Raw genomic sequence first — 72,089 nt, forward strand, 5'->3', positions numbered from 1 at the left:
CAAACACATATAACCCAGTCAACTAACCAATGACTAGTTTGAGCTGAAGATTGAAAGTCATTATAAACTTTATGAGGGGATTTTCTGAAGTTCCATTGATGGAATGCTGAATTCAAGTTTATTTATCACTGAATAATAACAGTCATTTTACTGATATTTATTGAGAGATTATAGGATTCAGTTTCATTAAGAAAGCACTTCTTTTCTAATAGTGAGGAGAACTGAACACGATTTTTCTACTTTTGCAGTTCATAGCCTAGAGAGGAAGATAGGCTTTAATTAATAACAAAAACATAAAACTGTCTCTAACCCCGAAGCACGGAGGAGAAATTCAATGTGCTATAAAATATTATACATAAAGAATTTGACCTAAAAAGGAGGTCAGGGAAGTGGCAGTTATGCTGAGATCTGAAGTAGGAGTGAACCCAATGAAGCAAAACTACCTTTTACAATGATATCATGGCTAGAAGAAGCATAGCCAGTGTGGCCGAGGCAGAGAAGGGAGCCCAGTGAGAGACCAGGGTGGAAAGTCTCTTGGAGAAGACTGTGTGGGTGAGTGATAGTCACTCTGTCGTGTCTGATTCTTTGTGACACCATGGACTGTAGTCTGCCAGGCTCCTCTGTCCATGGAATTGTCCAGGCAAGAGTACTGGAGTGAGTTGCTATTTCTTTCTCCAGGGGATCTTCACCACCCAGGGATCGAACACAGGCCTCCCACATTGCAGGCAGATTCTTTACCATCTGAGCCACCAGGGAAGCCTTTAAAGAGCACTAAAAACACTGTCAAGGAGTTTTACATTTATAGCTAAGCACATTGGAAGCTCATTTAAATAGTTCATGTCTTTGTTGGGGGTAGGGGCCTGGAGGGTGATGATATAATCAGATATGCTCTTTGTAAGGATCTCCTTAAATGCAGTGTGAAGAATGAATGGATTTAATAGAGATCACACTTCTTTCTGAGTACTTCAGGTGGGAGATGATGGTGTGTCCTCCTCTCCCCAGATGCTTGTTAACTTCTTATGGGAAAAGACTTTTTATATATTTTTAAATATTTTATAGTGTTAGACTCAAATTACATAACAAGTTTATTTTTGCAGAGTCAATTAAAGAAGGGTAAGTTTATCAGTTATTTAGATAATAGAATAATTAGGTTGGTTACTTATTATCATTTGATTTAGTCATATGAAAAATCAAAGCTGACTGGATAATTAGTAATCCATATCATACTCTGTTTTGAATCCCGGAACTAATAGAAAGAAATTGAACTTTAGGTAACCTCAGATATACATATGATACCACCCTTATGGTAGAGAGTGAAGAAGAACTAAAGAGCCTCTTGATGAAAGTGAAAGAGGAGAGTGAAAAAACTGGCTTAAAACTCAACATTCAAAACACTAAGATCATGGCATCCAGTCCCATCACTTCATGGCAAATAGATGGGGGAAAAATGGAAACAGTGAGAGACTTTATTTTCTTGGGCTCCAAAATCACTGCAGATAGTGACTGTAGCCATGAAATTAAAAGACACTTGCTCCTTGGAAGAAAAGCTATGATCAACCTGGATAGAATATTAAAAAGCAGAGACATTACTTTACCATCAAAGGTCAAACCTATGGTTTTTCCAGTAGTCATGTACGGATGTGACAGTTGACCATAAAGAAAGCTGCGCGCTGAAGAATTGATGCTTTTGAACTGTGGTGTTGGAGAAGACTCTTGAGGGTCCCTTGGACTGCAAGGAGATGCAACCAGTCCATCCTAAAGATCAGTCCTGGGTGTTCATTGGAAGGACTGATGCTGAAGCTGAAACTCCAATACCTTGGCCACCTCATGCAAAGATTTGACTCATTGGAAAATACCCTGATGCTGGGAGGGATTGGGGGCAGGAGGAGAAGGGGATGACAGAGGATGAGATGGATGGCATCACTGACTCGATGGGCATGAGTTTGATCAAGCTCCAAGACCTTGGTGATGGACACGGGAGCCTGGTGTGCTGCAGTCCATGGGGTCTCAAAGAGTTGGACATGCCTGAATGGCCGAACTGAACTAATCATAATCTGTTTTGAATCCCTGAACTGATAGAAAGGAATTGAACTTTAGGTTGTGCAAATAAAATTACAAAGTGGTTGCTGAGTGGTTAACTTTTAATTTTTTGTACATTGTTCTACATCAGACCTACATGTTATCATGAATTCTCTTTTTACAGAGAAAAGAAAAACATGAGCAATCTAATAAACAGATTGTGCCTCCTACTTGGGATTTTTTTAAATTTTAATAATTCTATCAGCTCATACTGTGTTTTGAATTAAAAATGAAGTTGTTACTTTACTTAGTGGACATATTCTTGTAGGCTGTGCTGAATTTTCCAAACTGTCATTTTACAAACAAATGTTCATAGAAATGGACACACACAGGGAAAAAAAAAATCATATATGGACACTTAAGTGACTATTCTTCGAGGGTTCTCATGACATCCTTCAAAGGCTTAGACAAAATGTCAGATGTTATCTAGCATGCAGATATCTGGATCATTCCAAATAAGTACTTCAAAATGATCTTTGGGTCAAATTTTTAAAAATATATCAGATATTCTGAAAAAAAAAGTTTTTTGAGTTCAACAGATGTTTATATCGTAAACATCTCATTCAGATTGACTTTAAACGTGTATAATTGTCATTTTGTTGTTATTCAGTCACTAAGTCTTATCTGACTCTTTGTGACCCCATGGACTGCTGCCTACTAGGCTCCCCATCCTTCACTATCTCCCAGAGTTTGCTCAAATAATGTCCATTGAGTCTGTGATGCTACACAAGCATCTCATCCTCTAACACCCTCTTCCCCTCCTGCCCTCAATCTTTCCCAGCATTATGGTCTTTTCCAGTGAGTCAGCTCTTTGTATCAGGTGGCCGAAGTATTGGAGCATCATCTTCAGCATCAGTCCTTCCAATGAATATTGAGGTTTGATTTCCTTTAGAACTGGCAGATTTAATCTCCTTGCTGTCCAAGGGACTCTCAAGAGGCTTCTCCAGCACCACAATTTGAAGGCATCAGTTCTTCACCACTCAGCCTTCTTTATAGTCCAACTCTCACATCTGTACACGACTACTGAAAAAGTCACAGCTTTGACTATATGAACCTTTGTCGGCAAAGTGATGTCTGTATTTTTAATATGCTGTCTAGGTTGGTCATAGCTTTCCTTCCAAGGTGCAAACGTTCTAGTTTAATGGCTGCAGTCATCCTTCATAGTGATTTTGGAGTCCAAGAAAAGAAAAACTGTCAGTGCTTCCACTTTTTCTCCATCTGTTTGCCTTGAAGTGATAGGACCAGATGCCATGATCTTAGTTTTCTGACTGTTGAGTTACAAGTCAACTTTTTCACTGCCTTCTCTCACTGTCATCAAGAAGTTCTTTAGTTTCTTTTTGCTTTCTGCCATTAGAGCTGTATCATCTGCCTATCTGAGGTTGTTGATATTTCTCCCAACAATCTTGTTTTCAGCTTGTGAGTCATCATCTTGATTTCAGCATTTCACATGATGTACTCTGCATATAAGTTATATTCACAAGATAACCATATAAAGCCTTGTTGTACTCCTTTTCCAATTTTGAACCAGTCCATTGTTCCATGTCTGGTTCCAACAGTTGCTTCTTGATGTGCATACAGGTTTCTCAGGAGGTGGGTAAAGTGCTCTGGTATTCCCATGTCTTTAAGAATTTTCGCAGTGTAACAATTTCGTGCGATTCACAGTTTCTTGTGATCCACACAGTCAAAATCTTTAGCATAGTCAATGAAGCATGAAATAGATGTTTTTTTCTGGAATTCCCTTGCTTTATCTATGATCCAGGGAATGTTGGAAATAGAATCTCTGGTTCCTCTTCCTTTTTTAAACCCAGCTTGTGCATCTTTTTCTCAGTTCACATACTGCTGAAGCCTAGCTTGAAGGATTTTGAGCATGATCTTTCTAGTATGTGAAATAAGCACAATTGTATGATAGTTTGAACATTCTTTGGCATTTCCCTTCTTTGGGATTGGACTGAAAACTGGCATATTCCAGTCCTGTGGCCACTGCTGAGTTTTCCAAATTTGCTGGTATATTGAGTGAAGCACTTTAAAAGCATCATATTTTAGGATTTGAAATAGCTCAGATGGAATTCCATCATCTCCACTATCCTTATTCATAGTGATGCTTCTGAAGGCCCACTTAACTTCACACTTCAAGATGTCTAGCTCTAGGTAAGTGACCACAACCTTGTAGTTATCTGGGTCATTAAGACACTTTTTGTTTAGTTCTTTGTATTCTTGCTACCTCTTCTTAATCTTTTCTGCTTCTGTTAGGTCCTTATCATTTCTGTCCTTTATCATACCCATCCTTGCATGAAATGTTCCCTTGATATCTCCAGTTTTCTGTGTGAAATCTCTGGTGTTTCTCATTCTAGTGTTTTCCTCTATTTCTTTGCATTGTTCCTTTAAGAAGGTCTGCTTATCTCTCCTTGCTATTCTCTGGAACTCTCTGAACTGCATTCAGTTAGGCATATTTTCCATTTCGCCCTTGCTTTTCTTCTTTCCTCACCAATTTGTAAAGCCTCCTCACACAGCCACTTTGCCTTCTTGCATCTCTTTTTCTTGGGGATGGTTTTGGTCACTGCCTCCTGTACAATGTCATGAACCTCCATCCATAGTTCTTCAGACACTCCACCTGTTCTAATTCTTTGAATCTATTTGTTACCTCCATGGTATAATCATAGGGGTTTGATTTAAGTCATACTTGAAATGTCTAGTGGTTTTTCCTACTTTCTTCAAATTAAGCCTGCATTTTGCAATGAGTTCATGATCTGAGCCACAATCAGATCCAAGTTTTGTTTTTGCTGACTTATAGACCTTCTCTATCTTTGGCTGCAAAGAATGTAATCAATCTGATTTCAGAATTTACCATTTGGTGATGTCCACATGTAAAGTCATCTCTTGTGTTGCTGGAAGAGGTTGTTTGCTATGATCCGTATATTCTCTTAACAAAACTCTGTTAGCCATTTTAAACTCCAAGACCAGACTTGCCTGTTTCTCTAGAAATCTCTTGACTTCCTACTTTTGCATTCCAATATGCTATGATGAAAAGGGCATCTTTTTTTGGTGTTGGTTCTAGAAGTTCTTGTAGGTCTTCATAGAACTGGTCAACTTCATCTTCTTTGGCATTAGTGGTTCAGGCACAGACTTGGATTACTGTAATATTGAATGGTTTGTCTTGGAAACAAGCCCAGATCATCCTATTGTTTCTGAGACTGCGCCCAAGTACTGGATTTCAGACTCTTTAGTTGACTATGAGCTCTACTCCATTTCTTCCTGCCCACAGTAGTAGATAAGATGGTTGTCTGATTTAAATCAGCCCATTCCTGTCCATTTTAGTTCACTGATTCCTAAGATGTCGATGTTCACTCTTGCCATCGCCTTCTTGACCTTGTCCAATTTATTAGTATCTTGATTCATGGACCTAACATTTTAGGTTCCTATGCAATATTGTTCTTTACAACACTGAACTTTACTTTCACCACTGGACACATACGCAACTGAGTGTCATTTCTGCTTTGGACAGATGCTTCTTTCTTTCTGGAGCTATTTGTAATTGCTCTCTGCTCTTCCCCAGGAGTATATTGGATACCTTCCAACCTGGGGGGCTCATCTTCTGGCATCTTATCTTTTTGTCTTATTATACTGTTCGTGGGCTTCTCATGGCAAGAAAACTGGAGTGGTTTGCCATTTCCTCCTTCAGTGGACCACGTTTTGTCAGAACTCTCCACTATGACCCACCTGTCTTGACTGGCCCTGCACATAGCTCATAGATTCATTGAGTTACACAAGCTCCTTTGCCATGACAAGGCTGTGATCAGTGAAGGGATAATTGTCATTTAAGTACTGTAAAATAGTATGCACTGAGTTTTTTTGTTTTTCTTTCCTTCTCTCTCAATCAACTGGCTTTATAATCCTAATAGGAATGAGCTGCAGATTGATTAATCTAACACACACACAAAATCATTTAAGGAAGTTCAGGGAAAAAAATCATAATTGAAATATTAGTGACTTTGGACATATTCATGTAAATAAACCTCTGGCAAAAATCAGGGGTAGTATATAGTCCATTAAAAGATATTTGTAAAATAGTCCTTTGGACACTTTGTAACTTATAAAAGTAAGCAGAGACAACTGACCTACTTCTCACCCTACTGGTGGCTGGTTTTTTTTTTCTGCTCAGCTACTCAGACAATGGCTCTAAGAACTTCAAATATTAACTGTTTCCTGAGTTTAGTGAAGATCTTCTAGGATTATGCTAAAAATACAAAACAAGACAAGAATAATCAAATTTCCACCATGATTCTTGACAGTCTTTTCCCATGTTCCTTTTTCTAGTTCTTTTGTGTCTGTTTTTAAGTTTCTCCTTTGCTGTGTTAGCCTATATCTCTCCACTGCAGTCGCCTGCACCCTAAATTTCTGTGCTTTATTTTCTATATCTTTCTTAACCTCTTCTCTCTCTCTTCCTGCAGCAAGCTATAATAAAATATCATAGTTCAGTGAATGCTTCCCTGTACCATATGTAACTCTCATTATTCACACATTCCTAAACAAATCTGATGTATATATCACTTTAATTATCACCAAGAAAAGGAAATGTTTTTGTGCCATAAAATATAGCTTTTCTTTGAGAAACTGTTCAAATTATTTCCTAAGACCCCCAATTTCCTTTTCCATCAAAGATTGAATAAAAATTAGAGTCAAAGGGTCATGGATTTCTTGTTCCTTATTTATGATAAAAAGTACAGTGAATTATAGTTTTGTTTCTCCCTGTGGGATGTAGTAAAGAAATTTAAAGTGAATATAAAAGGGTTAAAGATTATAATGAAATAATATAGAGTTTTAGGAGTTCTGTGTCATTTAACTTCTTGTTTTGCTGATGTCTTTGATAAAGTGCAGGTTAAGCTGGTACAAATCAAAGACCCCAAAATATGGACTAAAAAAAGGCCTTTGTCTCTTTCTCATATTACCAACCAAGAATAAGCAGTCATAGCTGGTTGGATAACTGCTTAACTTAATATGTAACTGCCATCTCTGTTCCAATTTTCACTGACTACTGGGCAGCCATGAAAGGGAAAGAGCCAAGATAGAAATATGTATTCTTCCTTAGGACCTAGAGTTGGCAGTTGTAGATTTTTTTTTTTTTAAGATTTTTTTTTTAACATGGACCGTTTTTCAAGTCTTTATTAAATCTGTTACAACGTTGCTTCTGTTTTATGTTTTGGTTTTTTTTGGCCTCAAGGTATGTGGGATCTTAGCTCCCCGACCAGGGAACGAACCTGCACCACTTGCAATGGAAGGTGAAGTGTTTACTACTCCACTACCAGGGAAGTCCCAGCACTTGTAGTTTTTGCTCACATCCTATCAGCTAGTAAAGACATTAGAGACCCATTAGCAGTTTCTGCCACAGTTCAAAAAATTGAATTGAAAGCAAATTATTTAAACAAAATTCCCTCCATCCCTGGCATGCATTTTATTTTTATTTTTTTTTCCTGGCATGCATTTTAGAATTTGATTTATTTCACCTTTATTATTGATCTTGGTGACAATCAAGAATTTTTTAAAAAGCTGGAGTTCAACCATGAGTCTTTTAGTATAGTACCAAGTGGACATTATCATAGAGTGTGTAGGAAATAGTAGATGATTAAAATATTTCTCCAGACATAATGAAGAGTTTTTTTTTTTTTTATAATGAAGAGTTGAATCACACCTAATTTCACTGAACTTTAATGAAAAAGTCCTTACAGTAGACCTTCCTAGATCTGATGTCGAACCTGTCTGTCCCTCACTCTCTTTTCTTTGTTCCTCTCTAATGACATGCCAGTCACATTTTCATTTTTGATTTTCCTCCTAAGTGCCAGCCACTTTCTCAGCTCTAAGCATTTATTCTTAATATCCTTTCTCTTTGAACCCTCTTTCCTCTAAAATGTCTGCAATATTTTGCTTCATTCTCTTGGAGGAGGTAAATCAAGAGAGGATGTGTCATGGGCTAATGCGTGACCTTGACCCAGGCAGTCAGAATTCCCTCCTTGTAATGTGTGCTCTTTTGGCCTCCTTGCTAGAACTTGCCCAAAGACAACCTTGAGCAATGAGTTTTTGAGACTATCTGGATGGCATATGTGACTGAGACCAGTACAGAACTTTATGTAAAAATTTAAGATTCTGGCACTAGTATCTGGGTGTGGAAGTCTACTCATCTTGTGGATGCCCAAGACCACCCTTAAGGGGATGTTCCCTTCATTAATAAAACCACCACCCAACAATCTGCAGAGACCTGCCTCCTTCTTCTCTCTCTCTGCCCTTTGAGTATGGGGCAAATTTCAGATTATACACAGGAGGCTCCAAGAAGGGTGTGAACCAGCATCTCTCCTTCAAGTCTTTGTTTAAATGTGATATTCTAAATAAAGCTTACTCTGATTTTCCTCTTTAAAATTTCAAATCCATACCTAGTATTTTTTATTCCACTTTCTTGCTTTATTTATTCCATTGGAGTTATCACCATCTAAGTTTCTATAAATTTCACTTATGTATTTTGTTTATTGGCCATCCTCCACAACCAACTAGAATGGATGGTCTTTGAGGGCGTCCAATTTTTCTTTATTTTATGTTTCTTTCCTAAGGCTGTACTAGTGCCAGACACATAATAAAATCATCAATAAATATTCTGTGACAAACAAATGAATGAGTGATTGAATAAATGAATCACAAAACTAGGATAGTATTAACTTCAGTAGTCATTTTCTGAAAAGTTGATTCATGCATTGACATTTTTCAATGTCTCTGACTTTACTTAGGAAATCATGCTTTGTTTCACATTGTAAACATAATTGTTTTTTATTTTATGCACTGAAAAAAATCTAAGGAAAATAAATTCTTCAGTAAGAGAGAACATTTCATAAAATTATGAACGTTTTTCTTTCATAAAATCTATAAGTTCAGTCGCTCAGTCATATCTGACTCTTTGTGACCCCCTGGACTGCAGCACACCAGGCTTCCCTGTCCATCACCAATAACCACAGACTACTCAAACTCATGTCCGTCACGTCGGTAATGCCATCCAACCATCTCATCCTCTGTTTTCCCCATCTCCTCCTGCCTTCAATCTTTCACAGCACCAGGGTCTTTTCCAGTGTGTTGGTTCTTCCCATCAGGTGGCCAAAGTATTGGAGTCTCAGCTTCAACAACAGTCCTTCCAATGAATATTCAGGACTGATTTCTTTTAGGATGGACAGGTTTGATCTTGCAGTCCAAGGGACTCTCAAGAGTCTTCTCCAACACCACAGTTCAAAAGCATCAATTCTTCGGTGCTCAGCTTTCTTTATAGTCCTCTCTCACATTCATACATGACTACTGGAAAAACCATAGGTTTGACTGAATGGACCTTTGTTGGTAAAGTAATGTCTCTGCTTTTTAATATGGTGTCTAGGTTGGTCAGAGCTTTTCTTCCAAGGAACAAGCATCTCTTAATTTCATGGCTGCAATCACCATCTGCGATGATCTTGGAGCCTAAGAGAATAGAGTCTCTCGCTGTTTCCACTGTTTCCCCATCTATTTGCCAAGAAGTGATGGGACCGGATGCCATGACCTTAGTTTTCTCAATGTTGAGTTTTAAGCCAACTTTTTCACTCTCTTCTTTCACTTTCATCAGGAAGCTCTTTAGTTATACTTTGCTTTCTGCCATAAGGGTGGTGTCATCTGCATATCTGAGGTTATTGTTATCTCTCCCGGCAATCTTTGTTTCAGCTTGTGCTTCATCCAGCCCGGCATTTCACATGATGTACTCTGCATATAAGTTAAATAAGCAGGGTGACAATATACAGCCTTGATGTCCTCCTTTCCCTATTTGGAACCAGTTTGTTGTTCCATGTCCAGCTCTAACTGTTGCTTCTTGACCTGCAGACAGATTTCTCAAGAGGCAAGTCAGGTGGTCTGGTATTCCCATCTCTTTCAGAATTTTCTACAGTTTGTTCTACACAGTCAAAAGCTTTGGCATAGCCAATAAAGCAGAACTAAATGTTTTTCTGGAACTCTCTTGCTTTTTTGATGATCCAGCGGATGTTGGCAATTTGATCTCTGGTTCCTCTGCCTTTTCTAAATCCAGCTTGAATATCTGGAAGTTCTCGGCTCTTGTACTGCTGAAGCCTGGTTTGGAGAATTTTGAGGATTACTTTGCTAAAGTGTGAGATGAGTGCAATTGTGCAGTAACCTGAACATTCTTTGGCATTGTCTTTCCTTGTAATTGGAATGAAAACTGACCTTTTACAGTCCTTTGACCACTGCTGAGTTTTCCAAATTTGCTGGCATATTGAGTGAAGCACTTTCATAGCATCATCTTTTAAGATTTCCAATAGCTCAACTGGAATTCCATCACCTTCACTAGCTTTGTTTGTAGTGATGCTTCCTAAGGCCCACTTGACTGCATTCCAGGATGTCTGGCTCTAGGTGAGTGATCACACCATCGTGGATATCTGGGTCATGAAATTTTTGTATAGTTCTTCTGTGTATTCTTGCCACTTCTTAATACCTTCTGCTTCTGTTGGGTCCACACTTTTTCTGTCCTTTATTGTGCTCATCATTCGTGACATTGTATAGCAGGCAGTGATCAAGACCATCCCCAAGAAAAAGAAGTGCCAAAAGGCAAAATGGTTGTCTGACGAGGCCTTACAAATAGCTGATCAAAGAGAAGCTAAAGGGAAAGGAGAAAAGGAAAGATATACCCATAAAATCTATATCTAGGGTTAGAAATGTCCAAGCCTTGATTTTAGTTACTCCATCCACATTAAAATCTCTTTAAAAGATATAAAATTACATGTCTTTGCAGTATCCTTCCAATAATAAAACTGTTATTTATAGTTTTCTTATAAAAAGAATTCTTGAGGCTAAGAGCAGAGCTCTAAATTTCATGTTGCCTTATAGCTTTATTTTTAATTAAGTGAATATAGTTCAAATGATAGTTTCAATCATTAGTGTCATTCTGTATTGAAACACAAGCCATAAGAGCTGGTTGTTTAACAGAACTTATTTTTATATTAAATCGTGCCATGCAGTTCTTTAATATATATTATCTGGGTGCCAATTAATTCCCAAGCTGTAGTTAAGCACCCAGATTATTGTTTCCACTCACCACATGAAGTGATTCTGAAAATCCCTGTGGAGGTAATTGCAAACTTGTTTTAGGTACAAATGCACTGATTTAGTTTTACAGCCAGCAGAGTCAAATCTGAATGTAGCCTAAACAAGGTGTGGTTGAACAAATTGTTCTGAGCATAATTGTCAAGAATGCTTCAAAGTGATAATTAGGATGATAACAAATGATATCCCCAAGGGAGCAAATTGTCAGACAGCATAAAACTGCAACCTTTTGGCAGATTCTAAGAGCTAATCTATATTTAAAACAATTTCACAAAAATAAAAGTAAAATTTTGGGGTTTTTTGATGACCACATACTTATAAATGCTACTAAATGTAGGTAAATGAGAAAGATCTATTACATACTATCAAATGACACTATTTTGTCAGAGCAAGGATTTTTTTCAGTCATGATAAATAACTAGAGGGGCAAAGGTGCTATTATATAGGATTTCTCAAATACAGGGGAGAGGGCTCCTGCAGTATAGTTGTAAGGAATCCCCTCACCTCCCATCAAGCATCCAAGATCTAGCCTGTGAACTTTCATAGACGGGAGCTGAGATTTCTGGTCTTAGAGTGGCAGGCAACCCAAGCTAATGATAATAATAATATTGATAATACTTACCAGGATAAAGTCAATATTTATTGAACACTTATTGTGTAACACATTGTGTTCACCAATCTGAATACATAGTTTACTTTTCACACCCATGTTGGGAGATGAGATGGTTATATTTCATTTGATGAGAGAATCAATCAAAAGTAGCTAGTAATAGAGCATGGACTAAAACTCACGTCTGTCTTATTCTACAGCTCTTAACCTTAATGAACAGTGCACTGGTGTGATCATACCAGGTACACGGCGTGGGTAACTCCTTTATTGGTGTTAGACGCTGTGCTGTGCTCCCAGAGTTCTCTTGATCACATGCTTCACATTCTGTTAGGTGCTAGCTGGGTGTCTGCACCGCATACTTTCTTTTCATCATTCTACATTTCCTGAACTTGATACAGAGATGATGTAATCCTGCTAAAGAATCAGGCAATGTCCTTTAAAATAATCTTTATACAACTTGTATCATAACCTATGATGAGACCTTGTTGGCTTGTTACCATGCTTGAAATACTTACATAGCTTTATATTTTAGCATTATCGTTTCTAAACATTTTGGGAAATGCGTGCATTGTTTCCTTTTCTGTATATAAAATGGATATGATATGACATTGTTGTGTTGGTGATTAAGTGAGGAAGTAGGAAGTATGTTTCAAGGTCATGGCACAGTGCTGGGGTGGCCTAGGCAGTTCAGGTTACTGGTGGAAAGAGGGGCAACCACTTACCAGGATTTTTCTTTTATGTAAAGGCACTCAATAAAAAGAACTGTACTAAAATCAAGTGTCATTTATAAAGAGCACCTTTTACACTGGGCCAGGCACAGTACTAGGTATTGATGCAATGGTGAATAAAATAGACTTCTTTGCTGAGTGTTTATGAACAAGGAAATTGAAAATGTCAAATTATGATAAAGAAGGACCAGACCAGGGTGTGATGAGGGACACTGATGTGCTGGGGATCTAATCTGGAGTCCACAGCTTGGGAAGGGCTATGTTTATGATGAGACCCAAATGACGAAAAGGAAACAGGTAGACAGAATCTTTGAGTCAAAAGGCACAGTGTATGCAAAAACCCTGAGGTGAACAGTTTGGCAAGTTGACAGAACTGAGAAGGCAGTGACCAAATGAGAGAAGCATGTGGAGACAGGATACGACCCAGGAGGGATAGTCGGAGCGAGGAGGGGGTGGCAGTGAATAGCAGCATGAAGGTATAGCGCTGAGGACCGACCTGGGAAAAGTCCAGTTCTTTGCCTGTGCAGGGCCTGTGGGGCCACGCCGCCCCATGGCCTGCAGAGCACCTGCTGGGAGGAGCCTGCACCAGCCTGGACCTCTCAGTCATTCACCCTCCCTCCTGCCTCCCAGGCCCTCTTATTTCCAGTGAGCCCTCAGCATTTTTATAACCCAGTCACTAAAACAGACACCAAGAAAACAGCTTTGTGAAGTGCCCTGTCGGAGCATATTTCCCCTGCAGGCTGCTGCTGCTTGACGAGATTATCTGTTCTTGGGCTCACAGGCCTACAAGGTTGCTTTTCTCAGTCAGTTTTGCTTTAAATCTTTTAAAGTTGGAGCAGATCAGTGGAAGGTTATATTTGCAGTCTTTGTTGTTTGAAGGTGAAAGTATAGAGCAGACTTTTGGACTCTGTGGGAGAAGGCGAGGATGGGATGATCTGAGAGAATAGCATTGAAACATGTATAGTATCAAGTCTGAAACAGATCGCCAGCCCAGGTTGGATGCATGAGACAAGTGCTCATGGCTGGTGCACTGGGAAGACCCAGAGGGATGGGATGGAGAGGGAGGTGGGAGGGGGGATAGGGATGGGGAACACATGTAAATCCATGGCTGATTCATGTCAATGTATGGCAAAAACCACTACAATATTGTAATCAGCCTCCAACTAATAAAAATAAAGGTGAAAGTAAACATGCTGTCCCATGTGAAAGTAAACTGACTCATTGGAAAAGACCCTGATGCTGGGAAAGATAGAAGGCGGGAGGAAAAGGGGACCACAGAGGATGAGATGGTTGGATGGTATCCCTGAGTCAATGGACATGAGTTTGAGTAAACTCCAGGAGTTGGTGATGGACAGGGAAGCCTGGCATGCTGCAATCCACAGGGTCTCGAAGAGTCGGACACGACTGAGTGGCTGAACTGAGCTGAACTGAAACATGCAGATAGCAGGAGGAAGAGCATTTTTAGCTGTGATTTGAACTGAGCGCTGACCTAGAAGAACTTGGAAAATTAAGGTAATTAGGCAGAGTTAAATGAAGGGCCCTACTGAAGAGCCTGCAGATTTGACTCTGTCATCCTTCTGACCTCTGCTAGTGACAGAATTTAAACTATTTGTTATTCTTTTTGTCTAAGTATCAAAATGCTGTGACCCAGGTAAGTACTGTGGCTCCTCGTTTATTTTCTGGCAGAGGTGGGGCATTGGTTTGGAGATTGAGAAATGTGAGTGGGGGCGTGAGGACTGAGGGGTCAGAGAGAGAGAAAGAGAAAGAATATGAGACTTGAGTGTACTAAAACAGATCAAGCTGGTTCAACAGATTACTGATGCAGTTTTCTATTTCCCAAGAAGATATTGTTCCTTGTTACCTGTAACCAGACTGCATGCCAGAAATTTACTCAAAATAAATGATATTAATTAGAAAGCTACCTAGCTCCCAGCCTCTTTAAAAAGCAGATGCACCAGTGAAATTATGCTGACCTCTCTGTTTTCAACAGACACAGCAAGATGCATCAGGCTGGAAGGGCTACACCAACCCGAGGAGGTGGAAATGTCTCTGAACTGAGGCATTATTTCTGAGTCCTCTCCCCAGAGCCTCTAGAAAGGTCGTGTTTGTACTCGGCCAAGTGGCAGCCTGCTTTGTGAAATCACAGACACATCGATTGCCTCAGACACACTGCACAAGCCTGTGTTGTTTCGTGTGCTCTTGTCTCTGGCCCAGGAATATCCACCGGGATGTTCTGCATCACATTCATTGTGTGGGAGGAGCTGCAAAGCTTCTGAGCTTGAACACCCCAGCCAAATGAGTCAGGAAAACGAACGTTCCCACAGAAGACTTTAACCAGACTTCTCTTTTCCTGCTGCGGTATTCAGATCTGACAGATGGAAAAATAGCAACGGTTTATCAGAATGGCTGAGTAGGGTAAGGTATGAATGTTTTATGAAAGAGAAGGGAAGGCCTACACAGATATTCAAATGGCTGCAGACATTGAAATAGCAGCGACTGAGGGAGCTGACTAAAGATAGCTCCAAACTTCCTTGGAAAATGGTGGCCTTAAGCGCTAAGTGTCAGCCCCTTAACTGACCAAGGAGTCACCACCGCAGCCCCTCAATGGAATTTTCAGGGTACTGGTTCACAGTGATGATATACAGGGTTGGCTTTCTCTTTATAATTCAAGGCAACCTGTCACTTTCTCTTAAGCTGAGCGAATCTCTGTGCGCATGCTCAATTCCTTCAGTCGTATCCGACTCTTTGCGACCCTACGGACCATAGACTGCCAGGCTCCTCTGTCCGTGGGTTTCTCCAGGCAAGAATACTGGAGTGGGTTGCCGTACCCTCCTAAGGGGTCCTTCCTGACCCAGGGATCAAATCCACCTCTTACACGTCTCCTGTATAGCAGGCGGTTTCTTTACTGCTGAGCCATTGGGAAAGCCCCACTTGCATCTACAGAACATCTAATGGTTATAATGTGCCTCACGTTTTTTAAAACAAAACCAAATACTTCTTTCTAAACCCTGAATTTGTCTTTATTCTTCTCATTTCATCTCTGTCAACTTCAAGTCATTATTCCTCCGGCGTTTCCTGCACCTGCATCTGAGCAGCTGAATGAGGTGGGAGAGAAGCAAGCCATGTTGGCTACTTCGGCTTTAAATTCACAGTTATTATCTTTGTGGGCCTTCCGTGCCACAGCATAACATCTGATGTCTGTCTGATCTCTTTATGCTCTACTCTCCTAGATGCTTGCTGAATATATTTCCTTTTCTCCTTCAACCTGCAACAACTTTTCCTTTCAGTTGATGACCTTGCTTGCTGATTTATTTAGAAAGGAGAAGCCTTTGGGAAAGGGGTTCCACAAGCTCCCCCCGCCCGGCCCCGCACACGCATTTGCTTGCATTTTTGCCCACTGGCTCTGACTTCATAAGCTTTACTTCGAATGAATGTCTCTGGTTTCTACTTGAGCCCTGTATCTTCTAGGTGCTTACCCAAGAACACTGCTCCTGGGCTCTAGAGCACAGGCTCAGTGGTTGTGGTTCGTGGACTTGTGGATCACAAGCAGTTGCCCTGGGCATGTGGGATCATCCTGGAACAAGGGTCAGACCCATGTTACTGCATTGGCAGGTGGATGCTTAGTCACTGGACCAGCAGGGAAGTTCACTCCCTTTCTTTTACTAGATGATTTCTTCAACACACAGACATTCCTGAAATGTCTTAAAACTGGTAAATTGTTAAACGGTGGTACATCCATACCATGTATAATGAAGCGGAACAATTATTGATACAGCCAGCAACTTGGATGGATCTCAAGGGTATGCAGAGTGAGAAAAAGCCAATATCAAAAGGTCACATACTGTATGATTCCATTTACCTAACATTTTAGTAAAGGAAAATTATAGAGATGGCAAACAAATTAGTGACTGCCTGGTGGTAAGGAATAGAATCAGGGAGGAGTGAGGTCATGGCTATAAATATGCAGCACAAAAGAGATCTTTGCAGAGCTGGAATAATAGTTCTGTATTTTGATTGTGGTGGTGGTTACATTAATTTGCACAAGTGATAAGTTGACTTAGAACTCTACTTCTACATTCTACCAAGGTCAGCTTCCTGGTTTTGATATTGTTAGGGTAGTTATATATGCTGTAAACATAGTATAAAACTGGATAAATATTTTTAAGACTTGTATGTACTATCTTTACATATTTCTGTGAATCTATAATCATTTCAAAATAAAAAAGTAAGAAAATATACCCACAGATATATATCATATTTTAACATATAAAATGCCACCAAATACATTAACTTGTACTTCCAAATTTACTAACAAAAGTACACCAAAGCAAAGCAAAAAATATTTTAAAAAATCAGAACAAACAAAAACAACTCTTTTGATCCTTCATGCTTTTCTAACTACCACTTAATTTTTCTGTATTCCTTCACAGAAAATCTAAAAAAGATTTGCTTACAGTCCTCATTTCCAACTCCTTTCTCTCCACTATACCCTAATCAGTCATTAAAGCCCATTATTCCAATGATGTTGTTCTCATCAGAGCCACCATTGGTCATGATGCTAAATTGAATGTCTAATCTTCTCCTCTCATGTGAGTAAACCTGTCAGTGGCATTTGAGAGGGTATATTACCCCATCTTCCTTTAAATACCTTTAAAAAAGTGATCTCTAGGGTATTACACTCTCCTGACTTTCCTCCTTATGCCCAGTTATTTCTTCTCAATCTACGTGGTTTGTTTTTCCTTGTCTCTTAGACATGTTATCCATGCATAGATCTAGGCATCAGAGTTTGGATTACATCTTTTCTATTTCTATATTTACTTCCATATTTAGATACCTTTACTTCAGTATTTTATACTTCAGTATTAAAGTGAAGTGAAGTCGCTCAGTCGTGTCCGACTCTTTGTGACCCTGTGGACTGTAGCCTACCAGGCTCCTCCGTCTATCGGATTCTCCAGGCGAGAATACTGGAGTGGGTTACCATTTCCTTCTCCAGGGGGTCTTCCCAACCCAGGGATCGAACCTGGGTCTCCCGCATTGGAGGCAGACGCTTTAACCTCTGAGCCACCAGGGAAGCCCACGTCAGTATTAGCATATCCCAAACAAACCTTTGATCTTACCCTCCCCTAGCCTATTCCCTCTGATGCTTTACCTATTCAGTTAACAGCAATTCCATTTTTCTAATCACTTAGGCCAAATGTCTAGGAGACATCCTTGACCCCTCTCCATTTTCTATACCATACATCCTGTATATCAGAAAATGCAGTAATGTCTGTCTAAAAATTTATGTAGGATCTTCCTACTTCTCACCACTTTACCATCATACCAAACTGGTTAAGCCACTGTTATCCCAATCCATATTATTGTAATGGCTTCCTAATTGTTCTCCCTCCTTCTGTTCTTCATTTTTCTGGAGCCTAGTCCAAACTCAAGGTGCAGAAGGATCTGTGTGAAACATAAGCCATGTCATATATCATATAAATGTTCTATGAACATTCATGCACAAGTCTTTGTAGAGACATATGCTTCCACTGGATAAATACCTAGGGATGAAATGTGTAGGTCATGTTATAGCCGTATGTTTAATTTTTAAAGAAACTGCCAAAACCTGTTTTCCAAAATATGTATAGAGTTTTATATTTCCATCAACACTGCATGAAAATTCAAGTTCCTCCACATCATAATGTATTGTGACAGGAAGCAGGTCAGTGGTTGTCTGATGAAAGGAAAAAGGATAGAATTGAGATGAGAAGAGACGAGTGGATTACAGTGAGTGCTAGGAAACTTTTGAGGATGATGGTTATATCCATTATCTTGATTCTGGTGATGGCTTCACTGGTATATACATGTTTCAAACTTATTAAATTGTATGTTTTAAATATATAGCTTATTGAATATAAACTATACCTCATAATGTAGTTGTGTTTATGGGGAAGATAATAATAATGTTTCATCTAGAGATTATAAGTATTAGATAATACATGTACTAAGCACAAACCTGGCTTATGTTAAGGGTTCAATGAATATGACTATTATAATTTAATTATTGGTAATAAAAGAACTAATCTTGTACTTACTACTCTATAGATGGGTGGCTACTTCAAAGTTGGAGAGGAAAATAATCTTTTCCTAGTATAGTTAGCATATTTGTACTTTTGAGAAAAATGTTTGACATTTCTTAATGTATCTGGACTTCTAAAACATTTCCTCCAATATGAGTGAACATTTTATTAATAACTCATCAAAAAAACCCATGAAAGTAGGATAAATTTTACAAAGCCTGATGAATGTGGATATAATTCCTTTGTTCAGTCCTTTGATCTGGTTAGAATCAGGGACATTACCCAGGGTATGAAGCAATGCCAATAGAACAGAGTAGATCTAAGTGGTCAGCTCTGAACTTCTTTAATACGAAGCTTTGTACTGAACCACTGCTCTTTCATTCAATAATACTACCAAAATATCCACTTTTTTATTAATTGCTGCCTTTCTCCTATTGCCTTATTGCTAGAATTCAGGACCATTCCATGATTCAGAAAACTTAAATTATTGTTTGGTGCTTTGGGTTTCCATTTCAGGAAAATATATTTTTGGCTTCTGTGTCTTCCATGTAGCTCTATTTATAAGAACATGTTTCATTTTAAGGGAAAAAAAATTAAATAGAAACAAAGCAATAGCAACAGAAACCTGGATGTGACTTTTTGACACTTTCCTCAGCAGCTGGATCATATAACACCACTTTTAGTTAAAATAAATATGTTAAAAATAATAAAGATTGTTCCAGTGTAATGGAGAAAAATACAGTTAGGCTTCACTTACAAATAGGCATCATTAATGATGCTGATTTTCTAGAAAAAAAAATTGCTGTTTTTTTCCTTTAAATGTGTCATTCCAATTTTTTATGTCCAGTTATCAGAGGAACCAGAGATCAAATTGCCAACATCCACTGGATCATAGAAAAAGCAAGAGAGTTCCAGAAAAACACCTACTTCTGCTATATGGACTATGCCAAAACTTTTGACTGTGTGGATCACAACAAACTGTGGTAAATTCTTAAAGAGATGGGAATACCAGACCACCTCAGCTGCTTCCTGAGAAATCTGTATACAGGTCAAGAAGCAACAGTTAGAACTGGTCATGGAACAGCAGACTGGTTCCAAATTGGGAAATGAGTATGTCAAGACTGTATATTGTCACCCTGCTTATTTAATTTATATGCAGAGTACATCATGTGATATGCCAGGCTGGATGAAGCACCAGCTGGGATCAAGATTTCTGGGAGAAGTATCAATAACCTCATATATGCAGATGACACCACACTTATGGCAGAAATTGAAGAAAAGCTAAAGAGCTTCTTGATGAAAGTGAAAGAGGAGAGTGAAAAAGTTGGCTTAAAACTCAACATTCAAAAAACTAAGATCATTGTATTTGGTCACATCACTTCATGGTAAATAGATGGGGAAACAATGGAAACAGTGAGAGACTTTATTTTCTTGGGCTCCAAAATCACTGCAGATGGTGACTGCAGCCATGAAATTAAAAGACGCTTGCTCCTTGGAAGAAAATCTATGGCCAACCTAGACAGCAAATTAAAAAGCAGAGACATTACTTTGCCAACAAAGGTCTGTCTAGTCAAAGCTATAGTTTTTCCAGTAGTCATGTATGGATGTGAGAGTTGGAACATAAAGAAAGCTGAGCACTGAAGAATTGATACTTTTGAACTGTGGTGTTGGAGAAGACTCTTGAGAGTCCCTTGGACTGCAAGGAGATCAAACCAGTGCATCCTAAAGGAACTCAGTCCTGAATATTCATTGGAAGGGCTGATGTTGAAGTTGAAACTCCAATATGTTGACCATCTGATGCGAAGAGCTGACTTATTTGAAAAGACCCTGATGCTGGGAAAGATTGAAGGTGGGAGGAGAAGGGGGTGACCGAGGATGAGATGGTTTGATTGCATAACTGTCTCGATGGACATGAGTTTGAGCAAGCTCTGGTAGTTGGTGATATACAGGGAGGCTTGGCATGCTGTAGTCCATGGGATCACAAAGAGTTGGACAGAACTGAGTGACTGAACTGACTGATTGATCTAGTTAAACTTCTTTTACTTTATTCTTGTGTTTATAAATAAAACAAGGAAAACATACACAGCATGCCATTTTTAACTGACTATAATAAATGACCACTGAATGTATTAAGAACTTTTGCTATAGTGGTTTCTTAAAGAGGTTTTCTTTTCACAAGAGAACTATATTTTATTGTGAAGAAAATTTGACTTATAATATTAATGGCATTTTGGATGCTAAATATGAGGGAAATTTTGGTCGGGGTGTTCTGCCTATTGTTGAACTCTTCTCTATGTCTGGCCTTTCTAATTTAAACATTCCATGGTTATATAATTTACTTAGCAGAGTATTTATTGTTATTATTGTTTTTAATTCTCCAGATATTTACAGTATATCTGTAGGTATTAACTGCAAGAGCTTTTGGCTGCTAGAGTCAGAATTAGCTAACACCATGCAATGCCATATAGAGAAGATAGTAAGAGCATGGTTATCACACACAAAAACAAACCCAAGCTTTGTCATCTGGAACACGTGAGATGTTTTCTCAAGTATAAATATAAACTCACTTCAAGAGCTGCTAGGGCCAGTGAGCTTGTATATTCCTGTGGTGAAATCAGGAGTGCTGACTGGCAGGACACATATGGAATGGCAGTGATGGGCTGTATGATAAATAGAGGGGACATGGTGTATGAATTGTATGAATTCTTAAGTATGTAGTTTGCCTTTGATGCTTCAGTACTTCACCCAAGTGGACATAGGATGCCAGATGTGGCTATTTAAAAAGTGCTTCAGGGGGTGGTCCCAAGATGGTGGAGGAATAGGATGGGGAGACCACTTTCTCCCCCACAAATTCATCAAAAGATCATTTGAATGCTGAGAAACTTCCACAAAACAACTTCTGAACACTGGGGGAGGACACCAGGCACCCAGAAAGGCAGCACATTCTCTTTGAAAGGCAGTGGGACAAAATATAAAAGACAAAAAGAGAGACAAAAGAGTTAAGGACAGAGACCTGTCCTGGGGAGGGAGTTGTGAAGGAGAAGTTTCCAAACAGTAGGAAATACTCTCACAGGTGGATCTGAGGGAAGTTTTGGAATCTCAGAGGGCAACATAACTGGGAGGAAAGAAAAAAAAGCCCACAGAATATGCTCCTAACCACAACTGCAAGTGGAGAAGTAGCCCAGACACTCACGCCTGCCACCAGCGAGCGGGGGCTGGACAGGGAGGTGGGGGATATGTAATCGGTGCTTAAGGTAAGGACTGGGCTTGAATGCCCTGAGGACAATCTGAGGGAGCTAATATGAGATAGCAACCCAAACTGTGCGATCGGGAGAGAGAAAAAAAAGATAACATTTCTGTGAAAGTCTCTTCAGTCTGGCCTGCTTGCAGAACAAAGGATTGAATGAATACTAAAGGAGAGCTAGCCAGCTGTGTACAGGCCCCTCCCCCTGCTGGAGGCAGAGAGGCATATAAGTGATAGCCAGAGCCTAATGGCATCACTGACTCAATGGACACGAGTTTGAGTAAACTCCAGGAGTTGGTGATGGACAGGGAGGCCTGGCGTACTGCAGTCTATGGGGTCACAGTGTCGGACACAACTGAGCGACTGAACTGAACTGAAGTGAACTGAATGAAGATCAAACACAAAGAGCAAATATTGCAAGCAGCAAGTGAAAAGCAATAAATAACACACAAAGGGATCCCTATAAGGATAACAGCTGATCTTTCAATAGAAACTTTTTAGGCCAGAAGGGAATGGCAGGACTTGCTTAAAGTGATGAAAGAGAAAAACCTATAACCCAGATTGCTATATCCAGCAAGGATCTCATTCAAATATGATGGAGAATTCAAAATCTTTACAGCTTTTGCTGTAAATCTCTCAGCTTTTGCTTGAGTGAATTCACCACCATCAAACTAGCTCTTCAACAAATGCTAAAGGATATTCTCTAGACAGGAAACACAGAAAAGGTTTATAAACTCGAACCTAAAACAACAAAGTAAATGGCAATGGGATCATACTTTTCAACAATTACCTTAAATGTAAATGGGTTGAATGCCCAAACTGAAAGACAGAAACTGGCTTAATGGATACAAAAGCAAGACCCCTATATATGCTGTCTACAAGAGACCCGCCTCAAAATAAGGGACACATACAGAATGAAAGTGAAGAGCTGGAAAAAATATTTCATGCAAATGGAGGCCAAAAGAAAGCAGGAGTAGCAATACTCATATAAGATGAAATAGACATTGAAATAAAGGCCATGAAAAGAGATAAAGAAGGACACTACATAATGATCAAAGGATCAATCCAAGAAGAAGATACAACAATTATAAATATATATGAACCCAACATAGGAGCACTCCAATTTGTAAGGCAAATGCTAACAAGTGTGAAAGGGGAAATTAACCATAACACAATAATACTGGGAGACTTTAATACCCCACCTTTAATGCCCCTATGGATAGATCAACCAAACAGAAAGTTAGCAAGGAAACACAGACTTTAAATGATACAATGGGCGAGGTGGACCTAATTGACACCTATAGGACATTTCACCCCTAAACAATGAATTTCACCTTTTTCTCAAGTGCACACAGAATATTCTCCCCACATCCTGGGCCATAAATCTAGCCTTGGCAAATTTAAAAAAAAAAATCATTTCAAGCATCTTTTCTGATCAAAATGCAATCAGATTAGATGTCAACTATAGGAAAAAACTTAAAAATACAAACATATGGAGGCTAAACAACACAATTCTGAATAACCAACAAATCATGGAAGAAATCAAAAAGGGAATCAAAATAGGCATAGAAACAAATGAAAATGAAAACATGACAACCGAAAACCTATGGGATTCAGTAAAAGCAGTGCTAGGGGAAGGACCATAGCAATACAAGCTTACCTCAAGAAACAAGAGAAAAATCAAATAAATAACCTAACTTTACACCTAAAGCAACTAGCAAAACAAGAAATGAATAACCCCAGGGTTAGTAGAAGGAAAGAAATCATAAAAATTAGAGCAGAAATAAATGAGAAAGGAACAAAGGAAACTATAACAAAACCCAATGAAACTAAAAGCTGGTTCCTTGAGAAGATAAATAGAATAGACAAAGCACTAGCCAGACTCATTAAGAAAAAAAAGGGAGAAGAATCAAATAAAAAAAAATTAGAGATGAAAATGGAGAAATCACAACAGACAACACAGAAATAAAATGATTGTAAGAGACTACTATCAGCAATTCTATGCCAATAAAATGGACAACTTGGAAGAAATGGGCAAATTCCTAGAAAAGTATAACCTTCCAAAACTGAACCATGAAGAAACAGAAAATCTTAACAGACACATCACAAGCAGGGAAATCAAAACTGTAATAAAAAATCTTCCAACTAACAAAAGTCCAGGACCATATGGCTTCACAGGTGAATTCTACCAAAAATTTAGACAGAAGTTGACACTTATCCTACTCAAACTCTTCCAGAAAATTGCAGAGGAAGGTAAATTCCCAAACTCATTCTATGAGGCCACCATCACCCTAAAACCAGAACCAGACAAAGATGCCACAAAAAAAGAAAACTACTGGCCAATATCACAGAAGAACATAGATGCAAAAATACTCAACAAAATTCTAGCAAACAGAATTCAACAACATATTAAAAAGATCATTCATCATGACCACGTGGGTTTTATCCCAGGGATGCAAGGATTCTTCAGTATTCTCAAATCAATCAATGTGATACACACATTAACAAATTGAAAGATAAAGACCATATGATTATCTCAATAGATGCAGAGAAAACCTTTGACAAAATTCAGCATCCGTTTATTATAAAAACCCTCTATAAAGCAGGCATAGAAGGAATATAGCTCAACATAATAAAAGCCATATATGATAAACCCACAACAAGCATTATCATCAATGGTGAAAAATTGAAAGCATTTCCCCTAAAGTCAGGAACAAGACATGGGTGCCCACTCTCACCACTACTATTCAACATCGTTTTGGAAGTTTTAGCACAGAGAGGAGAAAAAGAAAAAAAGGAATCCAGTTTGGAAAAGAAGTAAAACTCTCACTGTTTGCAGATGACATGATCCTCTACATAGAAAACCCTAAAGACTTCACCAGAAAATTGCTAGAGCTAATCAATAAATGTAGTAAAGTTGCAGGATATAAAATTAATATACAGAAATCCCTTGCATTTCTATATGCTAACAATGAGAAAACAGAAAGAGAAATTAAGGAAACAATCCCATTCACCATTGTGATGAAAAGAATAAAATATGTAGGAATAAATCTACCTAAAGAAGCAAAAGACCTATATATAGAAAACTATAACACACTGATGAAAGAAATAAAAGATGACACAAATAGTTGGAGATATATACCATGTTTATGAAACAGAAGAATCAATGTAGTGAAAATGAGTATATTACTCAAAGCAACTTATAGATTCAATGCAATCCCTATCAAGCTACCAATGGTATTTTTCACAGAACTAGAACAAATAATTTCACAATTTGTATGGAAACACAAAAAACCTTGAATAGACAAAGCAATCTTGAGAAAGAAGAATGGAACTGGAGGAATCAACCTGCCTGACTTCAGACTATACTAGAAAGCTATAGTCATCAAGACAGTATGGTACAGGCACAAAGACAGAAATATTGATCAATGGAACAAAATAGAAAGCCCAGAGATAAATCCACACACCTAGGGACACCTTATCTTTGACAAAGGAGACAAAAATATACAATAGAGGAAAGGCAATCTCTTTAACAAGTGGTGCTGGCAAAACTGATCACCCACCTGTAAAAGAATGAAACTAGAACACTTTCTAACACCATACACAAAAATAAACTCAAAATGTATTAAAGATCTAAATGTAAGACCAGAAACTATGACTCTTCAGGAAAACATAGGCAAAACACTCTCTGACATAAATCACAGCAAGTTCCTCTATGACCCATCTCTCAGAGTTATGGAAATAAAAGCAAAAATAAACAAATGGAACCTAATTAAACTTAAAAGCTTTTGCACAATAAAGGAAACTATAAGCAAGGTGAAAAGACAGCTTTTAGAATGGGAGAAAATAATAGCAAAGGAAGCAACTGATAAAGAATTAGTCTCAAAAATATACAAGCAGCTCATGCAGCTCAATACCAGAAAAATAAATGACCCAATCAAAAAATGGGCCAGAGAACTAAACAGACATTTCTCCAAAGAAAACATACGGATGGCTAATGAACACATGAAAAAATGCTTAATATCACTCATTATCAGAGAAATGCAAATCAAAACCACAATGAGGTACCATCTCACGCCAGTCAGAATGCTGCTGCTAAGTTGCTTCGGTTGTGTCCGACTCTGTGTGACCCCATAGATGGCAGCCCACTAGGCTCTTCTGTCCCTGGGATTCTCCAGGCAAGAACACCGGAGTGGGTTGCCATTTCTGTCTCCAATGCATGAAAGTGAGAAGTGAAAGTGAAGTTGCTCAGTCGTGTTTAACTCTTAGCAACCCCATGGACTGCAGCCTACTAGGCTCCTCTGGCCATGGGATTTTCCAGGCAAGAGTGCTGGCGTGGGTTACCATTGCCTTCTCCAGTCAGAAGGGCTGCTATCAAAAAGTTTACAAATAGTAAATGCTGGTGAGGGTGTGGAGAAAAGGGACCCCTCTTACACTGTTGGTGGGAATGCAAACTAGTACAGCCACTATGGGGAACAGTTGGAGATTCCTTAAAAAACTGGAAATAGAACTGCTATATGACCCAGCAATCCCACTGCTGGGCATACACACTGAAGAAACCAGAATTGAAAGAGAAATGTGTACCCCAATGTTCATCACAGCACTGTTTACAATAGCTAGCACATGGAAGCAACCTAAATGTCCATCGGCAGATGAATGGATAAGAAAGTTGTGGTACATATACTCAATGGAATATGAAAAAGAATGCATTTGAATCAATTCTAGTGAGGTGGATGAAACTGGAGCCTATTATACAGAGTGAAGTTAGTCAGAAAGAAAAACATCAATACAGTATATTAATGCATGTTTATGGAATTTAGAAAGATGGTAACAACGACCCTATATGCAAGACAGCAAAAGAGACATAGATATAAAGAACTTACTGTTGGGCTCTGTGGGAGAAGGCAAGGGTGGGATGCTTTGAAAGAAAAACATGGAAACATGTGTATTATCATATGTGAAATAGATGAGCAGTCCAAGCCTGATGCATGAAACAGGGCACTCAAAACCGGTGCACTAGGACAACCCAGAGGGATGGGATGGGGAGGGAGGTGGGAGGCGGGTTCAGGATGGGGGCTCATGTGTACCCATGGCTGATTCATGTCATTGTATGGCAAAAATCACCACAATATTGTAAAGTGATTTGCCTCCAATTAAAATAATTAAAAAAAAAGTGCTTCAGGTTCCCTGACATAGTAGCCATTCATGCTGGCTCTGCTGAGGAGAGATGCCCAATATGGTAAAAGTGACTGTACATATGACATAGTGAACAATCTTTATTGACCTATTTGAGATTGACAGAGTGAATATAGCTGGATTCCAGTCTTACTGTCAAGTTTGTGTTCATCACAGGGGTAAGAGAAGCAAAGAAACTATAATTCAGGGACAGATATTTTGTTGTGCAGGAATTCATTTTCCAAACTTGCCTCATAATTTGTAGTAATCAGTATTGAGGGATCCAGTTGCAACCATCTAGCAATGAATTTACACATACAGTAATATTATCTAAGCTATCTTTGTTTTTTGGAAAAATAGCTAAGCAGTTCTTAGGTTAATATATTTTAGTACAAGCACATTTTGGGGGGAAAGCAATGGAAACAAACAGAGGCTAATGGAGTCCACACAATTTTTGGTGTCTGCCTTATAACAATAATTTGTTTGGGAAGCAGGAAATGCATTCAATAGTAGATCCTCAGTATACTTTATTACTTCGACCTCCCAGACTTTTCATACGTTTCTTTTTTAGCTACTCTCAATAGTGGTGATGATTCTTAGTGGCACTCAGAAACTATGATGGAATAGTTTCTATTCATTTGGACAATGATGTATATATTTTAATTTTTTTTTCAGGGGGAGGTGGGGAGAGGGCCCATAATTTTCCAAAGAGGATAAAATCAAGTTTCATTGTTTTAAAATTAGATTTTAAGTTCTAGTTCTATCATGGATCAGAGATACTTTCTTGTAGAGAGAGATGTTTTCTACTTTTCCTAGACCGTAAAGTACCATGAGGGAAAAAACTAGGTAATTTCATCTTTGTATCCCTAGAGCCTGGTGTTGAAGCTGCCAGTCTATTCCTATTGATTGGAAAAAAGGAAGAAAGGAAAGATGCTAGTAATTTTACTATTGGCTTTTGAAGTCAGTTAGCCACCTTTCCTTAAGTGGCCGACAGATCATAAATTTGAGAACTATGTTCTACTTTGTGATATGTGTAGTAGCATGTCTGAGGGACAAGTCTTTGTATAAGATCATTCTTTCTTTTCCCCAATATTTACTGGAGAAGAACCATGTGGTAAACATAAGTGCTGATTCACCATGTTATTTGCTTTGGCCAGTGAAATGTGAGCAACAGTGACATGTATCACCTCTCTGGAAATTGTCTGCTTCTCCCTTTTTCTTCTGTTATGGTTTCCAGTGACATTCTATAAAATCTAGGTCTCTAAATGAGAGTAATGTTGAGCTGTTACTCCATGGAACATAGAAGCAGCCTATCATAGATGTTTTCAAGGGATAAATCTTTTTATTCTAGTTCCCTGGACTGTATTTTTTGCTACCAATAGAGTTAAAATTCTAATAATCATTGTTCCCAATTATCTTATTATTTTTTTTTTTTTTGCGATAATGAGTCACAAGTAAGCAATTTAATGAACCTAAGAAAATAAAGAGTTATTCTTCATGGTTCAAAGGCTATTGGAAGAGTGCTGGAGCCGCGATCATATAGTGGTTAGTACTCGGCGTTGTGGAAGAGTGCTGGATTGTTTCTTCTGGAAAGTAATGTTTCTTTTCTAAATAAGTGTTTAGAGTGCATCATCTTGAAGAATTATTTTCTAAAAGAGTTTTAGAATAGTGGCTGAGACAGAAGGTTCTGAAGTCATTCTACCTGGGGATGAATCACAGATTCCTCATGTACTAACTGTTTCACTTTGGGCAAGCTGTATAAAGTGTCTGTATCTATAAGTATAATAATTGAACACATCTCATAGAGTTGTCACAAGTGGAGAACAAAACCTGACAGCCAGGATATGGGGACATATATTCACATTGTGTAATGAGTAAAGTGAAGTAAAGTAAATTTGCTCAGTCGTGTCCGACTGTTTGCAACCCCATGGACTGTAGCCTACCAGGCTCCTCTGTCCATGGGATTTTCCAGGCAAGAGTACTGGAGTGGGTTGCCATTTCCTTCTCCAGGGGATCTTCCCGACCCAGGGATCGAGCCCAGGTCTCCAGCATTGCAGACAGATGCTTTACCGTCTGAGCCACCGAGAGACTCTTAATTCTAAAGATTACTCTGACTGTCAAAGTACTATTTGAAGTGGCATTTAAGAATAAATAATCCTGCTAGAGAAATAATAGAAGACTGTTAGATTCTGATTAATTGATTTAATGGCAACTTTAGGCAAAGCCAATCTATATTGTTTAAGGGTAGGGAAAACTACACATTCATATTGCAAGTATCCAGGGAAGATTTTAACCCAAGGGGAAAAATGTGGAACGTGAGTGACAAGCCTCAGACTGGCATATTGGGGGGAAATGTTTCCTTTTTCAGAGTTCAGGTAGTTGGAGCTTGGATCCCAAGGGGAGGGAGACATGCTTCTGAGAACTTATTCTAGGAAGGGTACATATGATGGTGCCGGGTCATGGGGGAGTGCCAAATAGAAGAAATGACTAATGAAGGAACTTAAGGCTGTGAGGATGCCACAGTGAGGGTCCAAGTTTAAATCCTCAGCTTTGTAATTCCTTTGTACTATTCCGAAGCCTCTGGAAAATCCTTGTGTATGTTGTAGTCTGGTCCACTGTCATTCTGGGGAATCAAAAAAGGGCTGGTGCCGCCATGAGGGACTGTGTGGTACAGGCAAAGCAGCATTGGTTTTCGGGTCCCCAGCCTCAGGATAATAGGAGATGGACTCTGGAAGCGGGAGGTGGTTATCACAAGCTTGACTCCTGGCTAAGATAGTGAAAAAGCAGAGTGAATCTAGGAAACACATATGTATTCTTTACAAATCCTCACAAACACTTAGGTACTGGAATCTGGTAGAATATTATAAGTCCGGTTGAAGATTAAGCAATCATGATTCACATAGTTAAGGGAGATGGGAGCTTATAACTTAGTGAAGTCTGGAATATTTGTTTAACACTATCACCACCATCACTACCATCAGCATCATCTGTATAAACTGGACTCACAAATCAGTAATGAAAAAAAGAGTTTTATTTTGTATTAAATTCTTTCAGTAAAAGCATTAGAATAATTGACACAAATTGCATCTCTCCAAGACTATTCTAGCTTTTCTTGTGATTTTTTTCAGGTTTCTGATGCTTATAACGTCCTCAGATCTTCTGCTCCCGCCTCCTTGACTGGTCCCAGCTGTTGCCTCTTCTGCCTGTATTCCTGCTGACCTGTTGGCACAGTCATCCCCCAACGGCGAGTACCACTGATGCTGCCTCTCTGACTTCTGGAAGGAAAACAAGTTTCCTCTTCTCCCCAAGAGCACAGGTGAGACCAGGCTGTGGCTTTTTATAAGACACTGTAACATGTTGCAAGTACAAATTTAAACTTCACTTGCTTGTGTTTACTATTTTTGGAACCATCAGACTCCAGAATCAAAGTCTGAATCCTTGCGCGACCCCAAGAAGGCCTCCAGATAACTGAACCTCACCCACTGGTCCGATACCTGTGGGATTCTTCCTAAACATCACCCTATCTCAACTGTCCATGTCCCATCCCTGTCCTCAGCCTCATGTATTTTTCCTGCCATCCCAAGTTTGATGTCTCAGGATTAAACGTGTTCCAACACGATGTGCAGTAAGTAGACCCCTCTCTTCAGAGGGAAATGACTGTTCCAGGTCGGATGGCTGCAACAAAACAATCCCAATAGTTGATGGCATGTTTGCAATCAGGTTGCATATTAGATCTTAAATAGCATTACATGGAGGACCCCAAGTGTCCAGTACTGGATGCTGCCTCTAGCCAAGTTCCTTCTCAAAGCCGGTGCTTCGTTAAGAAATAGAGAGAGGATCAGTTCTGCCTGACGATTAATCAATGATCTCATCTCAGGAAAAGGCAAGGCGTATGCCAAATCCTAAATATCGTTTCCCTCATTTTTTTATAGCTTAGCATTGTGAAGCATTATTAAACTTTACAGTGACTATTCACTGAGGACTCTTCACAACCTAAAGGACCCCCCCCCCCCCGCCCAAAAAGGTCCTTTTTAGTGTAAAGCAGAGTTTGCCTTAGAGACAATCTCCCATTTTCACCCTGAAAACATAAATTACTACCAATCCCTAAAATGGTAAATTTCTTTTATGAAATGTTAAGATCCAGACTTTTCCAGGTGGGTTTGATTCTAATATGTCCATAATTAATAACTGATTTCAGAACACTGACCAATTTCTATTCCTATGGGATTAAAAAAATATGCAAAGATCACTAGTCTATGGTGTTCTAAAGTTGGAATAAAAATACTAAAGTTAGTATTAAGTACTAATAAAAATTCTAGAGTTAGAATAAAAATTTTGAATTATTTACATATATATATATTCTTTACTAGATCTAGACAGACTTTATGTTAATACAGATTTCTATAAAGGAGGCTTATTGGTCTCTACAAGGATTCATTTACAAGGAAGTCATAAATACTTAAAATAATTCATTGAGAGTACCTTCCCCAAATCCTGGAATGAAACTTTTATTTCCATCTCATCAACATTAGGTAATGACTCTAAATCCATGTAATTGAAGGGTCACTATTGATTCTGGGATGGTTTGGATTCCTTGTTGCATTGCCCCAGTTCTGAAAATCATTTTTGCTGTGCCTTTGAAATCTTGTCTCAATATTCTGGCTAGGATATCTTCTTTCAGAGCCCTTAACACAGATGGTAGATTTCATGAGTCTTTTCATTGGTAAATGTTCAAAGAGTACTTTATGAAAGTTCTGTGAATATATTTGAAAGGTCTGCTTTGTTGCAATGTGCTGTGATAAATGGCTATTTAAGAGTTAAAAGTGTCTACTTTGAAGTCAAATTACCTATATTTTTTATCCTGACTCTGCCACTTACAAATTATGTGACTTTGTAAAGTTACTTAATATTCTAATGTTTCAGTTTCTTTATCTGTAATGTGATGATAATACTAGCATCTACATGATACATATATTATGAGAATTAAATAGGATTCTGTGTGTGTATGTGTGTGTGTGCACATAAAAAACTTTATTTCTAAATTAAAGAGACGTTACCATTTAAATCTTGGTCACAAAGTGGTTTTCCAATGCAGATGAAAAAACACTGGTTGCCTGCCCGATTTCTGCATGTCATTCTAACACTCTGTCTTTAAGTATTCTGTCCTGTATCTTTGCACTGTAGGCCATATCTGGTGTTCTATTCAGAGATGTGGGAAGGAACATATTGAACTGGGAAATGTCTGTTACAACCTGGAGCCTAAATTGAAATCAGATCCCATTTGCATAACACTGTAATAACATCAAGCTTAGCTCTCTCCTTTACCCACAGGGGTGTAGCAGTTCCAAGAAATTATTCCTTAATCACTTCTTGTCTAATATCCTGTGGGCTACAACTGCACTCTACAGCTAGGAGCATTGCCCTTTACTAGTAAATTCTGGTGATTCACTGATTCTGAACCTCTAATTATTTTTGAAAAAAAAAATAAACTATAAAAATCAACACTGTGGCATAAAATATGGAAAAGTTAAAGGTCTTTACATGAGAATCTTTTATTTCAGACCACTCATGAAATCTGACATATCTAACTTTCTGTAATTATGCTGTCAGTTTTAAACCACTGTTTCCAATTATTACATTTGACAGCTTTTCATCTCTTTGGCATCGACTTGATTAGAAAAAAGATAAGAATAAAATATAATTTCCAACTGGTCTTATTTCATAGGTATGGTCTTGGGAACTGAGTTTTGAAATAGAATCTTGGAATGAAGGAGTATTGTACAAATACTAACCAATATTAGAAGGGAATTGTTTTTGTGAGCATTATATCTGATGATAGCAATGTGTTATCTTTACTGTAGAAATGGTGAGAAGCAGTATGTGTAGTATCAAAAGCCACTTACTTTACCTTGGAGCCAAGCACCTTGGGTTCACATCTGGCATTGCTGCATATTGGTTCTGAGGTTTTAGTTTTTTCATTTAACCTCTCTCTTCCCCAAGTGTTAGCTAAAAAAATGGTACAATAATAACACAATTCATGGTATTGTTGTGAAGCTAACTAAGGTAATGTATGTGACAAATAGAAGGGTGTCTGGCATGGTGAGTGCTGGATGATGCTAGTAATTTCCATCAAAGATCATTATGTCTGAGTTGGCTAAAGACAACTTTAGTGGTACCTAAAGACAGTAGCAGCCACCTTTAACTTCTTTCTTCATATCTAATCAGTCATTAAGTTTATTGATTTTTTAAAAAATAATCCTTCTGAAGTTTTTATTCTGAAGGACACCAACCTTTTTCAGTCTTTTATTATGTCTTCATTGAACTAATGCATTAGCTTTCCACCTGATTTCCACGTCTGCAGCCTTTATGCACTTCACTGGGTCCTGAGCATCACTGTCAGATCAATTTTCCTTAAAGTCAGATTGAGCCCATCACTGTTCAGCTTTGGATCTTTAGTAGTGCTCTATTTCTCACAGTATACAATCCGGACTCTTAATCTTTATATTCAAGCTCCTTCCATGTAACCAGCCTCAACCTTGAAAATCCTTCAGTTGTGCTGTTCTGCTCAGTATTCCTATAGCATGTTTTCCTTTGCATCTGTTGCAAGTGTGTTCTTTCCTTTCTTTCCTTTGGAATATTCTCTTGATTTCTTATCACTTGCATTTCAGTTGCATGTGTGCACATCACAATAAATTACACGTGCTTTGAAGGAAAGGAGAAATTGCTGACAACTTTCCCACACGAGGGTCTGCATAAAGTAATTGCTCAATAAATATTTGACAAATGAATGCTTCTCATGTTACATTGGGTGGAGCTTTCCTTCTTAAAGGGCTTCGTTAGTGGCTCAGATGGTAAGGAATCTGCCTGCAATGCAAGAGACCCTGATTCCATCCCTGGGTCAGGAAGATTCCCCTGGAGAAGGGAATGACAACCCACTCCAGTATCCTTGCCTGGAAAATTCTATGGACAGAGGAGCCTAGTGGACTACAGTCCATAGGGTCAAAGAGGCAGACACAACTGAATGACTAACACTTTCACTTTTCTTCCGAAAGAAGGGTGGGTTTTCAAATTTCCTTAAATTTCCACTGGGGAACTGGTTGGGAAATATCCCTTTTGGAACTGCTCAAACTGTTATCCTGTAATGTTAAATAACATCATTCTAAAGACATGCTGTTTTTGCAGTATTTTTGGATGTTACCTTTTAGATCTATTTCTTTATGTTAGTAATACTATTGTCTTTACTCTGTGCCAGATATTGTAGTAAATATTCTATATACATATCTCATTTAATTCTTACAATAACCCTTCACATTAAGACAATATATTATTACAATTCTTATTTATGTAACTGAAATTCAGAAGGTTAAGTTACTTTCTGAAGGTTTGTCAGCCTGTATACAATCGGGAGTGTTTCTATGGTGGTTCAGTTGTAAAGAATCCATCTGCAAGTGCAGGAGATGTGGGTTTAATTCCTGAGTCAGGAAGATCCCCTGGAGAAGGAAATGGCAACCTACTCCAGTGTTCTTGCCTGGAAAATCCCATGAACAGAAGGAGCCTGGTGGGCTACAGTTCATGGGGTCTCAAAGAGCCAGACATGACTGAACGACTAACATACACAAATTTCTGTTAATAGTGGTTTTGGAACTTACTCCCCTAGAGTTGATTATGGATATTTAGTTGGGAAGAAGTGTTAGTTTGGAAGGAGAAGAAACTGGTCTAGAACTATCTGTCGCTTCATGTCTCATTTCTCATTATCAGGAAGGATAATGCATGGTCAGTTTTAGAACATGATCATAATTTTGCATTAAAATGTAAAGAATGTTTAGCAAGCATGATGTGGCAAACAGATTGTAGGTAAGATACATGTGCCAGAGATATCTCAAGGTACAACAATGCTCCCTTGTAGGTGATGCACTAAAAACCGGGGAAGCAAGAGGTAACAACATCTTAGGTTGGTCTATGCTGCTGCTGCTGCTAAGACACTTCAGTCGTGTCTGTGACCCCGTAGATGGCAGCCCACCAGGCTCCCCGTCCCTGGGATTCTCCAGGCAAGAACACTGGAGTGGGTTGCCATTTCCTTCTCCAATGCATGAAAGTGAAGTCATTCAAGTCATGTCCGACTCTTAGCGACCCCATGGACTGCAGCCTATCAGACTCCTCTGTCCATGGGATTTTCCAGGCAAGAGTACTGGATTGGGGTGCCATTGCCTTCTCCAGTTGGTCTATAGAGTAACTTCAAACTGAGACACATTAACAGAGTATATTATGAAAAGTCACAAAATGTTGCCTACAGACATAAGTTATGTGCAGCTTGACATGTGCTACAGGTGTGAAAGAGTATTTTATAGATAAATTAGAACCTCATCCCTTTTTGAAGGAAACATTTAAAACACCTGCCCAGATCCCTTAAAAGTGTCTGTATGTGTGTGGATAGAAAGATTTCTGACCTTCTCTTTATCACTCTCTGAAAACACATGAATTCCATTTTTAAAATCCCAACTATATGTTGTGTCAAATATCACTCTCTTATCAAATATCTGCAGTTTATTTGACACAGTTGGATTTATGTTGTCCAGATCAACTTTTGTGCATGAACTAAATATAAATTCTGGGTATAGTCTTACAGATAAAAAAAAGTAAAGAGCATTTCCTCAGAAATAAAAGAAATACTAATTCTTTTTTTTTTTCATTTATTTTTATTAGTTGGAGGCTAATTACTTTACAATATTGTAGTGGTTTTTGCCATACATTGACATGAATCAGCCATGGATTTACCTGTGTTCCCCATCCCGATCCCCCCTCCCACCTCCCTCTCCATCCCATCCCTCTGGGTCTTCCCAGTGCACCAGCCCTAAGCACTTGTCTCATGCATCCAACCTGGGCTGGTCATCTGTTTCACCCTTTATAGTATACTTGTTTCAATGCTGTTCTCTCAGAACATCCCACCCTTGCCTTCTCCCACAGAGTCCCAAAGTCTGTTCTGTACATCTGTGTCTCTTTTTCTGTTTTGCATATAGGGTTATTGTTACCATCTTTTTAAATTCCACATATATGTGTTAGTATACTGTATTGGTCTTTATCTCTCTGACTTACTTCACTCTGTATAATGGGCTCCAGTTTCATCCACCTCATTAGAACTGATTCAAATGAATTCTTTTTAATGGCTGAGTAATATTCCATGGTGTATATGTACCACAGCTTCCTTATCCATTCATCTGCTGATGGGCATCTAGGTTGTTTCCATGTCCTGGCTATTATAAACAGTGCTGCGATGAACATTGGGGTGCACGTGTCTCTTTCAGATCTGGTTTCCTTGGTGTGTATGCCTAGAAGTGGTATTGCTGGGTCATATGGCAGTTCTAATTCCAGTTTTTTAAGAAATCTCCACACTGTTCTCTATAGCAGCTGTACTAGTTTGCATTCCCACCAACAGTGTAAGAGGGTTCCCTTTTCTCCACACCCTCTCCAGCATTTATTGCTTGTAGACTTTTGGATAGCAGCCATCCTGACTGGCGTGTAATGGTGCCTCATTGTGGTTTTGATTTGCATTTCTATGATAATGAGTGATGTTGAGCATCTTTTCATGTGTTTGTTAACCATCTGTATGTCTTCTTTGGAGAAATGTCTGTTTAGTTCTTTGGCCCATTTTTTGATTGGGTCATTTATTTTAAGATGGGTCTGTGTGTTTGGTGTGACTTTGGGCAGCATGTATATTGATGCTCAGGGCTATGTTCCTGCATTGCTGGAGAATTTGCGTGGTATGTCTTGTTCTGGAACTTACTGGCTCTTGGGTGGTGGTTGGTTTCAGTGTAGGTATGGAGGCTTTTGGATGATCTCTTATTATTAATGTTCTCTGTAGTCAGGAGTTCTCTGGTGTTCTCAGGTTTTGGGCTTAAGCCTCTTGCCTCTGGATTTCAGTCTTATTCTTTCAGTCGCCTCAAGACTTCTCCCTTCATACAACACTGATAATAAAACTTCTAGGTTAATGGTGAAAGGATTCTCCACAGTGAGGGACAGCCAGAGAGGTTCACAGGGTTACATGAAGAGGAGAGGGAGGAAGGAGATAGAGATGAGCAGGAGGAGAAAAGGGGGGGATTCAAGAGAGGAGAGACAGATCTAGGTTGTACTCTGTTCCCTAAGTGTTCTCCACAGCCCATAACACCCACAGAGATTCACAGAATTGGATTGAGAAGAGAAGGGGGAGGGAGGAAATAGAGGTGATCTGGGGGAGAAAAAGGAGAGTCAAAAGGGGGAGAGAGTGATCAAACCAGAAATCACACTCCTGAGTAAAAATGGGTACTGAAGGTTGGATTCGTAAATGTCCAAAATTGATATCAAATACTGAAAAACAAAGATTAAAAATCTAGAGTAGAGGTTAGACTCTTAAAAATACAATATTAACAAACCACAAAAACAAAAAATTTAAGAAATATATATGAAGTTCGCCTTAAAAATAGGGTCCTTTTTTTTTTTTTGGCCAGGTTATAGTGGGTTATAGAAGTGAAAATTAAGGAGTAATAGAGGACTTAGAAAAGAAAAAAAGAAAAAAAAAAAAGAGGAAAAAAAAAAAAAGAAAGAGAAAAAAATTTTTTAATTAAAAAAAATAATAGTAAAAATATATCTAGGAATTTCTCTGGAGCTGTTGTGGGCAGTGTGGGTTCAGTTCAGTTTCAGATAGCTCTTTGTTCCAGCTTACACTTCTTGATATCTATAGGCCCCTTCCAGTGTAGTCGGTGTTAACTACAGGGATTTTCATCTGTTGCACCTGTCACTTCTGAAGTGGTTCCCTTTGTTTATTTGGCTTCTGTTTGCAGGTCTCTTCAGTGTCTAATTTCCGCCCTGACACAGGCGGGCGGAGGTGGTCTCTTGTTTAGGTTCGCTTGTTCAGTCGCGCTGCAGGGAGGGAGGGGTGCTGCAGACAGATATCGCTGTGTGTAGGGGGCGCACTCGCAGTGTTCGGATCACACTGGGTTTGCCCCTGCTCGCGGCGTGTGCTTTCCCCGTCTACACTGCTCAGGCTCTAGGCTGCTCTCCAGGGAGCGGGCCCTGAGTTATGTGCACTTCCCAGGCCTAAGCCACTCAGGTTCAGGTTTTCTGGTACTCCACAAAAGCGTGGACACAGTTGCACCTGCGTTTTGTGCCTTCCCCGCCGAGCAGCTCAGGCAGCCAGGAGCCTGACGGGCGCACTCTCCCCGGGTGCAGGGCGCCTTATCCCAGCCGCGGTCCCAGCCTCAGTTTCCGGGCGCGCCAGTTGGGTGCGCCTGGTGTCCCTTCTGGGAAGCTGATTTCTGGCTGCGACCCTCCCGGCGTATGTCAGCCATCCAGAATCTCAGGAAGTCTTTGGTTAGAAGCTGGGAGCCTGTTTGCAGTTTGGTAGGGGGTGCTGTCTCTGGGGCCACGTTTGCCCCTTTCCCCTCCCCCCTGCCTCCTGTGGGGGATGAGCCAGTCCGCCGCTGGCTAGTTCTTCTCTGGGTTTGCTCAGTCCTTCATTCTGGGAATGGGCAGATAGTGCCTAAATTTAGGGCTTTTCCCAGGTTAATTCTCTCTCGCTTGCGATCCCACAGTTTAAGTTGCTATCTCGTGTTAGCTGCCTCCGATTGCCCTCAGAGCATTCAGACCTGGTCCTTACCCTAAGCAATGCTGCCCCGCTCCTCTCCGTTCCGCCCCAACTTGTTGGTGGCAGATGCAAGCGTCTGGGGTACTTTTCTGCTGGGAGTTGTTTTTAGGCATGTAATCTGTGGGTTTTATTTATTTTCCCTCTCAGTTAGGTTGCCCTCCGAGATTCAAAAACTTCCCCCAGACCCACCGGTGAGAGGGTTTTCTGGTGTTTGGAAACTTCCTCTATTAAGACTCCCTTCCCAGGATGGATCTCCTTTATCTTTTATATTTTGTCCTACCTCCTTTCGAAGACAATGGGCTGCTTTTCTGTGTGTCTGATGTCCTCTGCTAGCGACAGATGTTGTTTTGTGAAGTTTGCTCAGCATTCAAGTGATCTTTTGATGAATTTGTGGGGGAGAAAGTGGTCTCCCCATCCTATTCCTCTGCCATCTTCAGTAATTCTTATATTAGAAATGTAATCTTAATTTTATGCTTTTGGGTGAATTATTTTCCTCCTCATAATTATTTGGTGCTTTTTTTTTTCCTTTTATGAGTTTAAGAAGTGCAGTTTGACAGTCTACAAATGGGGACTGTACAGGTCTTCCTCAAGGAGGTTTGAGCCTCATATTGGACTACCCAGCCTAGGGAAGATCCCTGGAAGATCACCTGAACATCTGGCTTTGCAAACAAGCAGGGCTTATGATTGGGAGAATGGAGTGCTGTAGGAAACAGACTCCCCCGCTAAAGGGTGCATGTAAAATCTCACATGATCTGAGTCCCAGTACAAAGGTGATGATTTAAAAGAAGCCTGTATCAGAGGCATTTATTGATCTTGGAGAGCCTTCTGAAGAGATAGGAGGCAACTGGGACTCCCCCAAGTTTGGAGACACCAGTTTGTGCATTTGTGAGTGCATGCTCAGTTGTGTCAGCTCTTTGTGACCTTATGGAATATAGTTTGCCAGGCCCCACTATCCATGGAATTTTTCCAGCAAGAATACTGGAGTGGGTTGTCCATTTCCTACTCCAGGGTATCTTCCTGATGAATCAAACCTGCGTCTTTTGTGTCTCCTGCATTGGCAGGCAGCTTCTTTACCACTGAGCCACCTGGGAAGCCCTGTGGACCCTGGAGGCAGCCATTTTGGGGAACTCATTTTACCATAACATCAGTGCCGGCAAGCAACAATTTGGAAGCCTCCTTCCAGTCTAGTATTATCAGGGACTAGCCCCACCCACCAGCAAGACAGCACCAGCCCTGAGCCCACCTGGGTCATACAGACAACTGCATGGAAATCTGGCCCTATGCTCCAACAGACTGGTACCAGTATCAAACCCCCATGAAAGTGAAAGTTGCTCAGTTGTGGCCAACTCTTTGCAACCCATGGACTATACAGTCCATGGAATTCTCCAGACAGAATACTGGAGTGGGTAGCCTTACCCTTCTCCAGGGGATCTTCCCAACCAAGGGATTGAACCCAGGTCTCCTGCATTGTGGGCAGATTCTTTACCAGCTGAGTCACAAGGGAAGCCCAAGAATACTGGAGTGGATAGCCTATCCTTTCTCCAGCAGATCTTCCCAGCCCAGGAACTGAACTGGGGTATCCTGTATTGCAGGTGGATTCTTTACCAACTGAGCTATCAGGGAACCCCTCAAACGCCCTTGCTGGGCCACACAGACAGTTGTGTGGGGAACCAGCCCCTCCCTCCAGTGGATTGGCACACGTCCAGAGCACCCAGCGGGTGCACAAGCAGCTGTGCAGTGACCTAGTCCTACCCTCCAGCAGGCGGGCACCAGACCAAGCCCTGCCAGGCCATGCAGACAATTACACAAGGACCCAGCTCACCTTCCAATCATCTTGCACTAACCCTATGCCCCATGGACATCATGCAGCTGAGCGGGGATTTGATCTTTGCCATAGTGGGCCAACAGCAGTCCCAAACTCCCCTATTCAAACTGAATCTATTTAGTAAGGAGTGCAATGTAATGATCATAAAGATGATCACTGAACTCAGGGGAAGGATGGATGAAGACACTGAAAATTTCAACAGAGTTAGAAATTATATTAAAAAAAAAAAACCAAGCAGAACTGGAGAACACAATAAGTGAAAAAAAAAAAAAAACAACACTATAAGAAATGTAGATTGAATGATGCAAAGTAATAGACTGGTGATCTGGAGGACACAGTAGTCAAAATTATCCAAATTGAAAAGAGAAAGAGAATTTAAAAAAACCGAGGCTAGTAGATCTTTGAAATATGCCCCTGGTAATTTGATAGGGATTGCATTGAATCTGTAGATTTCCTTGAATAGTATAGTCATTTTGATGATATTGATTCTTCCATTCCAAGAACACAGTATATCTTTCCATTTTTTAATGTGGTCTTTAATCTCTTTCATTAGTGTCTTACAGTCTTTGGTGTACAGGTCTCTTGCCTCCTCAGGTAGAATTATTCCTACATATTTTATTCTTTTTGATGTGATAGTAAATGTTTCCTTAAATTCTCTTTCTGATCTTTGTTGTTAGAAATGCAACAGATTTCTGTATATTAATTTTATATCCTTCAACTTTATAGAATTCACTGATAAGCTCTAGCAGTTTTCTGGTAGCATCTTTAGGATTTTCTGTGTATAGTATCATGTCATCTGCAAACAGTGGCAGTTTTACTTCTTCCTTTACAATTGGGATTCTTTTTATTTCCTTTTCTTCTCTGATTGCTCTGGCTAAGACTTCTAAAACTATGTGGAATAAAAATAACAAGAGTGGACATCCTCATCTTCTTCCTGATTTTAGAAGCATGCTTTCAGTTTTTCACCACTGAATATGATCTTTGCTATCCATTTGTCATAATCACAAACAATGATAAATTGTAAATGACAAAAACAAGTAGAAAGTTATATCATGCTCATGGATTGAAATAATTAATATTGTTAACATAGCTATAACCCCCAAGACAATCTACCGATTCAATATAATCCTTATATAAATACCTGAGGCATTTCTTACAGTACTAGAAGAAATAATTCTAACAGTTATATGGAGTTTCCCTGCTGGCTTGGTGGTAAAGAATCTGCAAGCCAGTGCAGGAGATGGTTTTGCTCCCTGGTCTGGGAGGATCCTTCCTGTCATGCAGCAACTAAGCCCATATGACACAACTATTGAGCCTGTCACTCTAGAGCCTGGGAACCACAATCAGTGGGCCCATGTGCCACACCTATTGAAGCCCACACACCCTAGAGCCTGTGCTATACAACAAGAGAAGCCACAGTAATGAGAAGCCTGTACACAGCAAGTAGAGAGTAGCCCCTGCTTGCTGCAACTAGAAAAAAGCCTGCACAGCAACAAAGATCCAGAACAGCAAAAACTAATAAATACATAAATTAATTAATAAAAGTCTATGAGTTACAGCTTAAAAAAAAAAGCAGGCTATATGGAAATGGGAAAGATCACAAATAGCCAAAGCAATTTTGAGGAAAAAGAACAAATTTCTCCCTAATTTCAAATAGTACTACAAAGCTTCAGTAATTAAAACAGTATGACATTGGCACAAAAGCAGGCATACAGCTTGATAGAACAGAATTGAGAACCCAGATACAAACCCACATTTATATGGGCAATTATTCTATGACAAAGTAGACAAGAATATACAGTGAGGAAAATATAACTTCTTCAGTAAAACATTGAGGAAACTGGATAGTTATATGTAAAAGAATCACACTGTACTATATTCTCACACTCTATACAAACATGAAGTCAAAATGGATACAAGACAAATGTAGGACCTGATACCATAAAGCTCTTAGAAGAAAAGACAGGCAATGCATCTTTAATGGGCTTTCCTGGTGGCTCAGCTGTAAAGAATCCACCTGTAATGCAGAAGACGCAGGTTCAATCTCTGGGTTGGGAAGATCCCTTGGAGGAGAGCATGGCAACCCATTCTGGTATTCTTGCCTGGAGAATCCCATAGACAGAGGAGCCTGGCAGGCTACAGTCCATAGAGTTGCAAAGAGTTGGGCACCACTGAAGCAACTTAGCATGCACACACATCTTTAATATTGTTCTTAGCAACAGTTTTTGGGTGTGTCTCCACAGGTAAGGGAAATAAAGCTGTTAATAGCAAGTGGGACAGCATCAAACTGAAAAGAATTTGTGCAGCAAAGGAAAATACCAACAGAATGAAAAGGCAGACTATGAATGGAAGAAGATATTTGCAAACAATATATCCAATAGGTGTTAATATCCAAAATACACACAGAACTCATAGAGCTCAACATAAAAAAAAAAAAAAATCGGCAGAGGACCTGTGTAGATATTTTTTCAAAGAAAAAGATTACACGTGACCAACAGGCACATGAAAAAGTCCTCAAGATCACTAATCATCAGGGAAATGCAAATTAAATCACAATGAGATACCACCTCACACCTGTCAGAATAAAAAAGAGATCAAATAACAAGTGTTGGCAAGGATGTGAAAAACGGGAATTCTTATGCATTGTAGGTGGTACTGTAAATTGGTGTAGCCACTATGGAAAACATTATGGAGATTTCTCAGAAAAATAAAAATAGAACTGCCGTATGACCCAGCAATTTCATTTCTGGGTATTTACCATAAGAAAACAAAACACTAATTGGAAAATATATATGCACAGCCATGTTTATTTTAGCCTTAGTTACAATGGTCAGGATATGGAAGCAACCTAAATGTCCTTTGATAGATAAAGAAGATTAGATATATATAGATACATATATTATTCAGCCATAAAAAATGAAATCTTGTCACTTGCAAGAATGTGAATGGATCTAGAGTGTATTATGCTAAGTGAAATGTCAGACTGAAAATGATAAATACCATATGATCTTGCTTATATGCAGAATCTAAAAAAACAAACAAACCAAAATGAAAATAGATTTATATTGATAGATACAGAGATTATTTTTATTGCTAGAGGGGAGAAGGGTGAAGAGGCAACATAAGTGAAGAAGATTAAGAAGTGCAAATTTCCAGTTATAAAATAAATAAGCCAGGGGGTGTAATACACAGCATAAAGTGTGTGGTCAGTAATATTGTAATAAATTTTTTTGAGGATAGATGGTTTCTAGACTTATTGTGGTGATAATTTCATAAATTATGCAAATTTCAAATCACTATGTAATAATCTGAAGTGAATAATACTGCAAACGAAATATATTTCAGTAACATTTAAAGAATGCTTAGTGGATTTTATATGTAAATATGCAAAATTATTTTTCTTATAAAAGATATCCTTTATGCTTCCTTACAGCAGTCTGCTTTTGCAAATACACAAGTTTTTAAAAGAACAATTCTAAAGGCACAAATGCACCGACAAGCAATGATATTCAGTATGCCCCTTTGGGTGGGCTAGCCTGAGCAGATGGACCTTCAGTCTGCGTTAAAAGTCAACTGATTTGTGCTTTTGCCAATCCAGTTTAGAAAAGTTTGAAATTCTGTCTTTCTAATAAGTGGTTCACCATGTATTTTCTGAAAATTCAAATTAAGCTGTGGTTGTTTCTAACTCTTCACAGAAAGTCCTGGTGGCCAAACCTAATTTCTAAATCAAGTTTGAACTTCTTAGCCGAAGTTTGGTATGCACAACTTACCTACTGACCCTAGTTCATCACATCAGCGTCAGTATTTATTGTGTCCCTTCACAAATCCCTCCAATCCTGTAAAATAGGCCTCTCAACCAAATCATGAATTCATTAACTTTCAGAATCTGCAATGGTGCTGCTTTAACTATGTGAACAAGACGACTTTCCCTCATGTTCTAGTCTGAGTTGTCTCTCATATAGAAGGCTTTCTTGGCTTACTCTAATAAAATTCTTTCTTTTGCAAAACTCCTTTCATCCTTGCTGTGTATTTCTTTAATTTTCAACCTTAAAAAAATAATTCTAATTCTCTTTTAGGCAACTCTTGTCTCTACATGTGACCTATTAAAATTAGGACTGTAATTCCTATACTGTAATTCTTATATTAGGGAGGAAAGTAACTGGCTTAGCAAGTATTATAATCAAGACTTTTTCTGGCTAAATGAAGAAAAGACAACAAGTATGGGGCTTTGGCCTTTTACTATCAGTTCTTACTCTCCTGGGGATTTCTTTCACTACCAAACTTGCAGTTATGTCTTCCTAAGTAAATAGAGATTACTTCCTAAGTAATCCTCTGTCTTCCTAAGTACTGGGAAGTTGTTCCTTGTTTACGTATGTCTTATGATGTTTGTTTACAAACTGAATTGGAAATCAAGGTGAACACATTCTCATTAGACTGGAGCAGTTTTTCGGTCTTGCCTAACTTACCACTTCTTATGTCTAAGATGTCTCATATAATTTTGAATTAAGCATAGAGTATAGAAGATTCTTATGTCAATATGGAAGTCAAATTCTTAGAAATACTTTATTCTTACTTAAGGTTTTTCTAGTTTTTGTGTTTTACAACTAAAGGTTGTGGCACACAATTAAAGTTAATTCTAGGCCCAGGTGGAAATATTTGGAGAGAGCTATGAGTTACCCTTAGCAAATAAATCACAGTGGACTCTAGTGCCTATTTCAATAGCTCAGAGTTGGTTTTCTAGTATATTTCTATGTTCCTGAAGTTTTAGTTGTTTTTCCTCAAGGAAGAAGGACATGTTGAGATGGGTTGAAAGCATTAGTCACTCAGTCATGTATGACACTTCACGACTCCATGGACTGTAGCCCTCCAGGCTCCTCTGTCCATGGAATTCTTCAGCCAAGAATACTGGAGCGGGTTGCCCTGTCCTTCTCCAGGGGATCTTCCCAACCTGGAGATTGAACCTGTGTCTCCTGCATTGCAGGCAGATTCTTTACCGTTTGAGCTAAGGATGGAAAAAGAGGTAGTATTTGGAGAATAAAGGTGTGAAAGGAGGGAAGAACATGAAGAAGGAATCTGAAAATAAGAATTGATTCTGTCTTCTTGATTACCTGTGCATTCTCCAGACTATAGATATGAACCATTCACTTGTAGACTGAAGTGAAGTTTCCTTCAGCTACAAATGTGTTTTATTTAGTTCTCATAACATTGTTCTGCATAGTGTTTTGGAAATCTTGATATAGGTTCTAACATTTCAAAATTGAGAAATCTTACACAAAAAATCTAAGTTGTGGCTTCTTTTGGAAAATTTTTTAATTCCTATGTAGAAACAACATGTTTGAGTTAGGCAGTATTTTTCTCATTAGCTGGAGCAAGAGCTCTTCAGGTTTGGATAGGGCCTACTTAGCATGAGCCTTTTGTCCTTTACATAGCAGAAATCGCCCTGAGACACTAAGTTCCTCACTCATCTACCCCAGATTAAAGTTGATGTCAAGGGACTAAACGTCAGATGTCCTAGAAATGTGCCTTGAGTAGTTTAAATAAAAAAATATTTTTGTTGTTGCATTGATGAATAATATCACAAACTTAAAGACTCCAATTAAAATAATTTAAAAAACCCTATTAGATAGTATCTACATGAACAAGAAATTTACAAATGTCCATGTTATTAAGTTGTCAAATGCATAAATTTTTTCCTATTTTTGTAAAACTACTGGTTGAAAATGTCTAAACACAACTATTTAACAATGTAATTCATCAAAATTTGGGTTGAAAAACAGAATTAGCACTCAGTTTTAGCGATTGGGGAAGTAATCTAATGTATTCAGTAAGTTTCATTACAAATACATGTCAATGCTCAGTAAAGCCAAATGTGTTAGGTGCTAAATCATGTCTGACTCTTTGCGACCCCATGGGCTGTAACCCATAGGCTCCTCTGTCCATAGCATTCTCCAGGTGAGAATACTGGAGGGAGTTACCATATCCTTCTCCAAGGGATCTTCCCGATGCACGGATCTAACCCGAATCTCTTGCATTGGCAGGTTGATTCTTTATTGTCTGATCTGTCAGGGAAACACTGAGCCACCAGGGAAGCCCTTGAAAGTCAAAGTTATCATTTATTTGTACTTTTCAAGGAATAGCTCTTGAATATTTCCCCTAAGTTCATAAAAAGAATAGTAAGAATTTCCAGTAAATTGTTATTGAAAAAGGAACTATTCCTTGCAAAGTAGCTTGTGGAAGGTTAAGAGGGCAATTTTTCTTCTTTTTGATTCTCAAATCAGTCCTTCTGAAAGCAAATAGAATTTGTAATAAACGACCTTAAATAGCTAACTTTTTGTAAAATGTGAAATCTGTAAAATTTCCTTCAAAAATTAAGAAGGTTGTTTAGAGTAATGGAATCTACCAGTTTATTTCACATAAGCTGTTAGACAGCTTCCAAAGAGTAATGCCTTTTAGACATTACACAGAAGTGCAGGAAGAGGCAGTTTTAACTTTATGAAAACAATGTATCTCTGAAAAAAATTGGTTGTAGGAAGATTATGTAGTTTTATGGGACATTCTTTCACATTTGTAAACTTAAATTTTCTTCAGAATACCTTTGGTGTTTTTTAAGATCTCTTGAAAAGTGTGAGTAGTTTATAGATACTTTAGATAAAGGGCTTTCAGTAGATACTGCTTGGTATAGAGAATATGTATATATTATAAATTTGGTTTTGTCTGTCTATTGCAATGAGGTTGTTTTCCATTAATAAGAGCTTCATTTTCATTTAGTCCTGCTATCTAAATTTCTGTAAGACCTTAAATTTACGTGTTTGGTGGCTTCACCCCAGACAAAAAAAGTACACTGCCACAAATTGATATGATTTTTTTTTAAATTTTAAGGTAAAGGAGAAGAACTGTAGAAAATGTATTCCAAATTAATTGATGATATTTAGAAATGTCCAAGAGAGGCTGATGATTTCTCAAGGTGAATGCCCTGCTCTTAGAAATTATCCACTGCTCTCTTGGCTTGATTTTATCACTCTGAGTTGTTCCTCCCTGAGTAAAGTTCTTTGGAGACACTTTATTCTTAAACATATGGATAAAGTTCTTTAAAAATGCTCTATTTTAGCCAATGTTGTTATTACAGTTAAGAAGCAGAGTGACATTTCAAACTTACAAAATTTTTTCTTAATGGAAATATGACATGTTCTCTGTGTCCTTTGAAATCATAAAATTTGTGAAATCTCTCATGAGCTAGAAAAGTAGAGATTGTTTAAAGTTGACATTTTCTTTCTGTTTCTCTGAAGCTATATGGTGGAATTGCAGTCTCTTTAGGGAATTAAGCTTTAAAATAGACTACTTCTACAGAGTAGTGAAATCTAGCTTATTTCATATTATCCTAGAAACACTGACGTTAAAGGGATTATAAAAATTATCTTGTTCAGCTATCATTGCAGGCTTGTATCTTCTCCATATCACATCTGACAAGTTAAAGACTAATTTCTATTAGTTCTAATTGAACTCACCCTGATGTTGAGAAAGCTTTCTGCCCCAAGGCATCCTCTTTCTTTCCTGCATATCTATGACTGTTACAAAAGCCTTCTCTGTATAGTGTTGAAATCTGTTTTGTGTGTGTATGTGTTTCAATTCTTTTGTCCTAGTGATTCCTTCCAAACAAGTTGTATGTGCATGAATATATAGCATTTCAGAAGTCTGAAGACAGTTAATAAATTCTTCTTCAGCTCCTCTTTTCATGGCTAAGCATCCTCAACTACACCAAAACTGATATAGCTTCCAATTTTCTAATTAATTTCCTTCTTCTCCTCCAGATGATATTGATATTTCAATATTCCTCTTAAATTGTGACTCTCAGAATGTTAGATTCCAAGAGTGGTCTCATTTATATAGAGTAACATGAGATTTTTCATTGTATCATTGCAGATTTTCTATGTCTATTTGTTCATTTTATCATTGACTTTGTTGGATGGTCTCATCACATCGCTGATTGATTGTGTTTCATGTTAAGCTATAACCCCCAAATATTTCACAGGCAGTATCTGGACCTATATTTGTATAATTTTAAAAAATCCAAGTACAGGTTCTTACTAATATCTTACATATTAGTTTTAAAATTTCTATTTAAGAAATATTTATGCTGTTAGACTTTAACAATTATTTATTACTTTGAACCTTGATTGTACTCTCTAACACAGTGGTCCCCAACCATTTTGGCACCTGGAACCAGTTTTGTGGAACACAATTTTCCCACAGACTGTGGGGTGGAGGGGATGACAGGGATCCTGTCATGATTCAAGTGCATTACATTTATTGAGTTTTTTGAGCAGGAGGCAGAACTCGGCAGTGATGCAAGTGATGGAGAGTGGCTGTAAATACAGATAAAGCTTTGCTCACACGGTTCACCTCCTGCTGGGCATCTGGTTCCTAATAGGCCATGGACCAGTACTGGGGGTTGGTCTAACATAATGACTTTCTTTACAAGGTTTACGAATCTACTAAATATGCTATTAAATCATTATGGACATTTTCAATAAGATAAAATAAAATGATCTAAGGGTATACAAGACCTGTTTAGTATATTTCACTGCTGCTTCTCTGTAAGGTACTTTCCAGCTTCCCCTTGACTTGTACCAGCTAGGAAGTTGGGAGCGGTTGATTCATCATCTTCTTTAGGCTTGGGCCCTGATACATTGAAGCTAGTTATTGTAATTTAACTATGTATGTCATAGTTCTTGGTTCATGGGCAGTTCAATCAGAGAATAGATATTCTGTGATTGGATAGAATGTTAGGTTGAGGAAAAAAAGTCTCTTTCTTCTGCTCTGGATGATGAGACATGCAGATGTGAGGCCTAGAATTGCTTATACCTACTTTGTTAACATGAGGGATGCCAGCCTAAGGATGAAGTCAAAACACATGGCTGACAAAACTTCTTAATATAAGTGAAATTGAAATTCTAGTCTATCAATGTCTAAGGCTTTATCTTTCTCTAAACTTTTTCATTAAATGAATAGCTATACTCAGAGAGCAAGGAAATTAATGTTATCTACCTTAAGATACAGTAAAATATGAGTAGATTAACACAACAAAAAGGCTATATTTTATCCACATAATGTCTGATGTGAGTTGTCAGAGGCTGTCCTCTGTCTAGTCACACAAGGAACCAGATTTCTTCCATCTTATTCTTCCACCATCACAACTTGTGGCAGGTAGAGAGAGACAATGAGGGGAAGAATTTGGCTTTTAACTACCTTGGTCTAGAAATGAAATATGTGGCTTCTTATCTTACTTCATTAGCCTGTACTAGTTTTATGGTCCCAAACTGAATACCTGGGAGGCTAGGAATTGTTGAAGAATATTTTATGAGTATGAGTGGCATCTGCAAACCAACATCTTCTCTTCAAGGAATGTAGGTTTTCAAAAAAGACTGAAGGAGCCAATGATCAAAAACTCTGCTTTCCATCTACAACCATCCCAGAGGTATGCATGTATTAATAACCTGACTACTGGCTCAGAGCAGTGTGAAAACATACAAATTATAGTAATACATTCTTGCAGTCCCTATCTCTTCTTTTCATTTTGAAAGTCAAGAGTAAACATTAATAACTCTTGATTCCTAGTCATATCTCCTATTTTCTCTGGTGGCTGGAAGATAAGAAATTTCTGTTCCTCTAGTTTACTATCTCATCTATAAGTTTTTACCATACTCTGGTATGTAATCTTTTTAGGCCAGGAGACTTGAAATCATTTAGAGAAGCTAAATGCTATCTTATCATTTCTTTACATATCTGAAGGTTCAATTGCTTTTACCAATATTTGTCCAACACTCTCCAGGCTAAAAATTATTTTTCTGGTCAGAGAATATGGACGTAAATAGAATTTTCTGAATCCCATTTTGTGTCACTTGTTCAATTTATAAAATCTTGCCAGACATATTACAGGTAAATTCTCTTTGTTCTTGCTCTGGATATAAATATAACTTAAAAACATTTTATTGCCCTTATGCAATTTATTCACAGTCAGTCAGTCAGTTCAGTCGCTTAGTCATGTCCAACTCTTTGCTACCCCTTGTATTGCAGCACACCAGGCTTCCCTGTCCATCACCAACTCCTGGAGCTTACTCAAACTTATGTCCATTGAGTCTGTGATGCCATCCAACCATCTCATCCTCTGTTGTCCCCTTCACCTCCTGCCTTCAATCTTTTCCAGGATCAAGGTCTTTTCAAATGAGTCAGCTCTTCACATCAGGTGGCCAAACTATTGGTGTTTCAGCATCAGTCCTTCCAATGAATATTCAGGTTTGATTTCTTTTAGGATTGACTGGTTGCATCTCCTTGCAGTCCAAGGGACTCTCAAGAGTCTTCTCCAACACCACAGTCAAAAGCATCAATTCTTCGGTGCGCAGCTTTCTTTATAGTCCAACTCTCACATCCATACATGACTACTGGAAAAACCATAGCTTTGACTAGACAGATCATTTTTTGCAAAGTAATGTCTCTGCTTTTTAATATGCTGTCTAGGTCAGTCATAGCTTTTCTTCTAAGGAGCAAGCATCTTTTAATTTCATGGCTGCAGTCACCATCTGCAGTGATTTTGGAGCCCCCCAAAATAAAAGCTGTCAGTGTTTCTATTGTTTCCCCATCTATTTGCCATGAAGAGATGGGACTGGATGCCATGATCTTAATTTTCTCAATGTTGAGTTTTAAGCCAACTTTTTCACTCTCCTCTTTCACTTTCATCAAGAAGCTCTTTAGTTCTTTGCTTTCTGGCATAAGGATGGTGTCATCTGCATATCTGAAGTTGTTGATATTTCTCCCAGCAATCTTGATTCCAGCTTGTGCTTCATCCAGCCTGGCATTTCACATGATGTACTCTGCATATAAGTTAAATAAGCAGGGTGACAATATACAGCCTCGACATACTCCTTTCCTGATTTGGAACCAGTCTGTTGTTCCATGTCCAATCTAACTGTTGCTTCTTGACCTGCATACAGATTTCTCAAGAGGTAGGTCAGGTGGTCTGGTATTCTGGTCTCTTGAAGAATTTTCCACAGTTTGTTCTGATCCATACGGTCACAGTCTTTGGCATAGTCAATAAAGTGGAAGTAGATGTTTTTCTGGAACTCACTTGCTTTTTCGATGATCCAACAGATGTTTATTCACACACATCAGTTGATTCTGTATTTTCTGGCACTGTTCTCTCAGGCTCATGTTTCTTTCATATTTGTGCTTGGTTTTATGTCACTACCCCTTTTCTGCACATAAATTTAAAAGTTAAAGCCATCCAAGTGATGTTTATGGAGCCCCTGTGCATCTTCAGATCCTCTCCTTTATGACTATTTTGGTAATTTCATAGGTGGAAATTCAATTTCAAGTGATTTCCAAACTCTGAACTTTCCCATTTCAGAGTCTAAAACTACATGACTATTTATATCTTTCACTTACTGTCTGACATTTTCCTATCTGAAGTTTAGGGTAGCTTTTTCTCCTGATTGACACAGCCACCCTATGTTTGGAATATCCTTGGTGTTTAATTAGTAATTTTGAATGAATGTATTTGAACTAAGCAAGAATAAGCAAGAGTAAAATTCCCTCTTCCTCAGAATCCTATTTTTCAAAATTGAATCTTTACATCTTTAGACAAATTTGATGATTCAGTATATCTTTTTTTAAATAGAAATTTCAATTTGATTTTTAAAATGACTTCTGATAAGCTTTCTATTTATGGAGATTAAAATTTTAACCATTAAGTTTGTTAAATACTTTTGAATGAGTGTAACACATAACATCAAAGTTACAGGTTTAATATCCATATAGACAGTTATTACTTAAGAGATAATTATATATAATCTTGTATTCTTACCAACAAGCTTCATTGGCCATTAGAGAAGCATGCCAAAGGAACACAGATGTAATTCTGTTGTCATTATTAAGGGCAGACAAACTTGGATATCTCTTTCATATCTGTTTCCATAGTACTTTATGAAACAAGCTAGTCTGTATTCACTATTCCATGACTTTTAAAAAGTTTTACTCAATCTTATCGAAACTCTTCAATATTGCTTCAGAATAAAGGGAAAATGTATGCTAACTTTAAATATGTTATTAATATTGACATTAGCGTCAATAAAAGAAGCAGACACTTATAAATTATAACCAAAAAATTGTTATTTTACAACAGAAGATTTCCTTTAACTTTGGAGACCACAGTTTACCAAATCTATACCTCCAAAAGATTTCTCTACAAAACCCAACGTAGATAGCTATCATGACTGTTTGAATATTTCCAGAAGTAAAAATCCCCTCTTTTGTAATTCCTTTTCTAATCAGGCATACTATAAATTTTCTTAATTACTTTCCTCATTATCTTCTGTTTCTTGAATTCTGAGTCTTCTTTGATGGTTTATGTGACTGTAGTGCAGAAACATAACATTAGTATTTTCCTTATGGAGCATATAAGGCAGAATTTCTGAATTTTTGATGTTTATGAAGAAAAAGTGAATGAGAGCTATTGTAATTATGCTGTTACAGTAGGTACAAAATTAAAATAAAGCTGAGAAAATCTGTATTAGTCATCTTATTGTTGGTAAAATTTTAAACTTTATTCCCAATCTTGAATGATACCTTGACTTGGAAAAGAATTTTAAATTGAAAGTAATTTATCCCTCAAACTTCAAAGACATTTTGGTTTGGCTTCAAGAGTTTCAGGTAGGAATTCTGAGATTACTTGGATTTTATAACCTCCTCTTTGCCTCCCTACTAGAAGCATTTAGAATATTCCTTTAATATTTGATTCAGTATACACTATTAATAACCTCAGATGTGCAGATGACACCACTCTTATGGCAGAAAGTGAAGAAGAACTAAAGAGCCTCTTGATGAAAGTGAAAGAGGAGAGTGAAAAAGTTGGCTTAAAACTCAACATTCAGAAAACTAAAATAATGGCATCTGGTCTCATCACTTCATGGCAAATAGATGGGAAAACAGTGGAAACAGTGGCTGACTTTATTTTTGGGGGCTCCAAAATCATTGCAGATGGTGATTGTAGCCATGAAATTAAAAGACGCTTACTCCTTGGAAGGAAAGTTATGACCAACCTAGACAGCATATTGAAAAGCAGAGACATGACTTTGTCAACAAAGGTTCGTCTAGTCAAGGCTATGGTTTTTCCAGTGGTCATGTATGGATGTGAGAGTTGGACTTTAAAGAAAGCTGAGCGCAGAAGAATTGATGCTTTTGAACTGTGGTGTTGGAGAAGACTCTTGAGAGTCCCTTGAACTGCAAGGAGATCCAACCAGTCCATCCTAAAGAAGATCAGTCCTGGGTGTTCATTGGTGGGACTGATGTTGAAGCTGAAACTCCAATACTTTGGCCACCTGATGTGAAGAACTGTCTCATTTGAAAAGACCCTGATGCTGGGAAAGATTGAGGTCAGGAGGAAAAGGGGATGACAGAGGATGAGATGGTTGGATGGCATCACCGACTCAATGGACGTGGGTTTGGATGGACTCTGGGAATTGGTGATGGACAGGGAGGCCTGGTGTGCTGCGGTTCATGGGATTGCAAAGAGTTGGACATGACTGAGTGACTGAACTGAACTAAACTGAGTCCATACCAAGACTTATACACAGATATTTATGACAACTTTATTTGTAAGGTACAAAAACTGGAAATTAAGACAAATATTACCTACAGGTTAATGAATAAGCAAACTGTAATAATGGAACACTATTCTGCAATCAGAAGAAATGTATTACTAATACCTATTTACAAAATGAATGATTATGAAACTATGGTGAGTGAATGAAATCAGGCTAAAATCAGTAAATAATGTTAAATTCTTGTGCAAATTAATCTCTAGTGACAGAAAGCAGAATAACAGTTGTTGTAAATGGGACAGTAGAATGAGGAGAGGAGTGAATGGGGTGGGAGACAGGTCTTTTGGTCTTTTGTATGCAGTGAAATGCCAGGCTGGATGAAGTACAAACTGGAATCAAGATTCCAGGGGAAATATCAATAACCTTAGATATGCAGATGACACTATCCTAAGGGCAGAAAGCGAAGAGGAACTGAAGAGCCTCTTGGTGAAAATGAAAGAGGAGAGTGAAAAATCTGACTTAAAACTCAACACTGAGAAAACTAAGATCATGGCATCTGGTCCCATCACTTCATGGCCAAAAAATGGGTAAACAATGAGATTTTATTTTCTTGGGTTCCAGAATCACTGCAGATGGTGACTGCAGCCATGAAATTAAAAGATGCTTGCTCCTTGGAAGAAAAGCTATGACAAACTTAGACAGCATATTAAAAAGCAGAGACATTACTTTGTCAAAAATGATCTGTCTAGTCAAAGCTATGGTTTTTCCAGTAGTCATGTATGGATGTGAGAGTTGGACTATAAAGAAAGCTGAGCCACCAAAGAATTGATGCTTTTGAACTGTGGTGTTAGAGAAGACTCTTGAGAGTCCCTTAGACTGGAAGGACATCAAACTAGTCAATTCTAAAGGAAATCAACCCTGAGTATTCATTGGAAGGACTGATGCTGAAGCTGAAGCTCCAATACTTTGGCCACCTCATGCGAAGAGCTGACTCATTTGAAAAGACCCTGATGCTGGGAAAGATTGAAGGTAGGAGGAAAGGGGATAACAGAGGATGACGTGGTTGGATGGCATCACAGACTCAATGGACATGAGTTTGAGCAAACTCTGGGAGTTGGTGATGGACAGGGAAACCTGATGTGCTGCAGTCCATGGGTGTCAAGAAGCTGGACATGACTAAGCAACTGAACTAGGATGATGGAAAGAAAGAAAGTGAGATTGCTCAGTCGTGTCCAACTGTCTGCGACCCCATGGACTGTAGCCTACCAGGTTCCTCTGTTCATGGGATTTTCCAGGCAAGAATACTCGAATGGGTTGCTATTTCCTTCTACAGGAGATCTTCCTGACTCAGGGATTGAACCTGGGTCTCCCTCATTGTAGGCAGACACTTTACCATGTGAGCCACCAGGGAACGATGATGGAATATACTGCTGCTAAAAGCTTAGTCAAAGCACTAGCTTAGGGGCAACTCGCTGTTTATTTTCTTTTGGAGCATCTGTAAAAGCTAATGTGAACAGCTCCAGGCATTACGTGTTGGAAATAGGAGTAGTTCCTATCAATATCTTTGAGGATTGTGTTTTTCAGGGCGGTAACATTTCAGTCATCCAGGGGACAAAGAATTTTACTGAATTGGATGTTGTGAGTAGAAACAAATTGCTTTCAGCTCCTCCTCTTGACAGTGGACCAGTAAACAAAAATAGGGACCCCTATAATATCAGAAATAATGATAATTGACATAAAGTATTAGGGGGATGTCACACAATGGGAGTAAAAAGGAGTATATCTGGGGACCTGCCCAGGGTTTCACTAGGACATTTCTTGTGCTTCTATGGTTCTGTACACTGAATTACTGGTAAATGGCCTGTTGCATCAACCATGACCTGCAAGGTCAAGGCACCTAAAGACTCAGGATCTTTGGGGAGGAAGATTGGAAATCTCCATTTCAGTTGCCTGTAAAAATACAAAAACTTTCTATCTTATGACTTTATACAAGGCATGTACTTGTTTTACATGTGTTGGTTTTATTAACATTCCTTTGTTTCTTTTTGTTTCCATTCCTACTTTTATGACACTTTAAGTACATGTTTAATTTCTTAATAAAAGTGATTTTAAAGCTTTTAATTTAAAACTTGAGGTGTGTGTTTGTTTTCTATCAAAGACATGGTAAGTTTCTCTTTTATTCCCAAATTCACCAGGTCAGGATCATTAAATAGTGAAAGTATATTATTTTTATATATTTTAAATTCTTTAAAATATTTTCTACACATTTTCCTAAGAAATAAGCACTTCATTTTGTTGTTGTGTATTACTTATCATCTCTCTGTGGAAGCCCCAGAAGTAAAAATTGTTCTGTAGTTAAGCAAACAAATCCTTTTCTTGTCAACATTCTTTCCTTCCAAATAGGAATATTAACCCTAGAACATTATGGAAGAAGCCTTGTGAAACATTATAGCTATATTACAAATAACTTGGGAACACATCTTCATATTTGTTGAACATAGAAATATATAAAAGAATGTAAGAGAAAGAAGAAAAGGTATTATATCTACTTTCATGGCCAGCAAAATCACATCTGGTTCTGTTTACTAAGCATTTCAAAAATGGGTGACAGTTTCAAGGATCACCTAGATTGGTTATAAATTTTAAAATTTTTGAAAATGGATTCATAGTTGGTAAGTTGGGAAATTTGAAAAAAGCTGTTTCTAATAATCACTGATATGTTTTACATTGTAGAATTTAGCCATTTAACACATTGCATCCATATGCAAGTCTTCACAGGTGGCACAGTCTTAAAGAATTAGCCTGTCAATGCAGAATACATGAGAGCTTCGGGTTTGATCCTTGGGTGGGGAAGATCCCCTGGAGTAGGAAATGGCAACCCACTCCATTACTCTTGCCTGGAAAATTCCATGGACAGAGGAATCTGATGGGTTATGGTGCATGGAGTCGCAAAGAGTCAGACACGACTGAACATACACACACACACATATGCAAATTATCTATACAATTTAAAGCAGAAAGAGTATTTTATTATTCAGGGAGCACATAATTTATGAGTGTAGAGAAATATATGAGAATTCCAAGTTAATACTTTTGATAGTTGCATTGTATTTTCATAGTTTATTCTCTGCATCTGATCAACCAAATGAAATCTTAGGATTTATATCCTTATAGCATCTTACTCTAGGCCCTGGAAACAAAATGATCTGAGGTCTTGATATCATCATGTTCCCACCATTGTGTACTTCAAGTTCTACACTAAAGGGCCTGAGAATGTCACTTACAGTGTTACGAATAATTGGTTATAAATTTCCTTTTCTTTTTTGGCTGCACAGCATGCAGTATCTTAGTTCCCCAGCCAGGGATCAAACCCGCTCCCTCTGCAGCAGAATGTAGAGTCTTAACCACTGGACTGCCAGGGAAGTCCCTGATATAAATTCATGATGCATGTATCAGTTTGATGACTTTCAGGAAAAAAAAAAAAAATCACAGTCTAAAACTAAACCACTCATTAAAACCTTTAGGTCCAATTTTTGATGATAAAAATGTAAAAATATTTTCTGAGGCAAATTTGTAAGACCTGATGCTGTTCACTGAAGAACTGTTAGGCATCTGATTAGATGACCTTGAAATCTGAAGATGTTCCCAAGAATATGCTTTCATTCAAATTCCTAACCACAGGGTTAGACCAATCAAATTCAACATCATTTTTTTAGCTGAAAACTTATTAAACACTTTTACAAGCTCTCGTTCAGTTATTATGATTTTAAATTTATTTATATTGAGTGGAAGTTAAGCTTTTCTAAAAGTACAACGCTGAATAACAGCCAGAGTTCCAAAGTGTGCTCCTGTGTAGTGAAAGGGCCAGGAAAATCACATGCAAATGATCTCTAGATTTCAGAAATCCAGTAAAGATTATTTACTATTATCTTTACAAGTCCTGGGGATTAGTGTTGAGTGCTCAGGCTGCAGAGAACTTTGCCTGTTCTCACCTGAGGAAGAGCAGAGCCTGGACACAATAACTGGCCGAGCTAAGTGCTGCCTGCGTACCAGTGAATGCACCTGCTTGAGGGAGTTAGGAGTTTAATTGCTTGTGGGATAGAGATTTACCACAGAGCAGGCATCCGGTCAGTCTTCACTAGGTTCTAGGACGTTCAACGGCAGGAACAGAATCTGTATAGTCTCTCCAACATTCCTGCCTCCCCAGCTGCCTGTCCGGAACCATACATACAGTTCAAGCTAAATAATTTTTATAAACGAATGAAGGAATTCTAACTGACCATGTAAGAGAGAGTATGAATACTTCTTGTTCTTTATTTGCGTATGTTGAAAATGAAATTTAAAAAGCCATGATGACAGCGTCCCCCTATGCTCAACTTATGCTTTTCTATGAAAGAAAGGACTTCTCTGTTAGATAAACAAAAAGGACATATTTTTAGAAAATCTGTGTATGGACAGACATATTCCTTTTTAATGATTTGGAGGTATTTCTTAATTTATTTTTACTTTTAGTGGGTTAAATCATGTATTTTCTAACCGTAATAAATGAATGCAGATTTTTGATAAATGTTGTTGTGACCTTTGATAGAGAGATTTTTGAGTCTTTTAATAATCAGAGAAAGAGTTTAAGCTACTTAATTATAAAAGTACTAATTACAGGAGATAAACACTAAGAGGGACTGAAGTTGGCATCGGCCTTGGTAAAACTTGGGGTCATTTAAGTCACCAGATAATTGGGCTGTCCTAATTGCAGGTCCTTGAAATGATCTTGAGCTTAAGAACCTTGTCATGACCCTGCAAATGCCCTAAGCAATCACCTGGAAGAACTAAGAAAGTGCTCAGAATGTTAAGGTGGTCTTATTCAGACACAGAAATCTTGCCCCTATATGATAATGAACCATGGCTTATTCAGTACTGTAACATTGAATACAATGGAACTATTGAAAGTATTAACTTGGAATTCTCATATATTTTCTCTGTATTTTAAAAAACACTTGCTTTTTGTTTTATTTAAGAATAGGAGAGGGTCTTTTTTTTCCTTGCAGACTAATTCTTTGTAAGTGATTAATCTTTTTATGATCATGACATTCTTCCTTATTTCTCTTTTACTAGACTGTGTGTTCATTAGCTCCCTGACTTTGTTCTAAGTTCTGTTCCTATAGACTTACATGAGGCTATTCTCCCTTCTACCATGTGGAGAGTCATTTCCACACAGGATGGTCCTCCTCCTTTGCACTGCCTTTGAGGCCCATGTCTGAGGGGGATTGTAGAGGGCTAGTCATATATTAATACCTCCATCTGGTACTAGTTTATTAAGTAGTGTTCATGCTCACTTGAGTCTGACTATTTTGTGACCACATGGACTGTAGCCTCCCAGGCTCCTCTGTACACAGGTGCCATGGTTCTTAGTTATTTGCTTGTGTGGTTCACACATGTCTTCAGGGCCTGATAGAGTCTTACTTTGTATATTTTGCTTTTACTTTATATGAGAATACTGCCTGTTGAAATCCAAAGCTAAGGTTTGTTGAATTATCATAATAGGCAATTTGGTTCATGTCGTCATCAGATGTCTCACGTTCAGTCACTTAGTCTGTACAAGGGCCCAGTCACAAGCCTGGAGCTGCTTTTCTAATGTAGAACATTTGCCAAAAGAGGAGGAGGACATGGTCTTATTCTAGGGATTTTTCTGGTTTTCTTTCTGGGATCACCAGAAGCTTCATATAGCATCTGTATGCCAAAGACAATTTCAAAACCACTTGAACTGCTGGGTCATTATGCCTAGTAGAAGCAAAATTATACTATAATCTAAATCTGATAAAGTGAAACTTCTGTCTCCAGATCACACTAGTTGTGATCTCCAGGCACACACATTAGGTGCCTGATATCTGGGTATAAGCTGCTCACTCCAGTGTTTTGTCTCTAAAATCCATACACATCTACAAAACATTGTGCTTCTTCTTTTGAGACTGGTTCTATCTTTTACTTTAGAAAGAATATTCTGACATCCAAGCTACTAGACTCCTGGAAACTACCAACAGGGCAGACTCATGAGTATTTGTAGTTGCTTCCCCACCTTCGGGTATGTGTTTGTCTTAATAAGTTTTCCAGAGCTCTACTTATTTAACAAATTCTCTATATAAAAGGAAGCTAAAGAGTTGACATAGACCTGTGGCAAGACAGAAGTTACACAATATTCTCTGACATGGAAATGCAAACCATTTATTATTTTGCTTACGAACTTTGTTAGAAAGTTAATTATTTACTATATACAAGTGCTAAAATTATGTTGAATTGTGCCTATAGAGATACCCAATCTGGAATCATAGCTGCAATCGACATCAGTACTTGATTAAGTTTTTAATGATCTTCTGTTATTCTGCATGATCCATCAAGTTTTTGCAGTGACCAAACAGGCTAGTTCATTGGTGCTATGCTAGGAATCACAACCCTTGCACATGTCAAATCCTTGATTGTGGCACTAATCTCTACAGTTTCCCTCAGGAATGGTTTATTATTTTCAGGAAGAGATGAGATAACAGGGAATTTTATTCTTTCTACAAAATAGCCTTTGTTCCATATACTATGGAACAAACATAAGACTCCTTCTTGATAATTAAATATATTCTATTTTTACTGCATGTTCTGAAGCCACTGCTAGGACAATCCAAGAGTCACTCTGACTAGTAAAATATAAAGGTATTTTGGGGTTTTGAGGATAAGCATGAGTTCAGAGTCAGTAACTGAAAGATTATGAAGTATGGATATTTCTCCTTCTAAAATCATTCTGGAAAATGGTAATGGGTCCATCTGAGGAATCGGATGGAGGTTTACTTATCAAACTGAACAGCTTCAGTGTTTTTCATGAGGAAAGCTCTGTCTTAAACTGACTTTGGTGTCGTAACAAAGCTGTGAATCTCCAAATAGCAATGTGGGTCAGATTTTTCTCAGCAAATCTAGAATTTGTCATCCTATATATATTAAGAAGCACTTAAGTAGATTTCTAGGAATCAATTTATTTCAATTCTGAGGGTATGAGTAATTAGCAATAGATTTCCATGGATCAAACACTATTGTAGGGATTTCTCTAGTGATTCAGTGGTTGAGAATCTACTTTGCAATGCAGAGCACTTGGGTTTGATCCCTAGTCAGGGAACTAAGACCCCAGGTGCCACAGGGCAATTAAGCCTGTGGGCAGCAACAGAAGATCCCTCAGGATGCACCTGAGGCCTGGCACAGCCAAATAAATAAATGCATTTAAAAAGACCAGTATTGTAGCCACAGGCATTTTCTCCTTATGGCTTCTGTGCTCACATTTTCTACCACTATAAAGTCCCATTTTTACCATTGAGGTCACAGAGTCAACTTTCATTGTAGTATCTCACACTCTCATCTCTGGCCTACAGAGTATAAGCACCAGAGAGATCAAGAATGTTCATACCTCCATCATGAAAGCATTTCTTAATGTCTTGCTGAAGGAATGTCCTCCCTCCTAAGAGAATGTGGCTAGGCAATCACCAAGAAGATTCCACTTAATAGATTTATTCCAAGTGTATTTCCTTAAGAATTAAGACTTTCCTTTACAGTATAACATGGAAATTTTTTTTTTCTTTTTGCCTTTCAATTTCCTTAACAATAGGTCTTCGTTGAGAGAAGGCTTAGATTAGCCAGCCTAGTGGAATATTAACATCACACATAAGTGCTCAAGCCTAGCCTACGCAATCAATTCTGAAACCAATGTGAAAGAATCCATGCCATTAATTAGAAAGTGAAGAAGAACTAAAGAGCCTCTTGATGAAAGTGAAAGAGGAGAGTGACAAAGTTGGCTTAAAACTCAACATTCAGAAAACTAAGATCATAGCATCTGGTCCCATCACTTCATGGCAAATAAATGGGGGAACAGTGGAAACAGTGACAGACTTTATTTTTTTTGTGCTCCAAAATCACTATAGATGATGACTGCAGCCATGAAATTAAAAGATGCTTGCTCCTTGGAAGGAAAGTCATGATCAACCTAGACAGTATATCAAAAAGTAGAGATATTACTTTACCAACAAAGGTCTGTCTAGTCAAAGCTATGGTTTTTCCAGTGGTCATGTATGAATGTGAGAGTTTGACTATAAAGAAAACTGAGCACTGAAAAATTGATGCTTTTAAGTTGTGGAGTTGAAGAAGACTCTTGAAAGTCCCTTGGACTGCAAGGAGATCCAACCAGTCCATCCTAAGGGAAATGAGTCCTGAATATTCATTGGAAGGACTGATGTTGAAGCTGAAACTCCAATACTTTGGCCACCTGATGTGAAGAACTGACTCATTTGAAAAGACCCTGATGCTGGGAAAGATTAAAGGGAGGAGAAGAAGGGGACGGGAGAGGATGAGATGGTTGGATGGCATCACTGACTCAATGGACATGAGTTTGGGTAAACTCTGGGAGTTGGCAATGGACAAGGAATCCTGGTGTGCTGCAGGCCATAGGGTCGCAAAGAGTCAGACAGAACTGAGCGACCTCACTGCACTGAACTGAACTGAACCTTAAATTCTACATGTGGTCTAACACACTTAGAACCAAGTACCACACAGATCCCACAACTTATATTTGTGAAGCATTTTAACTCATGTGATATATATATACCATCTTCTAGAATAGACGACACTGTCTGGAAAATGCTGGGATTTAAGTCTTATTGTACATCTGGACAAAAGGGGAGAAAGAGAAGATATTTCTAAAAAGAATTCTGTTATCTTATGAAACTAATTGTCCCAGATGCAATCAGGAGTTGAGGATGGAATGATTTTTTTTTTTCAGATGGAGGAAGGCTTAGGGGGAAAGTTAAAGTTTCAAGATCTCGTTAATATCTGTTTAGTTGTCCCTGGCCCATATCTCTGCACCCTGCTGCTTCCCTTCTAGTGGAGGAGTTGGGCATTTAATCGTGCTGAAACTCCAACTCTTATTATACATTCCTGTACGTGGTCTCAGCCATGCGTTCCTTGTGACTAGAGAAAATAGGAGTCTTCATGAAAGTTGTCACGCATTTTGTTGTTCTACATGTATTTTTGATTTCACAGTCATAGTTTCACATTTCTCTTTGCCTTATATTAATTCTCTAGGGGTATTAGAAGAAATCAGGTGAACATCTGAACTTCAAAATCACTGTCTTTCCCATTGCATCATGTCAAAGCACTCAATCTCACAATGCTGTTTCCTCCAACTATATTTTATCCAATGTTACTGGCAGTAAAAATTTGAGCAATTATGATGCCATGTCATGCCGTAGGTTACTTGTATCCTACTTTCCCCCACAATAGAGGTTATCTATGAGCCCCTGGATTATGCTGCTGCTGTTTCTGTTAAGCTGCTTCAGATGTGTCCGACTCTGTGCGACCCCATAGATGGCAGCCCACCAGGCTCCACTGTCCCTGGGATTCTCCAGGCAAGAACATTGGAGAGGTTGCTGTTTCCTTCTCCAATGCATGAAAGTGAAAAGTGAAAGTGAAGTTGCTCAGTCATGTCCAACTCTTAGCGACCCCGTGGACTGCAGCCTACCAGGCTCCTCCGTCCATGGGATTTTCCAGGCAAGAGTACTGGAGTGGGGTGCCATTGCCTTCTCTGCCCTGGCTTAAATAACCGACCAAGTCTCGTAATCTCATTTTAAGGGTAAGTTACTTAGGACACTCCTGATGTCAATGGCTATATCAGAAAATAGCACACTCATATTAGGATGATTTGAAGATGGTTTATTTATAAGGTGCCAAATTAAAAAGAAATGACTGGGAGTCTTGAAAAACACAAAGATTGGTACAAATCCTAGAAGCTTGCTAACAGAAGCAAATGTTAGCCTTTCTAGGTATAACAGTGATGTAGGGTAGGAGAGGTTTTCAGAACCAAAGGAATTGTGTAGAATAGGCCATGTTGAGTTCAGTAGTGCCATCTTTTCAAGGGGGACACCATCCTGAAATGACTTCAAAGGAAGAGAATCAGGGTCAGTAAAGCCTTGACCTTGCTCTCATCTCTACCTCCAGAATCCCCCAGGCTTCCCCAGCCGAAAGAGTGCAGGAGATCTGATTACATATTTCAACATGTGGGCCACCTGGAGCACGGTGTAAGTTGGAATACTGTGGGGAATGGATCTGGAAGGGCAAATGGAGTTGCTAAGCACATCTTATCTTTTTCGTTGATTTTTTTTCTCTGAAATTCTGGTTATAGTCATGCATTTCATTCTTTTCTGGGTGGGTATATCCACAGTTTATTAGAAGGCTGTGCTATGGTGTCCTGTGCTGTGCCAAGTCGCTTCAGCCGTGTCCGACTCTGTGCGACCCCTGGACTGTAGCCCACCAGGCTCCTTTGTTCATGGGATCCTCCAGGCAAGAATACTGGAGTGGGTTGCCATTTCCTTCTCCAATTAGAAGGCTATTGTGAAAATATCCAGGATGCTATGCACACACACAAGAAAGCTGGCAGTACATGCTCTTCACAGTCACTATGTATTTGATATGGTGATTATATAATTTAGAAAAATATCTTGAATAAGACATTCGTTCCTGAAGACTGCATTTGGGTTTATGCAGCTCACATTTACCAGTTGATTCATTTTTTCCAGTATAAACATGGACTTCAAACATTAAGATGCTATGATTCAGTCTCGTAAGTGAAGACTGTAACTCTGTTATAGTCTGTAGGTACTTTTCTCAGATTACAGGGTAGATTGATTTTTATAGTCATCTTTTATTTCTTCTTTGAAAATATCACTGTAGACTGAGATAATATATTTCAGTAAAATTACACATTTAAGTTTGATATGAAATATACTGGTGTGATATATAAGGTTTATAAAATAATATTTTATAAGATAATTTAAATTATAAGACAACATGTACATATTTAAGGTCAAATATTTTTGACTCAGAATGAGTTCCTTTCACTACTAGCACCAAAAAAATGTATAGTTTCTTATCTTTTTATATACAACAGAGTTACTTAAGGAAACTAGAGAAATTTTGAGACCTGCTTTGGGGGGAAACTCAGTTTTCATGGCTCTGCTATAAGTAATAATGATAAATGTATTGCTCAAATAAAATATGTAGTGGAAACATTTCCAGCACTTCCATCTGTTGTTACTTTTCAGTTTAATAAGTTAAAACAGGATGTTCAACCTGCAAGCTACATTTACTTCACAGTAATAAATACCACTGATCTGAAATATTTAAAATCAAGTATTATTATAGAACTGAAAGGGGAAAAGAAGAGAATTTCTATATCAAATAGTGCTATATTAGTAGAAAAGGACCAGTAACAACCACTTGGACTCAATGCTACTTTTTTCTTCATTTTCTGACTCAATGTGAGACACTAGAATCATAAATAGATAGAAATGAAAATGTTTTCATAGGGAAAAAAAACCCAAATGCATTAGAGAATGATTATCACACTGTCTCAAACTTAATTGTTTCTTATTTACACTTTGATTGAAGGTTAAAAATAGTATTTTTCTTAGACTTTACTCTGTGTCCAGCTGGGAGGAAATGTAGACATCTGATGTTAAAATACTACTCAACTGATAGATAAAATATGCCATTGAAAAGAATGATTATGGATTGCTCTTAAGGAATAGCATTTAAAATGAAATTAAATTAAACCACTAGGATAAAAGGCAAAGTATTAATTTTTGGTTGAAACTAATTGTTTTGGTTATCAAACTACAGGCAACTGAGGATCAGGCTATCTTAGAAATAATAATTATCTTAGAAAATCTTAGAAAAAATAATTATCAGCCTGAAATTTAGAGGTCCTAAGAAATAATGCTTCTTTGTAATTACAATTGTAACAAAACATTACAGTGGAGTTCTTGGCATTTTTGATCTTAGAAGAAAAAAAAATCAACTTTGAAGATTTCTTTCTATTTATTAAGGTCATGGAAGAAACTATTATTCATTCATGTCCTGGAATGCTTCATACAAAACAAATACATTTTTAAAATTTTTAATGAACTCAGGTTTGGTTTCTTGCTACTCAAAAGCCAATATGAGAGGCAAGTGTTGGTGAAAAGTTACTTTAATAAGAAAAGCTGGCAATCTGGGTAGGTGGACTCATGTCCCAAGACTGGCTGTGCTCAGCTATGACAGTTTTTAACGGGAAAAAAGTTTGTATATCATTCTCCATTGCATGCAGATTGGCTCTTTCTTCAGATGTTATCTTGCTCACATGATCTGCCTGCTAAAATCACTTTGCAGGGTTGAAAACTAGTATTCTTTAACTACTTAATTCTTCATTCTTACTTCTTTTAAAGGAAAAGGATCAACAAGTTAGGCAAGGCATTGCGTATACTCAGGAGAGCATAATTCAGGAGTTTAGGTTAAACTGCTTACTGATCTTGTTCCTATAATTAGGTTCCTATAAGGTTAGGGTAGAATAGAAATGGGCAAACAGGAAACAGGAAAAAGAGCTGCTTTCAAAATGTTTCAAATCCAAATAAATTAGAAGTATTGTTTACAAGTAATTGATTTTATTTGACCTGAATTATCACCATAACTTCTGAACACAGACAATATTTTAAAATTCTACTCAACAGTCTTATTGATTGATTGGAGAAAAATGTGGATAAAGTAAATCTTCATAGTAAGCATACTCTTTTCTTTGGTAGACTATAAAAATTCAAATTATTTCAGGTTTGAAAACTCTGATTAATTATTCTACCAGAAATCTAAAGAAATAATAAAGGTATAATAGTGATGAGAGAATTTGAATGAGTCCAGATTTGCTATAAAACTCTTAGAAAAATGGAAATTACAGATTATGCAGTGTGTTCTAACAATATTATAAACTATTCAAAGTGCAAAGCTTCAGAAAAAATTATTAAAGCTTTCATTTAATTTTGTTATTATAATTATCTTCTTTAATTCACCAAAAATATATTGAATTTCTTAAAGTTAGAGACTAGACTGATTTCTGCAGATTTTATAAATGTGTTTGCTCTCTAATAGCATGATATTTAGTTTTTAAAAATTTGACATGTTATAAGGGAGCAAAATTTCACACCCCAAAATGTCTCTTTTGGCATGTAGATCATTTTCAGCTGAGAACAAAACTGCCTGAAGAATATAGATAGAAGACCTGATTCAGGGAAAAAGCTATCACCATAGATAACTATAGTAAAAACTAAGTGTGTAGCAGGGAGGAACCTGGCAGGGTCTATTTGTTAAAATTCTTCTCCTTGTCCCATTGTCTCTGTATGGCCTAGCAAACACTTGTTTAACAAACATTTGCTTTTCCATCTCCTGATAATCACCTTTCTCCCCTTTGAAATCCCAAACCACTACTTCCCAACATCCTCTTTTGTCTTTAGCTGAAGTATTTAAGGTAAATATTTCAGTCACTTTGGTGAGTTACTCAGTTTTCCTGGGTCTCTCCCATATACACAGGTTACTAAACTTTTGTTTGATTTTTTTTTTCCTGTAAATATATCTCATGTCTATTTTATTCTTAGACCTGCCAGAAGAAACTAGAAGGATAGAGGAAAATTTCTTCCCCACACATCAACATGAGTTATCAAATCTGTGCTGTATTCAAGAAATTTGCTTTGTACTTTTCAGAATATTCTTTAGCATGCTCTATTTGCAGTCTTATAATAATTTGTTTGCCTTGTTTTTAGAAGATGATGATTGATTAAGGAATTGAAGGACTGGATTTTATTTTGGCATTCTGTTTTTTTTTAGTGTGTACTAATTCTATGCTGAGCTCAGAGACTGCAACTTCTGAGTCTTCCTTCAGTGGACGAATCAGTTACAGTTATGTAGTCACATAGCAGCCCTACTAATCTTTTAAAATGGAAAAAAAAAGATATACTAGTAATCATCAATATGAAGAAAATATTTTAGGTTTGACTAAATCTATCCTTACCACTAAAATAAAATAAACAAAAATTAATCTAGCAAGGAATTAGAAGCTGAAAACCTTACAAGTTCAGGGTCATCAAATTACTGTTCCTCACCAGAATGTCAGTTCTTTGAGGGCTCTAAAAACACATGCTTTGCAAATGATTTTGGAAAGACAGTTATTAAAATGAAATCAGTGACTTGGATATAATTCAATTGTGCAAAGCATTTGTCATCATAAGGACAGAATGCTTAGTTCTTTGTAAAAAAGAGTGTTAAAACAGCTTTTAAATATAGCTGATTATTTGAAAAAAACAGTGAATCCTCTGTAACCATATCAACAAAGCACCATTTTTATGCAAAACCCAAAAAACCAACTTTGATTGGCATTTCTGGATATTTTATGATACTGTTCTCATTTTTAATGGATTTTAATCTTATTTTATGTCTACTAATGCAAAGTAATTTTAATTGATTTATTTAATTTTGACCAACATTCTCTTTAGCATCCATTTAAGACTGGGTATACAAAATTAGTATGAAAATTTTCTTTTTTCTCAGGAAACTTATTATATGAGAAAGAATGAATTATATAGATTCTATAGTGCTCTATATTATAACACTGTAATGGTTGATACTTACACCATTCTACTTTTCCTTAAGAGTAATGACTTTTGTGTGATATGGTACACAGTGAGACCTTGGGCATAAATCACTTAACTTCTTGCTATTAATTAAGCAACTCTCCAAGTTACTTGATTAGAATCAATGTTTATATAATACTGTAATTGTATATAAGGCATTTAGCTGGTCTAGTGTTAGTAGTGATAAAGGAACAATGACAGATAAGAAATGCACTTAACTAGAAAGTGTCTATTTTAGTGAAGAAAAAAATATTAATCTGATTTTTATAGGTGGAGTGCCAATATAATCAATCTTCCATCAAGTAACCATATGGCTTTCTCAACTCTACAGTTTTAGGAAACTTAAAGGGGTTACATTGTTGATAGCTGCCAAGGAAAAATCTTGCACTAACACTAGTTATTGATTGAATTAATGAGGGCAAGTCCATTGTACAGTCCCATGCATTTACTTCCTCTATTGCTAGAGATACTTTTCCATGAGCTCACGGAGCAGGCACTACAGTGAATGAGAAAGTATGGTGATGGAAATGCACAAATTGAATTATCTTTCCATTTGATTATTAAGATTTTTTTTTCAACATTGCAACCTACTGATTGTGAACACAAACATATTACCTAAATATATATTTTTAATGGGCCTATTTTGAGATAAGGCCTTTCCTTGTAGCTCAGTCAGTAAAGAATCTGCCTGCAATGCAGAAGACCTGGGTTTGATTCCTGGGTTGGAAAGACCCCCTGGAGAAGGAAATGGCAACCCACTCCAGTATTCTTGCCTGGAGAATCCCATGGACAGAGGTGCCTGGTAGGCTCCCAGTCCATGGGGTCACAAGAGTCGGACATGACTTAGCGACTAAACCACCACCACCATTTTGAGATAATGTCCTAGAAGTCCATATCTGTGTTGCCAGCACTTTGTATAGACTCATCAGATTTAGTTTACTATGTTTACTTTTTTTGGGGGCAACTAATGTCAGAGAATACTCATAGGTTTGTGTTGCGAGTTTCTATTGATGGAGAGTTGAATTATAGCTGGAATATATGCTTTGGAAACATAAGGAAATTTCTAGTGCTAATTATGTACATTTTCTGCATAAGACTGTGCCCTATTCTGTAAGTATTCAGATCAGTTCTGTCGCTCAGTCTTGTCTGACTCTTTGCGACCCCATGGACTGCAGCATGCCAGGATTCCCTGTCCATCACCAACTCCCAGAGCTTACTCAAACTCATGTCCATTGAGTCGGTGATGCCATCCAACCATCTCATCCTCTGTTGTCCCCTTCTCCTCCTGCCTTCAATCTTTCCCAGCATCAGGGTCTTTTCAAATGAGTAAATTCTTCGCATAAGGTGGCCAAAGTATTGGAGTTTCAGCTTCAGAATCAGTCCTTCCAATGAATATTCAGGACTGATTTTCTTTAGGATGGACTGGTTGGATCTCCTTGCAGTCCAAGAGACTCACAAGAGTCTTCTCCAACACCACAGTTCAAAAGCATCAATTATTCCGCGCTCAGCTTTCTTTATAGTCCAACTCTCACATCCAAACATGACTACTGGAAAAACCATAGCTTTGACTAGATGGAACTTTGTTGGCAAAGTAATGTCTCTGCTTTTTAATATGCTGTCTAGGTTGGTCAAAACTTTTCTTCCTGGGAGCAAGTGTCTTTTAATTTCACTGCTGCAGTTACCATCTGCAGTGATTTGGAGCCCAAGAAAATAAAGTCTGTCACTGTTTCCATTGTTTTTCCATCTATTTGCCATTAAGTGATGGGACCAGATGCCGTGATCTTAGCTTTTTGAATGTTGAGTTTTAAGCCAGCTTTTTCACTCTCCTTTTTCACTTTCATCAGGAGGTTCTTTAGGTATTTGCTTTCTACCATAAGGGTGGTTTCATCTTCGTATCTGAGGTTGTTGATATTTCTCCTGGCAATCTTGATTCCAGCTTGTGCTTCATCTAGCCTGGCATTTTGCATGATGTACTCTGCGTATAAGTTAAATAATCAGGGTGACAATATATAGCCTTGATGTACTCCTTTCCTAATTTGGAACCATTGGGATGTTCCAAGTCTGTTGTTCCATGTCCAGTTCTAACTGTTGCTTCTTGACCTGCATACAGATTTCTCAGGAGGCAGGTCAGGTGGTCTGGTATTCCCATCTCTTTCAGAATTTTCCACAGTTTGTTGTGATCCACACAGGCAAAGGCTTTGGCATAGACAATAAAGCAGAAGTGAATGTTCTTCTGGAACTCTCTTGCTTTTTTAATGATCCAGTGGATGTTGGCAATTTGATCTCTGGCTCCTCTTTTCTAAAACCAGCTTGAACATCTGGACGTTCACAGTTTATGAAGTGTTAAAGTCTGGCTTGGAGAATTGTGAGCTTTACTTTGCTAGCGTGTGAGATGAGTGCAATTGTGTGGTAGTTTGAACATTCTTTGGCATTGCCTTTCTTTGGGATTGGAATGAAAACTGACCTTTTCCAGTCCTGTAGCCACTGATGTGGTCACCTTTTATGCCTTGATAATTTGGTCAGGCTTTTTCAGTGTTTCTCAGCAAATCAAACAGGATTTGCTAAGATGGAGAGTTAACTGATAAATAAGGCATACAACCAAATCTTCAGGGTTTCTGTTGGCATACCAATTTTCTTATACACCAGAGATTTTCAAGGATCACTGGCTTCTATCACATCTTAATGGGCCTAGAGGCAGAGCTGCTTAGTTGGTAGACTGTATCATACAGGAGAGTCTTTTTGGGTGAAGTGGGGATCCAATTAAAGACTACATGTTTCAGGGACATCTGCAGATAGATCTCAATGGGTCACCAAATGTAGTTTATGTTCTTTGAAACCACAAAGATACTCTCCAAATATTGTCTTTCTTAATTGCAGAGAATGAGGGTGAAGCAACTTAACCTTTTATTTTGGAGTAGATGTCCTAACATACCTAAGACTTGAAACATATACATTTTTGTGGGATTTATTTCTACCTCTCTGTCATTTTCACATGTCTTTCCAAAACATATGGGAGATTCATAAATTGAATTAAATTGTTCTGGTAATGGGACCACATCTGGAATTGTAATTATAATTTGGAGTAATTCTCTGATTAAGCTTATAAAAATGTATTCCCCTTTTCAAAGACCCATCCAGCAAATTTGGTAAAACAGTCAAGATACATTCATCTTTCAAGTCTCAGTGGTGCTACTCATCTCTATCATTTTCCCACTTATGTGATGTACCATATGATTTATTATTTTTGTAAAAAAAAGTGAGTTCTAGGACTTTGTCTTTGTTATTTTCACCATAATAACTCTTCACAGAGCAAGTAGACATGTAGGAACTTTTCCACTTGGTGAGCATCTTCTTCAAGAACTGGAAATGTTAACAGCATGAGTTCAGAATCCCCTGATACCCAAATAAAGGCTCCAGAGAGGAGTCACTAAATCCTTTTCAAAATAAAGGCATCTTTTTATTTCTCATGTCACTCACAAGTTCTTGGTAAAATTAACAAATTCTGAGGTTATTTTAGTGCATAGTCATTTATCTTTGGTGAG

The 72,089-nt window shown here is 38.1% G+C and overlaps 1 non-coding gene across 1 annotated transcript; it reads right to left on the reverse strand.

Annotated features, from left to right (window-relative positions):
• Window positions 1-17,524: 17,524 nt before the first annotated feature.
• TRNAW-CCA lies at window positions 17,525-17,596 on the reverse strand. Its single transcript has one exon. It is a non-coding gene; the product is annotated as a tRNA-Trp (tRNA).
• Window positions 17,597-72,089: the final 54,493 nt, after the last annotated feature.

The sequence above is a fragment of the Cervus elaphus genome, chromosome 31 (genome assembly GCF_910594005.1).
Source record: "Cervus elaphus chromosome 31, mCerEla1.1, whole genome shotgun sequence".
Lineage (NCBI taxonomy): Eukaryota > Metazoa > Chordata > Mammalia > Artiodactyla > Cervidae > Cervus > Cervus elaphus.